This window comes from Loxodonta africana, unplaced genomic scaffold, assembly GCF_030014295.1.
Source record: "Loxodonta africana isolate mLoxAfr1 unplaced genomic scaffold, mLoxAfr1.hap2 scaffold_29, whole genome shotgun sequence".
In the NCBI taxonomy this organism is placed as follows: domain Eukaryota; kingdom Metazoa; phylum Chordata; class Mammalia; order Proboscidea; family Elephantidae; genus Loxodonta; species Loxodonta africana.
Window position 1 is genome coordinate 1,404,133 of NW_026975011.1, and position 72,089 is coordinate 1,476,221.

At 38.4% G+C, this 72,089-nt stretch overlaps 2 pseudogenes; both read left to right on the forward strand.

The window, feature by feature from the left end:
- The first annotated feature begins 35,637 nt into the window (after window positions 1–35,637).
- On the forward strand, window positions 35,638–39,239 carry LOC135229401 (olfactory receptor 14A16-like; annotated as a pseudogene).
- A 13,795-nt stretch (window positions 39,240–53,034) lies between these two features.
- LOC135229403 (olfactory receptor 14A16-like) lies at window positions 53,035–57,675 on the forward strand (annotated as a pseudogene).
- Window positions 57,676–72,089: the final 14,414 nt, after the last annotated feature.

Below are 72,089 nucleotides of genomic sequence, written 5' to 3' on the forward strand. Positions count from 1 at the left end.
GAAACTAATAGAAGAGTTCAGCAGAGTATCGGGATACAAGATAAACATACAAAAATCAGTTGGATTCCTCTACACTAACAAAAAGAACATCAAAGAGGAAATCACCAAATCAATACCATTTACTGCAGCCCACAGGAAGATAAAATACTTAGGAATAAATCTTACCGGAGATGTAAAACACATACAAAGAAAACTACAATACACTTCTGCAAGAAACCAAAAAGACCTACATAAGTGGGAAAACATACCTTGATCGTGGATAGGAAGGCTTAACATTATAAAAATGTCTGTTCTACCAAAAGCGATCTATACATTTGATGCAATTCCGACCCAAATTCCAATGACATTCTTTAATGAGATGGAGAAACAAATCATCAACTTCATATGGAAGGGAAAGAGGCCCCAGATAAGTAAAGCCTTGCTGAAAAAGAAGAACAAAGTGGGAGGCCTTACTCTACCTGATTTTAGAACCTATTATACCATCGCAGCAGTCAAAACAGCCTGGTACTGTTACAACAACTGATACGTAGACCAATGGAACAGAATTGAGAATCCAGACATAAATCCATCCACATACAAGCAGTGGATATTTGACAAAGGCCCCAAAACAGTTAAATGGGGAAAAGACAGTCATTTTAACAAATGGTGCTGGCATAACTGAATATACATCTGCAAAAAGATGAAACAAGACCCATACCTCACTCCATGCACAAAAAACTAACTCAAAATGGATCAAAGACTTAAATATAAAATCTAAAACCATAAAGATCATGGAAGAAAAAATAGGGACAATGTTAGGAGCCCTAATACATGACATAAACAGCATACAAATCATTATTAACAACGCAGAAGAAAAACTAGATAACTGTGAGCTCATAAAAATCAAACGCCTATGCTCATCCAAATACTTCACCAAAAGAGTAAAAAGATTACCTACAGACTGGGAAAAAGTTTTTAGCTATGACATTTCTGGTCAGCGCCTGTTCTCTAAAATCTACATGATACTGCAAAAACTCAACTGCAAAAATACAAATAACCCAATTAAAAAATGGGCAAAAGATATGAACAGACACTTCACTAATGAGGACATTCAGGTAGCCAACAGATAGATGAGGAAATGTTCATGATCATTAGCCAGTGGAGAAATGCAAATCAAAACTACAAGGAGATTCCATCTCAGTCCAACAAGGCTGGCATTAATCAAAAAAACACAAAACAGTAAATGTTGGAGAGGCTGTGGAGAGATTGGAAAACTTATACACTGATGTTGGGAATGGAAAATGGTACAACCACTTTGGAAATCATTTGGCACTTTCTTAAAAAGCTAGAAATAGGATTACCTTATGATCCAGCAATCCCACTCCTTGGAATATATTCTGGAGAAATAAGGGCCTTTACAGGAACAGATATATGCACACCCATGTTCATTGCAGCACTGTGTACAATAGCAAAAAGATGTAAGCAATCAAGGTGCCCAACAATGGATGAATGCATTAATAAATTATGGTATATTCATGTAATGGAATACTACATATCAATAAAGAACAGTGATGAATCTGTGAAACACTTCATAACATGGAGGAATCTGGAAGGCATTATGCTGAGTGAAATTAGTCAGATGCAAAAGGACAAATATTGTATAAGACCACCAGTATAAGAACTCAAGAAATAGTTTAAACAGAAAAGAAAATATTCTTTGATGGTTATGAGACGGGGGAGGGAGGGAGGATAGGAGAGCGGTATTCACTAATTAGATAGTAGATAAGAGCTACTTTAGGTGGCGGGAAAGATAACACACAATACAGACAAGGTCAGCATAACTGGACTAAACCAAAAGCAAAGAAGTTACCTGAATAAACGGAATGCTTCAAAGGCCAGCGCACCAGAGGTGAGGGTTTGGGGACCATGGTTTCAGAGGACATATAAGTCAATTGGCATATAAAATCTATTAAGAAAACATTCTGCTTCGCACCTTGAAGACAGGAGTCTGGGGTCTTAAATGCTAGCAAGCGTCCATCTAAGATGCATCAATTGGTCTCAACCCACCTGGATCAAAGGAGAATGAAGAACACCAAGTAATCACGAGCCCAAAAGATAGAAAGGGCCACATAAACCAGAGTCTACATCAGCCTGAGACCAGAGGAAGTAGATGGTTTCCAGCTACAACTGATGCTGCCCTGACAGGGAACACAACAGAGAACCTCTGAGGGAGCAGGGAAGCAGTGGGATGCAGACCCCAAATTCTCGTAAAAAGACCACACTTAATGGTCTGACTGAGAGTAGAAGGACCCCGGTGGTCATGGCCCCCAGACCTTCTATTGGCCCAGGATAAGAACCATTCCCAAAGCCAACTCTTCAGACAGGGATTGGACTGGACAATGGGTTGGAGAGGGATGCTGGTGAGGAGTGAGCTTCTTGGATCAGGTGGACACTGGAGACTATGTTGGCATCTCCTGCCTGGAGGGGAGATGAGAGGGTAGAGATGGTTAGATTCTGGCAAAATAAACAAAAAAAAAGAGAGAGTGGAGGGAGGGAGCAGGTTGTCTCATTAGTGGGCGAGCAATTGGGTATATGTGGCAAGTTTTTGTTTGAGAGACTGACTTGATTTGTAAACTTTCACTTAAAGCACAATAAAATTAAAAAAAAAAATGGAGAAAAAAAAAAAACACTAGAGAGCCCAAAATGAATTGATAGCTTTCCAGTTACAAGAGCTGCAAAGTAGAGGCGGTAATGATAGAATCCTGACCAAGGGATAGGCTGAAACAAATACACCCAAAAATGAGCTAGTCTGCAACTAGTGTAAGAAGCCCAGACATTTTAAACTGGCTTTTTTTTTTTTTTTAAACTTAAGAATAAACAAAGGGTTACTTCTTCAGCACCTCCATTACCTTCACAGTGATGGTGCTTCAAGGATTTAGGGATTTTCACCATGGTTCCTCTCAACAGTTGGGAGGAGACAACACTCCATGAAAATGGGGAGGCTCATACCTTCCTGACTGACAGAGATGTTGCCGTGTCAGTATAAATCTCACTTGTTTATGAAAACCTCTTCCTTGGAGTAACAAAACTTCTAAAATTGTGCGAATTTCAAAAATGAACAACAAATTTTGCCTCACTCAGAGCCAGTACCAATATTTTTAGAATTCACCGAAGATTTACACCCTTTTGCCCTCAGCAATGATACTCAGGTTAATTTATTAGGGCAAGATTTGTTATTCCAGTGGTGATGCCATATACTGACGGTGGAGAAATTCTATTAAACTTTCCTCCATTAGATGACTCATTTACTGAAAGAAAAGTAGAGGATGCTCTATGCTTTATTCACAGGCATGAAGTAGAAAGAACTCCGGAACAAACTCAGGCAGAAAAAAAGGAATTAGAACAACACCTGCTGGACTCTGGGCAAGAACAACCACAGATGTAGGAAAAGTCTTGTAAGCTGAACTTATTCAGGTTCAGATAGACACTTCTAAACCCCTAATTAAAATAGCTCAGTGTCTATTAAAACCTGGAGCTTTAGCAGGGCTAGAACTTATATTCCAATATTTTCTACATCAGGGTTTAATTATACCATGCACTAATACTTGCAACACTCCTATTTTCTAGTAAAAATACCAAACAATAGAGGGTGGAGATTCATGTAAGATTTGAGAGCTATAAATAAGATTACAGTACTTAGGTTCCCTGTGGTTCTCAATCTTTACTTGGCCCAGGTAGTAAGTGATGATATATTCTTCACAGTTGTAGATCTCTGTAACACTTTCTTTATTATACCTGTTTGTTGGGATAGTCAGTACTTGCTTTTGCCTAGAAAAAAAAAAAGTATATATATGGGAACAGTTCTCCCAGAGGGTTAACTGAAAGTCCTACTAGTTTTCACAAGTATTACATTCAGACTTAGTTCTATTTTAATTTAAATAAAACAAAAACAGCAACAAAAAACCCATTGTCATCCAATCTATTCTGACCCATAGCAATGCTATAGGACAGAGTAGAACGTTCCCATAGAACAGTTTCCAAGGAATGCGTAGTGAATTCAAACTGTCAACCTTTCAGTTAGCAGCCAAGTGCTTAACCACTGCACCACAGGGCCCTAATTTAAATATGGATCAGTGTTATTGCAATACATAGATGGTCTTATAATTTGTCCCACATCTGTACAGGATAAAGACAGTATTTTATTATTACAACATGTAGCCATTACAGGGCACAAGGCTTCCAAAGAAAACCCCAGTTTGCTCAAAACCAAAAACCAAACCCATTGCCATAGAGCTGATTCCAACCCATAGCAGCCCTATAGGACGGAGTAGAACTGCCCCATAAGGTTTCCAAGGAGCAGCTGCTGGATTCAAACTGCCAACCACTTGGTTAGCAACAGAATGCTTAACCACTGCACCACAATTTTCTCAACCTACTATTAAATATTTGGGGCTGCTTACTTCAGCTGAAGGTATTTATGCAGATTCAAAAAGAAAGGAACTGAGAGGTGGGGACAAGATGTCTGACAAGGTAGAAGCTACCTCGGATCCCTCTTGCAACAAAGACTCAGAACAACAAGTGAATCAATCACATACATGACAATCTACGAACCCTGACCATCAAACACAGATCTAAAGAGTTGACCTGAGTGACAGAGACTGAGAACGAACAACCACGGGGAAGCAGCGACTGTTCTCGGAGCCTGGAGCCAGCGTCCCAGTCAGAAAACCTTGGTGCTGGGCTTCGGACTGGGCGCAGGGGAACTGAGCATGGCATCCTGAGATGGCGCAAGCACGGGATGCAGCCCTAGCCCCAAGAAGTGACCTTAGGGGAAGCCCAGCCAGTGCACGCAGGCAGCGCAGCAATGCGGCTGACAGGAGGAGAAGCCACTGGGAGGCAGCAACTGGTTTTGGAGCCTGGAGTGCGGCGTCCAAGCCGGGGAACATTGGCTTTGGGCTTTGGACTGGGAGTGGAGGAACTGACCACGGCTTCTGAGACAGCACAAGCACAGGACTCGGGCCTGACCCTCGGGGGCAATCTCGGCCCAGCCAATGCACACAGGCTACACACCCCTCGGGAATCTCAGATAAAACAGTCTTCATCAAGCAAGATAAGTAACTTTGTCTATATTCTGGGGTGCTACTCTCTCCTATCTGATACCTCCCCTCCCCTTCCCAGGCAGCTTCATCAACATTGGAACTACCTGAGCCAGAGAGTGAAGAGCTCTGTGGTGTTTTTTTTTTTTTTTTTTTTTATCTTTTCCTAACCCATTCTCCTGGCCTGAGAGAAAAAAAAGAAGCAGCTACAAAAAACCCAGGGACAAAAAATCCTTCCCTGACTTCCTGAAACTAGACTAAAAATACAGAACCAGCTCCATCCAAGCATATGAGATCCACAGTCTTGGGCTTTCATTCCTACAGAGAACAAGGTGGCTATTATAATGCAAAGGCAATTCTGATAGGGATCTAACAGTAATTGTTTTAGTGGATTAATGGAAAGACAAGTTTCCAAGGTCTGATATCTCTGCATGTTAAACAGAGCCCTCACAGACCCACAACGGGGAACTGAGGGCTGAGGTCCCCCCAGATCACCTAGCCTCCTGCCTTAGGGGTCTGAGGAAGGTGACACCTACCAATCCGTAGAGATATCTGCACTGGGTGCCTAAGGTACAGCTGAAGAGCCCACCCACCAAAGTGCTTTAGGAATAGAGACACACCTACCTCACTGGCACTTGGTGGAAGTCTGTCAGCACCCTGTTGCCCCTGGAGTGTGACCCCCTGCTGCTACTAGAATCTGGTGCACACAACTATCACCACTACTTCTCTAGGTGGATAGGTGACAGTTAACACCACAAACTTGGTGACCCAAAATCAGATTCTACTCAAGAATAGTGAATGGACTCTTGGGCTTATATATCTGGTAACAGACCAAACCAGCTGGTAACGGGACATAAGTGATTCAAGGGCTAGAACAATCAAGACAGAGCAATCTAGTAGCCCATCTACATATACTGAAAAAAAAAAAAACAAGATAAGACTCAGTGAGCAAATATAAAATAAATCACTACAATATCTTGTAGATGGCTCAGAGACAGCAGTTGATATCAAACCACATAAAGAAGCAGACCATGCTTGCTTCCACAACTCCCCAAACTAAACAATCAAAATCTTTCCCAAATGAAGATACATTCCTAGAATTGCCAGATGCAAAATATAAAAAACTAATTTACAGAATGCTTCAAGACATGAGGGATGACCTCAGAAATGAAATAAGGCAATCTACAGAAAAAGCCAAGGAACAAACTGAAACAGCAGTTGAAGAAATCAAAAAGATTATTCAAGAACATAGTGGAAAAATCAATAAGCTGCAAGAATCTATAGAGAGACAGCACTCAGAAATCCAAAAGATTAACAGTAAAATTACAGAATTAGACAACTCAATAGGAAGTCAGCAGAGCAGATTTGAGCAATTAGAATGCAGAGTGGGGGAGCTGGAGGATAGGGGAATTGACAACAATATAGCTGAAAAAATCAGATAAAAGAATTACAAAAAATGAAGAAACCCTAAGAATCATGTGGGACTCTATCAAGAAGGATAACTTGTGTGTGATTGGAGTTCCAGAATGGGGAGGGATAACAGAAAATACAGAGAGAATAGTGGAAGATCTGTTGGCAGAAAATTTCCCTGACATCATGAAAGACGAAAGGATATCTATCCAAGATGCTCATCGAACCCCATTTAAGATTGATCCAAAAAGAAAATCACCAAGACATATTATCATCGAACTTGTCAAAACCAAAGATAAAGAGAAAATTTTAAAAGCAGCCAGGGAGAAAAGAAAGGTCTCCTTCAAGGGAGAATCAATAAGAATAAGTTCAGACTACTCAGCAGAAACCATGCAGTCAAGAAGGCAATGGGATGACATATATAGAGCACTGAAGAAGAAAAACTGCCAGCCAAGGATCCATATATCCAGCAAAGCTCTCTCTCAAATATGAAGGTGAAATTAAAACGTTTACAGATAAACACAAGCTTAGAGAATTTGCAAAAACCAAACCAAAGCTTCAAGAAATACTAAAGGAAATTATTTGGTCAGAAAATCAATAATATCAGATACCAGCACCACACAAGGTCACAGAACAGAACATCCTGATACCAACTCAAATAGGGAAATCACAAAAACAAATTAAGATTAATTTTAAAAAGAAAAAAATGCTCAAAACAGGGAATCATTCAAGTCAATATATAAAAGATCACAATAATCAAAACGAAGGACTAAATACAGGAGGCATAGAACTGCCATGTGGAGAGGGAAACAAGGCAATATAGGACAATACAAGTTAGGTTTTTACTTAGAAAAACAGGGGTAAATATTAAGGTAACAACAAAGAGGTATAACAAATCCATAACTCAAAATAAAAACTAAGAAAAACATAATGACTCAGCAAACATAAATTCAACTACTATGAAAATGAGGATCACACAATTTACAAAGAAAAACGTCTCAGCACAAAAAAGTAAGTGGAAAAATGAGATTGTCAACAACACACACGAAAAGGCATCAAAGTGACAGCACTAAACACATAAAGTGATACTTATCTATAATTATGCTGAATGTAAATGGACTAAATGCACCAATAAAGAGACAGAGAGTTTCAGACTGGAAAAGAAACACGATCCGTCTATATGCTGACTACAAGAGACACACCTTAGACTTAGAGACACAAACAAACTAAAACTCAAAGGATGGAAGAAAATATATCAAGCAAACAACAAGCAAAAAAGAGCAGGAGTAGCAATATTAATTTCTGACAAAATAGGCTTTAAAGTTAAATCCACCACAAAGGATAAAGAAGGACACTACATAATGATTAAAGGGACAATAGGCCAGGAAGATATAACCATATTAAATATTTATGCATCCAATGACAGGGCTGCAAGATACATAAAACAAACTTTAACAGAACTGAAAAGTGAGGTAGACACCTGCACAATTACAGTAGGAGACTTCAACACACCACTTTCAGAGGATAGGACTTCCAGTAAGAAGCTCAATAGAGACACGGAAGACCTAATTGCTACAATTAACCAACTTGACCTCATAGACTTATACAGAACACTGCACCCAACAGCTTCAAAGTATACTTTTTTTTCCAGTGCACATAGAACATTCTCTAGAATAGACCACAAGTTAGGTCATAAAACAAACCTTTGCAGAATCCAAAACGTAGAAATGTTACAAAGCATCTTCTCAGACCATAAGGCCATAAAAGTGGAAATCAATAACAGAAAAATTAGGGAAAAGAAATCAAATACTTGGAAACTGAACAATACCCTGCTCAAAAAAGACTGGGTTATAGAAGACATTAAGGAGGGAATAAAGAAATTCATAGAATGCAACGAGAATGAAAACACTTCCTATCAAAACCTCTGGGACACAGCAAAAGCAGTGCTCAGAGGTCAATTTATATCGTTAAATGCACACATACATAAAGAAGAAAGAGCCAAAATCAGAGAACTGTCACTACAACTTGAACAAATAGAAAGCGAGCAACAAAAGAATCAATCAGGCACCAGAGGAAACCAAATGATAAAAATTAGAGCTGAACTAAATGAATTAGGGAACAGAAAAAGAACTGAAAGAATTAACAAAGCCAAAAGCTGGTTCTTTGAAAAAATTAACAAAATTGATAAACCGTTGGCCAGACTGCCTAAAGAAATACAGGAAAGGAAACAAATAACCCGAATAAGAAACAAGATGGGCCATAGCACAACAGACCCAACTGAAATTAAAAGAATCATATCAGATTATTATGAAAAAGTGTACTCTAACAAATTTGCAAACCTAGAAGAAATGGACGAATTCCTAGAAAAACTCTATCTACCTGAACTAACACAATCAGAAGTAGAACTAAATAGACCCATAACAACAAAAAAAGAGATTGAAAAGATAATCAAAAAACTCCCAACAAATAAAAGCCCTGGCCCGGACGGCTTCACTGCAGAGTTCTACCAAACCTTCAGAAAAGAGTTAACACCACTACTACTAAAGGTATTTCAAAGCATAGAAAATAATGGAATACTACCTAACTTATTCTATGAAGCCACCATCTCCCTGATACCAAAACCAGGTAAAGACACCACAAAAAAAGAAAATTACAGACATGTATCCCTCATGAACACAGATGCAAAAATCCTCAACCAAATTCTAGCCAATAGAATTCAACAACATATCAAAAAAATAATTCACCACAACCAAGTGGAATTTACACCAGGTATGCAAGGTTGGTTGAATATTAGAAAAACCATTAATGCAACCCACCATGTGAATAAAACAAACAAAAAAAAAAAAACACAGAAAATGCATTTGACAAAGTCCAACACCAATTCATGATAAAAACTCTCAGCAAAATAGAAACTGAAGGAAAACTTCTCAACATAATGAAAGGCATCTATACAAAGCCAACAACAACATCACCCTAAATGGAGAGAGCCTGAAAGCATTTCACTTGAGAACGGGAACCAGACAAGGATGCCCTTTATCACTGCTCTTATTCAACATTGTACTAGAGGTCCTAGCCAGAGCAATTAGGCTAGACAAAGAAAAAACGGCATCCGGATTGGCAAGGAAGAAGTAAAATTATCTCTATTTGCAGATGCCATGATCTTATACAAAGAAAACCCTAAGGAATCCTCCAGAAAACTATTGAAACTAATAGAAGAGTTTGGCAGAGTCTCAGGTTATAATATAAACATACAAAAATCACTTGGATTCCTCTACATCAACAAAAAGAGCATTGAAGAGGAAATCACCAAGTCAATACCATTCACAGTAGTCCCCAGGAAGATAAAATACTTAGGAATAAAACTTGCCAAGGATGTAAAAGACCTATACAAAGAAAACTGCAAAGTACTAGTGCAAGAAACTAAAAAAGACCTACATAAGTGGAAAAACATACCTTGCTCATGGATAGGAAGATTTTCATAGTAAAAATGTCTATTCTACCAAGAGCCATCTATACATACAATTCACTTCCGATCCAAATTCCAATGCCGTTTTTTAATGTGATGGAGAAACAAATCACCAACTTCATATGGAAGGGAAAGAAGCCTTGGATAAGTAAAGCATTACTGAAAAAGAAGAAGAAAGTGGGAGGCCTCACTCCACCTGATTTTAGAACCTATTATAGAGCCACAGTAGTCAAAACAGCCTGGTACTGGTACAAGAACAGGCACATAGATCAATGGAACAGAATTGAGAACCCAGATAGAAATCCATCCACATATGAACAGCTGATATTTGACAAAGGCCCAGTGTCAGTTAATTGGGGAAAAGATAGTCTTTTTAACAAACGGTGCTGGCATAACTGGATATCCATTTGCAGAAAAATGAAACAGGACCCATATGTCGCACCATGTACAAAAAGTAACTCCAAGTGGATCAAAGACCTAAACATAAAGACTAAAACGATAAAGATCATGGAAGAAAAAATAAGGACAACCCTAGGAGCCCTAATACAAGGCATAAACAGAATACAAAACATTACCAAAAATGACGAAGAGAAACCAGATAACTGGGAGCTCCTAAAAATCAAACACCTATGCTCATCTAAAGACTTCACCAAAAGAGGAAAAAGACCACCTACAGACTGGGAAAGAATTTTCAGCTATGACATCTCCGACCAGCGCCTGATCTCTAAAATCTATATGATTCTGTCAAAACTCAACCACAAAAAGACAAACAACCCCATCAAGAAGTGGGCAAAGGATATGAACACACACTTCACTAAAGAAGATATTCAGGCAGCTAATAGATACATGAGAAAATGCTCTCGATCATTAGCCGTTAGAGAAATGCAAATTAAAACTACGATGAGATTCCATCTCACTCCAACGAGGCTGGCATTAATCCAAAAAACACAAAATGATAAATGTTGGAGAGGCTGCGGAGAGATTGGAACCCTTATACACTGCTGGCGGGAATGTCAAATGGTATAACCACTTTGGAAATCTATCTGGCGTTTTCTTGAAAATTTAGAAATAGAACTACCATACAACCCAGAAATCCCACTCCTCGGAATATATCCTAGAGAAATAAGAGCCTTCACACAAACAGATCTATGCACACCCATGTTTATTGCAGCTCTGTTTACAATAGCAAAAAGCTGGAAGCAGCCAAGGTGTCCACCAACGGATGAATGGATAAATAAATTGTGGTATATTCACACAATGGAATACTATGCATCGATAAAGAACAGTGAAGAATCTGTGAAACATTTCATAACATGGAGGAACTTGGAAGGCATTATGCTGAGCGAAATTAGTCAGAGGTAAAAGGACAAATATTGTGTAAGACCATTATTACAAGATCTTGAGAAATAGCATAAACTGAGAACACATACTTTTGTGGTTACGAGGGGGGGAGGGAGGGAGGGTGGGGGAGGGCTTTTTAATGATTAGTTAGTAGATAAGATCTGGTTTAGGTGAAGGGAAGGACAATACTCAATACAAGGAAGGTCAGCTCAACTGGACTGGACCAAAAGCAAAGAAGTTTCCAGGATGAACTGAATGCTTCAAAGGTCAGCGGAGCAAGGGCAGAGGTTTGGGGACCATGGTTTAAGGGGACTTCTAAGTGAATTGGAAAAATAATTCTATTATGAAAACATTCTGCATCCCACTTTGAAATGTGGCGTCTGGGGTCTTAAATGCTAACAATCGGCCATCTAAGATGCATCAATTGGTCTCAACCCACCCGGAGCAAAGGAGAATGAAGAACACCAAGGTCACACGATAACTAAGAGCCCAAGAGACAGAAAGGGCCACCTGAACTAGAGACTTACATCATCCTGAGACCAGAAGAACTAGATGGTGCCCGGCCACAACCGATGACTGCCCTGACAGGGAGCACAACAGAGAACCCCTGGGGGAGCAGGAGATCAGTGGGATGCAGACCCCAAATTCTCATAAAAAGACCAGGCTTAATGGTCTGACTGCAACTGGAAGAATCCCGGTGGTCATGGTCCCCAAACCTTCTGTTGTCCCAGGACAGGAACCATTCCCCAAGACAACTCATCAGACATGAAATGGACTGGACAATGAGTTGGAGAGAGATGCTGATGAGGAGTGAGCTACTTGTATCAGGTGGACACTTGAGACTGTGTTGGCATCTCCTGTCTGGAGGGGAAATGGGAGGGTAGAGAGGGTTAGAAACTGGCAAAATTGTCACGAAAGGAGAGACTGGAAGGGCTGACTCATTAGGGGGAGAGTAAGTGGGAGTATGGAGTAAGGTGTATATAAGCTTATATGTGACAAACTGACTTGATTTGTAAATTTTCACTTAATGCGCAATAATAATTATATATATATATATATATATAAAAAGAAAGGAACCTATGGTAACGTCTCCTTTGCCTACGACAAAGAAACAAGAGGTTTTTTAGGTTTTTGTGGATATTGTTGAAATTAGATTCCAAATTTTTCATTGTTATCCCAACCCTTATATCACTATCTGAAAAAAGAAGTAACTTATCCTTTTTCCATTTTGAAGAAAGTATACAAGCTATATACACACTTCAAGAAGCCCTTCTAGCCACTCCCACTTTGGGGTACCCAAATCATGCCTTGAGATTTTCCCTGTGTGTTAATGAACAAAATGGAAATTATTGTGGTGTTTTAACTCAGAAACATGGGAATCATCACAGGCCTGAATGGTACTGTCTTAGTTATCTAGTGCTGCTATAACAGAAATACCACAAGTGAATGGCTTTACCACACAGAAATTTATTCTCTCACAATCTGGTAGGCTAGAATGAAATATTTACCCCCTACCTCCTTCCCCCCCAAAATAAAAAAGACATGGAAAATGTGAAGACATTATTAGCAGGATAGATATAATTGTCATAGAGAACAACTGAACATAAATAATTTAATGAGCCATAAAACAAATTAAAATTGTAATCAGCTTAGAAATAAATATCCGAAATTTAATACCCCTCTTTGGAAAATAAACAATAAGCCAGTACAAATGTACTTTAAAGGAAAAATCTAGGTGGAAACTATAATATATTTTGAAATGATTAATAAAGAAAATACAATGTATTGCAATTTGCAAAACTTATTTGTACTCCCTTCCAGTCACTAACATCGTCCCCTCCCCTATGAGGTTGGGGTTGGAGTCATAGTTTTTTCTCTGTATATATTACATGAAAGACTTAGAAAGTCCACCACAATGGTTTTTTGTAGAGCTGGCCATGACAGTAAGTCCCTACCTTCCCTGCAACCTTGAAAAATCACACATGCCCAGAGCTGTACTGGGGTAGACTGAGTTCATAGGAATTTAAATTATTAAATGCTTCTACTTTCTTGAGATGATCATATATTTCTCTCCTTTCTATATTAGAAGAATATAACCTGTGCTAATTATGTCAATTGAATCACAAAAGTTAAAATATATATATATTTTATTCCTAAAATAAATCTAAAATTTATTCCTTAAATATTTGAAAATACGTTCTCCTGAAGTCATCTTGACATCGTTTTCTCTTTATACTATTTAATTTTGTTAATCTCAAAATCAAGAATTAGAAATGTACAGCACTAATCTTTTTTTTCTAACTTTTGTGGGAGTTTATCGATTTCACCTGAAGTATAAAACACATTACCCCCAAATTTGTCATTGTATGTTCTTATGACTTACCCATTGCATTCATTAAGCTTTCTGTTTTTGTTGTTTTGTTTTTTAAAGATTAATGTTTTCCTTTGTTGAACCCCTATATTATATGTTAATTTTCTTGTTTATTAATTTCTGTATTTGTCTCATTGCTTATTTTTTCTGCTTTTTTTTTTTTTTCCTGATTTGTGGTCTTATTTTTTCTTTCTGTAATATTTAAGTCAGTAAATTCCTACTAAGCAAGCATTTTGCTATATTCTAAAAGTTTCAATATATTTTACTATAATTATTATTTTTAAATCTTTTCTAATTCTGATTGTGATTTATTTTTGAACTATTAGTTAATTAGAAGCATATAACTAAGTGCCTAAACGTGAGAATTTTCTAGTTATCGTCTTAGAAAAATTTGCTGTTACCATAGGGCATACTGTATATGTTTTATGATCTGTTAGGAGTGATTTATAGGTTAGCATAAAGTTTCTCAACCACAATGTAACTGACATTTAAAAACAGATCATTCTTTGCTGGGGGAAGCTGTCCTGTACAGTGTAGGATGATTAGCGTGATCTCTGGTCACTATCCATTAGATGCCAGTAGCATCCCACCTCCCACAGTGAAGACAATCAAGAAGTGTCTCCAGACATGGCTTAATGTTCCCTGGGGTGCACATCACCTCCATTGAAAATCTCTTTTTTTTCCATATGCTAAATTTTGGTAGGTGTTCCATGTACACTTAAAAATAATGTGCAGACTGACATTGTTGGATCCAGGCTTCTATATGTCACTTATTCAAGCTTATATACCATTCTGATTAAACTTTTTATATAACTATTAATATCAGTTATTGATGTAGGTGTGTTAAAATTTTCAACTATTTATAATTATGGTTTTGTTTATCTTTTATTTTCATTAACTTCTGTATAGACTTTGATGATACATTATTCAAGTTATACAAGTTTAGAATAGTCATATCTTGATGGATTAACAACTTAGCCTTTCTACGTGTATTCTTATTTCTGATATACTTGAGTTAACTTTAATTTTCTACATTTTATTTTCTGCTTATCTCACCTGTTCCAAACTTCCTATCCTTCATTATAGTCATATTTTTTTAAGTAAAATCTAGTCACTTTATTCAAGGAATGCGTATGAAAACAAAAGGATAGAGTTGTCAAAAATAAATAAGAATAAAGAAGAAGCACCTTCTCCTCTCTATCCTCTGTGCAAAGTTTCACTCTCAAAACCTAAATCATACACATTCAATGTCTCTCTCCTTCTCTGAAGTGGATGAGCCACTAAAACTAGAATGCCATTTATTCCTTAGAGTTACTTTCTTCTGTTTCCCCAACTCTATTCCAAAGTCAAAGAGCTAAGCTAAAAGAATGTGTGTGCCTACGTTAAAAGGATCCTGCTAGAGACACAGAAAGAGCATTTCAATGCTAAAGTGTATCATAATAACCCTATAAATAGGACAGTATAGAACTGCCCCATAGGGTTTCCAAGGAGCAGCTGGTGGATTCAAACTGCTGACCTTTTGGTTAGCATGCCAACGCTTAACCACTGAGCCACCATGGCTCCAAAGCGTATCCTAATGAAATACATGAGCCAAGTACAATGTGATGAAACATCAATCTAACATCGCATATCTGGTAAGGCTCTGAAACCCACAAGATTGGATGACAAGCTAAATTCAAGTTCTAACATACTCAGGAATAGTTTCTGTCCCAAGAGAGAATGGATATAACATACCTATTTCCTCTCCAGTAATTCAGGAAAAAATGAAATAAAATAAAAAATCATACAGAATCTCAAAGTTTTACCATAATTTTAAAAATAAATTTAACCACTGCTAATATACTTCCCAGAAGGCACTCCAGACAACACTCTGTGAGTAGACACTTGTATTTTTTAAGACGTTTATTATCTAGTTAAATATGAATAACCATCCACCAGTCTTATAGTCCTTCCTTAAATGGAGAGTGCTAGTAAGGCAATTCATGTTAAAAAAAAAAAAAAGCCCTCTAATTTCAACTTATTAACAAATTATGGATAACATTGCAAAGAATGGGAATTCCAGAACACTTAATTGTGCTCATGAGGAACCTTTACATAGATCAAGAGGCAGTTGTTTGGACAGAACAAGGGGATACCGATTGGTTTAAGTCAGGAAAGCTGTGCGTCTGGGTTGTATTCTTTCACCATACCTATTTAATCTGTATGCTGAACATATAATCTGAGAAGCTGGACTATATGAAGAAGAATGGGACATCAGGTTTGGAGGAAGACTCATTAACGACCTGCGTTATACAGGTGACACAACCTTGCTTGCTGAAATTAAAGAGGACTTGAAGCACTTACTAATGAAGATCAGAGACCACAGCCTTCAGTATGGATTGCACCTCAACATAAAGAAAACAAAAATCCTCACAACTGGACCAATAAGAATGAATTTGTCAAGGATTTCATTTTACTTGTATCCACAATCAACAGTCATGGAAGCAGGAGTCAAGAAATCAAGTGACGTATTGAATTGGGTAAATCTACTGCAAAGGACCTCTTTAAAGTGTTAAAAAGCAAAGATGTCACCTTGAAGACTAAGGTGCACCTGACCCAAGCTATGATATTTTCAATTGCATCATATGCATGTGAAAGCTGGACAAGGGATAAGGAAGACCGAAGAAGAAATGACGCCTTTGAATTGTGGTGTTGGCAAAGAATATTGACTATACCATGGACTGCCAAAAGAATGAACAAATCTTTCTTAGAATAAGTGCAACCAGAATGTACCTTAGAAGCAAGGATGGCAAGACTGCGTCTTACATACTTTGGACATGTTGTCAGGAGGGATGAGTCCCTGGAGAAGGACATCATGCTTGGCAATGTACAGGGTCAGCAGAAAAGAGGCAGACCCTCAACGAGGTGGATTGACACAGTGGCTACAACAATGAGCTGAAGCATAACAACGATTGTAAGGATGGTGCAGGACCAGGCAGTGTTTCTTTCTGTTGTGCATAGGGTCACTATGAGTTGGAACCGACTCAACAGCACCTAACAACAACAACAACAATTTCTACTTCATCTACAACCCACCGATTTTGATTATTGTATCTTCTTAGATCAGTTCATAATAGCTCCTTAGATACATAGATTATTTAGAACGTTACTATTTAACTTCCGTGTGGTTAGAAATTGTCCTTTTATCCTTCTGTTACTGGCTTTAAGTTGGATTTCATTATTGTCAGAAAGCATATTTTGTATGGTTTCTATCTTTTACATGTATTAATGTTTGTTTTATGAAGAAGTGCATGGTCTACCTTGGTCAATACCCCATGCATAATTGAGAGAAATGTGTATCCTGATGATGCTGGGTAAAGCACTTGAGAAATGTGAATTAAGTCCATGTGGTGGATGGTATCTGACTACTAGTTCTCTGTATTACTGAATGTTGAGGTATGTAAGTATCATTGTGAGTTTTTATCTGCTTCTCCTGTCACTTCTGTCAGTTTGTTTCACGCATTTTGCAGCTCTTTTGTTAGGATTATGTCTTCTTGGTAAATTGATCATTTTACCCTTATGTGATGTCTCTCTCTACCTTTGTTAGTTTTCTGTTCTGACGTTGATATAATCATTCCAGCCTTCTTTTGATTAGTGTTTGCGTAGTATAAATTTTTTCATACTTTTAATTTTAACCTACCTATATCTTTATATTTAAAGTAAATTTCTTGTAGATAGCATGTGGTTGAGCTATTTTTTTTAAATCTATTCTGATAACTTCTGCCTTTTAATCAGTGTTTTATAATATTTACTTTTAATGTAACTATTGATATGATTAGATCTAATATTACAAATTTATTAGCTGTTTTCTACAACATAAATAATTTCTATAGAGAATATCTTAATATACAATTTATGCTCAAAAGTAAAAAAAAAAAAAAACAAGATAGCAATTAAACTCTTCTGCCAGGTATAAATTCCTGAAATTAGGTCATATCAGTACCTGGAATCAGTTCCTTAAAAGCTGCCTGTCAAAAAAAAGCAGTAATAATTTAGAAACCAATTTACTAACCTAATGGGACCAAATTGGTACTATTCTTATCTGTGTAATGTGAGTCTTGAACACCCCTGTGTATAAATCACGGGGCTGGATTCAAAATCTGGCCTTTCCAGGGCTTCAGATCCCAAGCTGTCCAAGGTCTTGTGGGAAACAAAAAAACCTCATCAAAAATTATATCCCACTTGTGAACTCCAGAAAATGATCACATCTTATGGCCTTTTAAATCTAATCACGAAGGAAGAGAGAAAACTGTGATTTTGTATTCAATTGACATCAAGAAAGCACAGCCATAACGATACAATCATTTTCATCCAGTCTCGATTTCTCCAGAGGAGCTGTTTGAGTGTATGAAAAATGGATATTTATTATCCCAACTTCTTCCTGCAGCTCTACAGTGTGTAAGGGATGCCCTAGTAGGGGTGATGGAAATGGGAAACCCTGCAGACTTCTACATGGTGATGGTGAGTTAATCCCCAGTCCCCCCACATTTTTTTCATGTCCCTATTTAGTTGGATTCTTATTTATTGTTAGCCCATAAGAGGACATATGACTAGGAAAAAAAGATGTTACATCCCTTTAATGTATCTTGTAGGTTATTTTATTTCATCTACTTCCTTTCTTCTGCTATTCAGAGAGGTGAGATAGTAGGAGGTGACTCCATGTTCTAATGGTCAGGACTACTATCAAGCCAATTTAATTCAGTATATTTGAGCAAGACAGTCTGATGAGCTGATACATTTCTGTTTCTCTTTATTCTTCCACTAAATAGAGCGGTTATTCTTGTTCTGTACAAGCCATAAAACCTCTGATCATGTTCTATTTCTTTCCTTCTGATTTATTCTCTTGGTAATTGGGATACTAATTCAATTGTCCTTCTTCATAGAAAAAAAAAATGGCCACCAGCCTTTTAGAGAAAGTGAAGAGTGAGATTAGATATGCAATTTGGAATTTTTTCTTACATTTCCCTCATATATATATATGTATGTGTGTATGTATCTACATACCAATGTATTTGTATATACCTATATCTATCCATCCAAACATCCACCCACCCACCCACCCGTCCATCTGTCCGTCCATCATCCATCCATCCATCCATCTATTGATCGATCAATCTATCATCTGTCTATATCATATATATCCCTGGTGGTGCAATTGTTAAGAGCTTGGCTGCTAACCAAATCCACCACACTCCCTGGAAATCCTCTGGGGCAGTTCTACTCTAACCTATAGGATCACTATAAGTCAGAATTGACTCAAAGGTGCCAGGCCAAACATATACACACAAATACATACATATATATACATACACACACATACACATTTACATACCTGCACACAAACTTATAACAAGGATAATTTTAAGATAACTTCACCATGCTATAACGATGTCTACTTTATTTATTTTGCCTTCCAATTACCTGCAACATTTTACACAGTTCTGGAAAATCCAAGGCATTTCCTTAATTGCAGAAAATTGAAACATTTTCTGCTGAGGATCCTGAGCAGTGCACATATATCTAAGAAATTTGGGGGAGAACATGCAGAAAAAGGAAAACATATTTGTTCATCATTTTGGTCAAGGAATTTAGCTCTTGTGGTTAACAGCTGCAGCTGCAAACCAAAAGGTCAGCAGTTCGAATCTACGAGGTGCTTCTTGGAAACCCTATGGGGCAACTCTACTCTGTTTTAGGGTCGCTATGAGTTGGAATTGACTTGACAGCAACAGGTCTGGTTTTGTTGTTTTTTCTTGTATTCAGAATATTCTCCAAAGTCACCACGTCTCCCATCCAGGCACTGCAAATGGTATAACCCTTCTTTCTTTACATCAACTCACAGAAAAGCTTATTCATGTTCAAAATTCAAACCAAAAAACTCACTGATGTCAAGTTGATTTTGACTCACAGTAACCCTGTAGGGCAGAGTAGTACTGCCTCATAAATTTTCCAAGGCTGTATATCTTTATGGAAGCAGACTGCCACATCTTTCTGCTGTAGAGAGGCTAGTGGGTTCAAACAGTTAACCTTTTGATTAGCAGTGAAGTGCTTTAAGCACTGCACCACTAAGGCACCCTTATTAATGTTCATATTAATATAATTCACTCTATATATTTTATAAGGAAATAAATTTTACATGTTAGAATTAGCCTATATTAGACCGAGGAGCTGAAGAAAATCATTGATAACAAAAGGGAATAAGGTACTTTGAGAGTAAAGCTATGGCAGAAGAGAACAGGTAGAATACAGAAGAGATCAGTGAATGAAAAAGTTAGGAAGCTGTGCTTTCTATTCTGTCTTCTCTGTGAAGAATCGGCATGTCTGAAAAACTTACCAACAAGACCATCATGACGGAGTTCTTGCTTATGAGATTCCCTGGTGACTGGGTAATAGAGACACTCCATGCAGAACTCTTCTTCCTCATGTACCTGGCAGCACTGATGGCGGACCCCCTCAGCTTCACCCTCACCACTGTAGACCAGCACCTCCAAACTCCCATGTATTTCTTCCTGAAGAATGTGTCCTTGATTGACATCTGTCACTGAGCCCAAGTCCATCATGAACTCTCTAGCCAACAAGCATCCCATATCCTTCCTAGCATGTGCCTCACAACTTTTTCTTGTCATTTTTTTCGGGGGCACAGAGTTTGCCCTCCTTACAGTCACGACCTATGACTGCTATGCTGCCATCTGTCATCCTTTGCTTTATGAGACCATTATGAATAGAGGTACCTGTGTGCAGATGGTGGCTGCATCGTGGCTCAGTGGATGTGGCTATGGATCCATTCACGTAGCAGTTACACTCTCTGTCAATTTCTGTGGGTGCAACGTAGTGCACCAGTTCTTCTGTGATGTTCCATCACTGCTTGCACTTGCTTGTTATGGGGAGCATATCTTAGAATATGCATTTATTATTGCTAGCTGCTGTTTTGCTTCTGTATGTTTTATTTTGATGGTTGTGTCTTATGTTCACATTTTTTCCACCATTCTCAGAATCCCATCTGCAAAGGGCAGAGTGAAACTTTCTCCACTTGCATACCCCACCTCACTGTGGTGACCTTGTTCTTCTTTTCAGGAATTATTACGTATTTAGCAAAAATTTCAAATCTTCGTCTTCACTAAAAGTGTTGGTATCTGTGCTTTACACTGTGTTACCACCCACTCTTAATCCTCTCATGTAGAGCCTGAGAAAGAAGGATGTGCAGATGGCCCTAGAAAAACTGACAGCTGGCAAAAAGGTCAAGAATATTTTCTTGATTTACATTTGCAAAAATTATTTAAATGTATGATTTGGCTGACGATAATTATTTCAAAATGAGGAGATACTTTTATCCTCCTACTGCTAGGCTACAGAATGTGACAATATGTTGTCTAACAGAATAACAGGCCAAAATTTTATTAGGTCATTTGTTGTGTAGTGAATGAGTAGCTTGGAAACTTTCAATTCAATGGCTCTCTTTCTGGTATTGATTTCAGGGGGCAAATTCTGAATGTCTTACATTCATTGTCAGTGTTTCCTAACACCCTGTAATTTTGCAACCTTTTGGGAGATAGGCATGCAAAATAGCATGTTTTATTGTAAGTCCTGGAATACAGTTTATTTTTAAAGTGTTTGTAGTTAAAATAAAGATGTGGGGCTCCTTATAACCTGTCTTTAGGAGTTCTATTTGTTTATGCTAATTAAATATTTAATTGTGGGTTTCACAGTAAAATCATCAGAGAGTGGTCAAATTGCTGTGATCACTGGCCACTCAGGTATTAAGAGTGTCCAAAAATGGTGATGACAACATTCTTATAAAAAGTCTAGTTTCAGAATAGGATCTTACCAGAAATATTTATGTTGTGAATAAACACAGAATATCACAGTCCTGAAGTAATTTTGTACAAGTCTCTTATGTATACATATTTATGATTCCAATTCTCCTTTTCCTAATTCAATCCAAAAAAAAAAAAAAGCCCAAAAGCCAAACCCATTGCCATGGAGTTGATTCTGACTCATAATAGTGATCCTATAAAACAGAGTAGACCTGCCCCCTAGGGTTTCCAAGTCTGTAACCTTTACAGAAACAGACTGCCACAGGTTTCTCTTGGAGAGCGACCATAGGTCCAAACCACCAGGTGAGAATTTTAATTAGCCACTGTGCCAAAAGGGCTCCTGATGGCTCTTCTCTAATTCGAGATTCTTCCACAAATTTTGTGCATTAACTTTCCTTCATTCTTTCATTTTTCATTTCTTCTGTTGTTCCTTCCTCCATTCCTCCTTTTATTACTTCCTTTTTTATGTCCTTTATTGTCTTTCTTTTTCTCTTTGACCTCTTTATTTGTCCCTTCTTTTATCTTTTTTTTTCTTCTCCACTTTAAGTATAGATTCATTTTTCTTGTCTCCACTTTTACTCCTACCTGTCATTTTAAGTTTCTTCCTGCTCAGATTATCTTACTACATCCCTAAAAAATACCTCTACCTTCTTTGTTGCCACCTTGGTGAGGAAATGGCCATTGCTACCTCTGTGTGTACAAATGCTTCACACATTGTGATCTGCTCCAGTAGACGGGATTGATCTGAACTTGGTTTAGTCCTGTATGACAATACCTTTCCTTCCCTTTTTTTCCCCTTCCTTTTCTCTGTATTTTAATGTTAATGACTTTTTAAAAGAGCCCTCAAGAGGAAATAATTTACCACAGATACTGAAATTCCATGTTCCTTTTCTTAGGTACATAAGATGCTTTTGTATCATTAAATTCTAATTTTATACTTAGTAGAATTCACTACTTTAGTCACTCCTGGTCTTCCCACTAAACATTCTCCACTGTATGTCAGCTAATCCTCACTCCATCTTTCTATTAACCTGAGTGTGATTCTCACTCATTTGTTTTTCTCCCTCAACCACATCTAATAACTCAGCAAATCCTTTCCTCTCTGTTCTCCAGGAGTTTACCATTTCTTACAAATTATACTGATGCCACTGTGGGTCACACTCCTATGGTTTGTCATTTAGACCATGGCTACAGCCCCCAGCCTGTTCTACCTGCTTCCTCCCTCACCTGCCTTCTGACTATCCTCTGTGAAGCAGCTGAGTTGATTTGTAGGGTCAACATTAATTACACCTCAGCTCACATTCAGGACAAGCCAGAGTCCCCCCACTGTTATAGAAAGTTCTCCATCATCTATGCTTTAGTTACATAATAGTCCTGAATTTTCCCACTCACCACCCTTTTCAAGTCCCAGTGCCCTCTTTGTTCCTGCTTCAGGTAGTCTTTGCTGTTGATGGTCCTTCTGGTTGGAATGCTTTTCTTCCAGGTATCTGCACAGCTACTTCCCCGTTCTTCCAAATTATGGTTTTATAAAATGCTGAGTGAAACGAAATTCTGTTTCTCTATTTCTCTTTCAATCTATGTGTGTATGTGTGTGTGCATTTGTTTGTGTCCTGTAGTAAAACATGTTGTTAGCAGCTGTTAACTCAGTCCCTGACCGATGTCAAACCCGTGCATAATGTAAAGAAACATTGGCTGGTCCTGTGTCATCTCCATAAGTGGGTGTGGATCAAACCATTGTGATTTACAGAGTTTTTTTTAAATATTTATTGTGCTTTAAGTGAAAGTTTACAAATCAAGTTGATCTCTCACACAAAAACTTATATACACCTTGTTACATACTCCCAGTTGCTCTCCCCCAATGAGACAGCCCGCTCCCTCCCTCCATTCTCTCTTTTCGTGTCCATTTCATCAGCTTCTAACTCCCTCTACCCTCTCATCTACCCTCCAGGGAGGAGACTCCAACATAGTCTCAAGTGTCCACCTGATCCAAGAAGCTCACTCCTCACCAGCATCCCTCTCCAATCTATTGTCCAGTCCAATCCCTGTCTGAAGAGTTGGCTTTGGGAATGGTTCCTGTCCTGGGCCAACAGAAGGTCTGGGGGCCATGACACTGGGGTCCTTCTAGTTTCGGTCAGACCATTAAGTCTGGTCTTTTTACGAGAATTTGGGATGTGCATCCCACTGATCTCCTGCTCCCTCAGGGGTTCTCTGTTGTGTTCTCTGTCAGGACAGTCATCGGTTGTAGCCAGGCACCATCTAGCCCTTCTGGTCTCTGGCTGATGTAGTCTGTGGTTTATGTGGCCCTTTCTGTCTCTTGGGCTCATAATTACCTTGTGTCCTTGGTGTTCTTCATTCTTCTTTGATCCAGGTGTTTTGAGACCAATTGATGCATCTTAGATGGCCGCTTGCTAGCCTTAAAGACCCCAGATGACTATCTCCAAGGTGGGATGCAGAATGTTTTCTTAATAGATTTTATTATGCCAATTGACTTAGATGTCCCCAAAAACCATGGTCCCCAAACCGCCGCTCCACTACGCTGGCCTTTGAAGCATTCCGTTTATTTTGGAAACTTCTTTGCTTTTTGTTTAGCCCAGTTGTGCTGACCTCGTCTGTATTGTGTGTTGTCTTTCCCATCACCTAATGTAGCTCTTATCTACTGTCTAGTCAGTGAATACCCCTCTCCCACCCTCCCTCCCTCCCTCCTCTCATAACCATCAAAGAATATTTTCTTCTCTGTTTAAACTATATCTTGAGTTCTTACAATAGTGGTCTTATACAATATTTGTCCTTTTGCAACTGGCTAATTTCACTCAGCATAATAATGCCTTCCAGATTCCTCCATGTTATGAAATGTTTCAGAGATTCATCACTGTTCTTCATCAATGCATAGTATACCATAATTTATTTATCCTTTCATCCTTTGATGGGCACCTTGGTTGCTTCCATCTTTTTGCTATTGTAAACAGTGCTGCAATGAACACGGGTGTGCATATATCTGCTCGTGTAAAGGCTGTTATTTCTCTAGGTTATATTCCAAGGAGTGGGATTGCTGGATCTTATGTTACTTCTATTTCTGGCTTTTTAAGGAAGTGCCAAATCGATTTCCAAAGTGGTTGTACCATTTTACATTCCCATCAGCAGTGTAAAAGTGTTCCAGTCTCTCCACAGCCTCTCCAACATTTATTGCTTTGTGTTTTTTGGATTAATGCCAGCCTGTTGGAGTGAGATGGAATCTGATTGTAGTTTTGATTTGCATTTCTCTAATGGCTAATGATAGTGAGCATTTCCTCAAGTATCTGTTAAGTTACTTGAATGTCTTCTTTGGTGAAGTATCTGTTCATATCTTTTGCTCTTTTTTTAATTGGCTTATTTGTCTTTTTGCAGGTGAGTTTTTGCAGTATCATGTAGATTTTAGAGATCAGGTGCTGGCCGTAAATGTCATAGCTAAAAACTTTTCCCCAGTCTGTAGGTAATCTTTTTACTCTTTTGGTGAAGTCTTTGGATGAGCATCAGTGTTTGATGTGATTTATAGAGGTTTTGCTGTTTGAATTTTTGAAGTAGGTTTCCAGGCCCTTCTTTCTGGTATGTCTTAGTCTGGATGCTTCTCTGACACCTGTTCAGCATTTTAGCAACACTGAAGCATCCCCTGACAGGTGGATGATCACTGTGCTTGAGGAGTATTGCCTGGGAATTGAATCCAGGTCTCAAGCATGGAAGGGAGGAATTCTACCACTCAACCACCACTGCCCTTTGTAAAACATGGTTACTGTAAATTAAAGCAAAAGCCTGGATTAAACTCTTGACTAAGCTGACACACACTGTAGTCAGTTCTCTTATGTAGAGATACAGGGTTTCACTACAGAGTAAATCAGAATTAGTGTGATGTTCTGAACAGGTTTAGACTAGATTCGTCTCCTGTATATTTCATTCAAGTGCAGAATTTCTGTGAGTTAAGATTTCTGTTAGTGTAGAGCTGCTGCTATTATAATCGTATTGAGGGGTAGAGGAGATCATAAAGAAGCATAGTGAATCTAAGGTATAAGCTGAAAGATTAAGTAATAAATACAATTAAAAGACATTTTATACTGTTTTGTAAGGGGCGTTTTTAGCTCCTGAAAATATCCTTTAAACATTGCCATTGATTCATAAGAATCATTATTTGATTAAAGTCTTTTATTTATTATTATATGTCTAAAAAAATTTTTTTTTTTTTTTTTTACTATATATACACCCAAATACTACACTCATGTTTTAGCATACTGTTTATAGATTCGTATTTTTTTACGTGTCTTTCAGTTTGTCGTACTGTGGGGTCTTGTATGTTGCTCTGATGCTGGAAGCTATGCTACCGGTATTCAGATATCAGCAGGGTCACCCATGGAGGACAGATTTCAGCTGAGCTTCCAGACTAATACAGGCTAGGAAGAAGGACCTGGCAGTCTACTTCTGAAAAGCATTAGCCAGTGAAAACCTTACGAATAGAAGGGGAACATTGTCTGATATAGTGCTGGAAAATGAGCCCCCCAGGTTGGAAGGCACTCAAAAGATGACTGGGGAAGAGCTGCCTCCTCAAAGTAGAGTTGACCTTAATGACGCGGATGGAGTAAAGCTTCAGGGGTCTTCATTTGCTGATGTGGCACGACTCAAAATGAGAAGAAACAGCTGCAAACATCCATTAATAATCGGAACCTGGAATGTATGAAGTATGAATCTAGGAAAATTGGAAATCGTCAAAAATGAAATAGAACACATAAACATCGATATCCTAGACATTAGTGAGCTGAAATGGACTGGTATTGGCCATTTTGAATCAGAAAATCATATAGTCTACTATGCTGGGAATGAAAACTTGGAGAGGAATGGTGTTGCATTCATCATCAAAAGAACGTTTCAAAATCTATCCTGAAGTACAATGCTGTCAGTAATAGGATAATATCCATAAGCCTACAAGGGAGAGCAGTTAATACGACTATTATTCAAATTTACATACCAACCACCAGGGCCAAAGATGAAGAAATAGATTTTCATCAGCTGCTGCAGTCTGAAATTGAGAGAACATGCAATCAAGATGCATTGATAATTACTGGCAATTGGAATGCAAAAGTTGGAAACAAAGAAGAAGGATCAGTAGTTGGAAAATATGGCCTTGGTGATAGAAACAACGCCGGAGATCAAATGATAGAATTTTCTAAGACCAACGACTTCTTTATTGCAAATACCTTCTTTCACCAACATAAACAGCGACTATACACATGGACCTTGCCAGATGGAACACACAGAAATCAAATTGACTACATCTGTGGAAAGAGACGAAGGAAAAGCTCAATATCATCAGTCAGAACAATGCCAGGGGCCGGGTGTGGAACAGACCATCGATTGCTCATATGCAAGTTGAAGCTGAAACTGAAGAAAATCGGAGCAAGTCCACGAGAGCCAAAATATGACCTTGAGTATATCCCACCTGAATTTAGAGACCATCTCAAGAATAGATTTGAGGCACTGAACACTAGTGACCGAAGACCAGATGAGTTTTGGAAGGACATCATCCATGAAGAAAGCCAGAGGTCACTGAAAAGACAGGAAAGAAAGAAAAGAGCAGGTTAGATGTCAGAGGAGACTCTGAAACTTGCTCTTGAGCGTCGAGCAGCTAAAGCAAAAGGAAGAATTGGTGAAGTAAAAGAACTGAACAGAAGATTTCAAAGGGCCTCTCGAGAAGACAGAGTAAAGTATTACAGTGACATGTGCAAAGAGCTGGAGATGGAAAACCAAAAGGGAAGAACACGCTTGGCGTTTCTCAAGCTGAAAGAACTGAAGAAAAAATTCAAGCCTCAAGTTGCAATAGTGAAGGATTGCATGGGGAAAATATTAAATGATGCAGGAAACATCAAAAGAAGACGGAAGAATACAGAGTCATTATACCAAAAAGAATTAGTCGATATTCAACCATTTCAAGAGGTGGCATAAGATCAGGAACCGATGGTACTGAAGGAAGAAGTGCTAACTGCTCTGAAGGCATTGGTGAAAAACAAGGCTCCAGGAATTTATGGAATATCAACTGAGATGTTTCAACAAACAGATGCAGTGCTGGAGGTGCTCACTAGCCTATGCCAAGAAATATGGAAGACAGCTTCCTGGCCAACTGACTGGAAGAAAAAAAATATATATATATTTATGCCTATTCCCAAGAAAGGTGATCCAACCAAATGTGGAAATTATAGAACAATATCATTAATATCACAAGCAAACAAATTTTGCTGAAGATCATTCAAAAACGGCTGAAGCAGTATATTAACAGGGAACTGCCAGAAATTCAGGTTGGTTTCAGAAGAGGACATGGAACCAGGATATCATTGCTGATGTCAGATGGATCCTGGCTGAAAGCAGAGAATACCAGAAGGATGTTTACCTGTGTTTTATTGACTATGCAAAGGCATTTGACTATGTGGATCATAACAAACTATGGATAGCACTGTGAAGAATGGGGATTCCAGAAGACTTAATTGTGCTCATGAGGAACGTTTACATGGATCAAGAGGCAGTTGTTTACACAGAACAAGGGGATACTGATTGGTTTAAAGTCAGGAAAGGTGTGCGTCAGGGTTGTATTCTTTCACCATACCTATTTAATCTGTATGCTGAACAAATAACGAGAAGCTGGACTATATGAATAACAGGGCATCAGGATTGGAGGAAGACTTATTAACAACCTGCGTTATGCAGATGACACAACCTTGCTTGCTGAAAGTGAAGAGGACTTGAAGCACTTACTAATGAAGATCAAAGATCACAGCCTTTAGTATGGGTTGCACCTCAACATAAAGAAAACAAAAATCCTCGCAACTGGAACAATGAGCAACATCATGATAAAAGGAGAAAAGATTGAAGTTGTCAAGGATTTCATTTTACTTGGATCCACAATCAACACCCACGTAAGCAGGAGTCAAGAAATCAAAGGATGCATTACACTGGGCAAATCTGCTGCAAAGGACCTCTTCAAAGTGTTGAAGAGCAAAGATATCGCCCTGAAGACTAAGATGTGCCTGACCCAAGCCATGGTATTTTCAATCGCATCATATGCATTTCAAAGCTGGACAATGAATAAGGAAGACTGAAGAAGAGCTGACGCCTTTGAACTGTGGTGTTGGCAAAGAATATTGAATATACCATGGACCGCCAAAGGAAAGAACAAATCTGTCTTGGAAGAAGTGTGGCCAGAATGCTCCTTAGAGCATTCTGCGTCTTACATACTTTGGACATGTTGTCAGGAGGGATGAGTCCCTGGAGAAGGACATCATGCTTGACAGAGTACAGGGTCAGCAGAAAAGAGGAATACCATAAACAAGGTGGATTGACACAGTGGCTGCAACAATGAGCTCAAGCATAACAACGATTGTAAGGATGGCGCAGGACCGGGCAGTGTTTCGTTCTGTTGTACATAGGGTCGCTATGAGTTGGAACTGACTCAACAGCACCTAACAACAACAACAACATTGTTTTACAGTAATATAAATGACATTAACTAAAATACCAAACTACAGATAATCATGTAATTAAGTTAACCTACATTTTACACCATATATGTAACATTATATACCAATATAAAAAAAAATTTTTTTTTTACTTCTCTGAAATAGAAGATATAGTCACTTTATATATTGTATTCCAAAGATATATCAAATTTTTATAGCTCTTAACCTATTCTTATAAATATAGGTTGTCTCTAGGTAATTGCCCTTATAAATAAGTATTCAGTTAACTCATTAATGTATACCTTTGTTTATATGTATGATTATAATTAGAACTGATACTTAAAATAGAACATCCAGATCAAATGATTTAATTATTTATTTAAATGTACTGTTACATGTGAAAAAAGTGACTCCTAGAGCCTCATGTCAATTTTCTTTTTTTTAAGTGTGTAAGAATATTTCTAAAACTCATCAAATTATACACTTAAAATGGGTGGATTTTATGACATACAAATTATACCTTAACAAAGCCAATTTCAAAAAAATGCTTATTATAGCACAATATTGAAAACAACTTGATGCTCATCAGTATGAGACTGGCTAATAAATTCTAATCCATCTGTACAAACAACAATAACTATTACTAATACGGTTCCTTTGTTATGAAAATATCCATGATATCTTTTTTAATAGTTGATTTCATTGTTTTATTTGTTGTTAAGAACATACACAGTAAAAATACGCACCAAGTTTCCACATGTGAAGTTCAGTGATATTGATTACAGTCATCAAGTTGTGCATCCATTCTCACCATCATTTTTTGTGTTGTTCCTCCCACAGAAACATACACTCACTGCCTCCTAATGTTCCTATCTAATCTTTCCAGTTGGTGCTGTCAATTTGATCCCGTATAGACAGATCTTGAAAGGACATAATGCTCGAGGCAGGCTTTCTTTACTAGTTACACTGAACTATCATTTGATTTTAAGAAGATTTAAGGGGATTTTTTTTTTTTTAGTACACATATTGTTTTATGACATTGATTACCAACCCCATGACATGTCAACACTCTCTCTTCTCAACCTTAGGTTGCCTATTACCAGCTTTCCTGTTCCCTCCTGACTTTTAGTCCTTGTCCCTGGACTGGTGTGCTCTTTAGGCTCATTTTGTTTTATGGGTCTGTCCAGTCTTTAGCTGAATGGTGAACCTCAGGTGTGACTTCATTATTGAGCTAAAAGGGTGTCCAGGGGTGTACTCTTAGGGTTTCTCCAGTCTCTGTCAGGCCAGCAAGTCTGGTCTTTCTTTTTGAGTTAGAATTTTGTTCTACATTTTTCTCCAGCTCTGTCCTGGACCCTCTATTGTGATCTTAAAGGGGTATTTTTGGTTTAAGGCTTAAAGATTATCTTAGGGCAATAGTTTCCGGGGTCTCACATCAATTTGCACACTACCAACAGGGTACGAGGGTATCTGTCTCACATTGTTCAACCAGCTTTAAAATCACCAATTTTGAATTTTTTTATTTGCGTACGTGAAAATTGCCAATGCATCATGACATTATTATTGAATTAAAATATTTTTCATTTATACATTTCATTTGTATGGTTTTATTTATACATTTTATGTTCAGGTTCTTTGTCTATTTTTTTCTTTGAAAGTTAGTTTTTTTCTTGCAATTTTGCATGAAATATTAAACATAATCACATATCAGATGAAATATTTTTCCTTTGTCGTTTCCCAGTGACTTTTCTATATGATATGCATTCATAAATAAAAATGTAAATTAATTTTATGAATCAAATATCTCTTTCTAAAATGCTTTCTTCATAGTAATTAAATACCTGCCTCCAGGCATTTTTTAGGACTTACCCATAACTCTGACGTTTAGAATTCATGAAGACATATCTAATTTACATCACACACAAATTAGTAGAAATTTAGAAGTAGTCCAAAAAGAAATATATGTATTTTTAACCTTTCTGACTAGCATTTCATTTAGCTATCTTAGGATATAGAGTCTAGGATCCAAAACCAAACCCATTGCCGTTGAGTTGATTCTGACTCATAGCAACCCTATAGCAGAGCATAGAACAGCCCCATTGGGTTTCCAAAGCTGTAAGTCTTATGGAAGCAATCTGCCGCATCTTTCTCCCACAGAGTGGCTGATGGTGTCGAACCATTGACCTTTTGGTTAGTAGCCAAGTGTTTAGCACTTTGCAACCAGGGCTCCTTTGAGTCGAGAAGAAATATCTGTGTTTTTCTCTATTACTTTTATTTTTATTATTGTAAAAATATATAATCAAACAGTAAAAGTGGTAGCACATATAAGAACACAGACAGTCAAGGGATGGAACATACAAAATGAGCAGTGGTGGTGAGGGAAGGAGGAAAGCATGAAAATAAAGAAAGCAAGGGCCTCCCCATATGTGCCCTCAGTTCGCATCCCAGAGCCCCTCCTCCCTCCTGCTGTTTCCTGTTCTCAGGTGCCATTTGCTCCACAGCCAGCCAAGATTATGCATATGACAGAAATAAGACCATAGGCTCAGAAATTTAGAAGAAAGATCATTGCTGTTTACTGAGAATCTGGGATAAAGAAGAAAAGGGGAAAAGGTCCATCAGGCAGAAAAAAAAAAAAAAAAAGCTGGAGCCTAATGCTGCTCAATTTACCTGCCACTGCCCTTTTGGTATAGCTATTACGTTCCATCACCTTAATACATTCAATCATTTGTAGAAAAGTTGATTATTTTTGTTTTGTTGACATTGTATTATTAAAAGGTGTTGGACTTTTTCATTGCCTTTTCTGCACTGAATGTCATGACGATATTTTTCTTCTCTTTTAACTTGTGTGTATACAAAAATTAAATCACAAATATATATCAAATCTAGATAAAATATTCTAAACATTGACTGAATATATGGTATATGCATGTATGCATGTATATGTGTTGTTGTTGTTAGGTGCCGCTGAGTTGATTCTGAGTCATAGTGACTCCGTGAAACAAAATAGAACTGCTCCATAGGGTTTTCATGGCTGTAATGTTTATAGAAGCAGGTCGCCAGGTCTTTCTCCTGGTGGGTCCAAATCTCTAACCTGTCAATTAGCAGCCAAGTGTTTAACCATTGCACAACCAGGGCTCCTTGCATGTATATGCATAGACATGTACACATATAAACATGTGTCTATTTGTCTAGTTTTACATATATATAAAACAAACCCATTGCCATCCAGTCAATTACGACTCATAGCAACCCTATAGTACAGAGTAGAACTTACCCATAGGGTATAGGGTATACAACGCTGTAAATCTTTACAGAAGCAAACTGCCACATCTTCCTCACATAGAACAGCTGGTAGGTTCTAACTGCCGACCTTTGGGTTAGCAGCCAAGTGCGTAACCACAGTGCCACCAGGACTCCTCTGTGTATATATAAAACCAAACCAAATCTGTTGCCGACGAGCTGATTCCAACACACAGGGACCCTGTAGAACAGAGTAGATCTGCCCCATAGGGTTTCAAGGGAGCAGTTGGTGAATTGGGACTGCCGACCTTTTTTTGGTTAGCAGCCGTAGCTCTTAACTACTGCGCCAGACGTGTCTATATAAATGTGTCTGTATGTTTTGTATATATACACATGCGTATTTTGTATACGTTAGGTGCTGTCGAGTCGGTTCCAACTCATAGCAATCCTATGCACAACAGAACGAAACACTGCCCAGTCCTGCGCCATCCTTACAATCTCTGTTATGCTTAAGCTCATCGTTGCAGCCACTGTGTCAATCTACCTCACTGAGGGTCTTCTATGTGTATATATAAATGTGTGTATATATATATAGTCCCTGGGTGGTACAAATGCTTACAGACTTTGTTACTAGTTGGAAGTCCATCCAGAGGTGCCAAGAAGAGAGGCCTGGTGATCTTCTTTCGAAAAGTCAGCCATTGAAAACCCTAAGGAGCATAGTTCTGCTCTGACACACATGGGTCTCCAGCAATCAGGATCGCGTCAATGGCAACTGGTCTGATTTGAATGTACAGTGAAACCCTTGAGAGCTGGAACTCAATGGAACTTCCTTATTTTCCTGGGTCTTGCAAGGTTTCCAACTTTGATGGGGTGTAATTACTACTTTTCCATTGCTTGTTTTAGTGGAAAATATTTGAGTTTTCCTTCTCTGACATATTTCTGCCTTACACAGGTTCTTGCTTTGGCAGGTTTTACCGTATCTCTATATCTATCTGCCTATATACCTAGGTGCAGATCCAGAACTAGATCTATATATGGAATGTGTGTACATATAAATATGCTTAGATATATATATTTATATTTATACAATTCAATAAAAAGACAAATGCCAGGGTCTCAAAAGCTTGCAAGTGGCCAGCCAAGTTACAATTGGTCTATTCACCTGGAGCAGCAGAAAAAGAGGAAGAGCCAGGAATAGGAGGAGGAAATGAAATGTGTGCCTAATTACTTCCACGAACAAATGCTTCCTTTGCCATGAGACCAGAAGAATTGGATGGTACCTGGCTTCCATTACTGAACATTTTGATCCAGGATTCTGTGGAAGAGTTCTTATCAAAAAGGGGGAAATGCAGAATAGAAATCCAAATTCTCATGCAAACCAGATTTTCTAGGGCCATTGAGGATGGATGAAATCCTGAAACTGTTGCCCTGAGATAATCTTTAAATCTTCAACCAATGTATCCTCTGAAGTTTTATTTAAACTGAACAATAGGTTAGCTTATTTAGTAAAAAATGTTTGCTTTGAACATCATGCTCTTTTGAAGTACTGTCTATATGGGATCAAATTGACTACAAAAACTTGAATGGTCAGATAGGAAGCTTACGGGGCAGTGAATTCATGTTACTGAGATGAGAAAAAATTCAGAGAAGGAAAGTAAGATAATTACACAAATTGAAGAATGACATCAACCCCACTGAATTGTATATGTAGAAATTGTTGAACTGGTATATAGTTTGCTGTATATACTCTCAACAACAATAAAAAAATGAAATATATATGTGTGTATATACACACACACTCACATATATAATTTATAAATACTGTTAGCCAAAAATGATATCCTAAATCCTGTTATAGTTGGAGGATGCAATTTGGAATAATTATGTGATTTCATTTTTAGTAGTGAAATTCGAAAATACCAAATGTACATTAAAATTTTTGTTGTGATAGATATGAGTTAATTGAAAACATTTAAAGACTTGGTAAGAGTATACCTTTGCAAATGTTTTGGGAAGAATAAACATATACAATCCATCAATTATCAATAAATTATCAAAGTGTGCTATATCAATTAAACTGCAAGAAATACCTAAACAACCAAATAAACATGTGCACAGAGAATGTAATTATAATTATGTTAACCAAAAGTTTGCTTGTAAAGAGAAGACAGGATTTTCAAATACTGAATACCAATGCCATGAAATAATAAGGAAAACTGCTGGCATAATGGTTAAGTGCTAGGCTGCTAACCAAAAAGTTGGTGGTTCAAATCCACCCAGCCACTCTGCAGAAGAAAGACTCTGCCACCTGTTTAAGTAAGGATTACAGCCAACACAATGCTATTGGTACAGTTTTACTCTGTTGCACAGGGTCACTGAATCAGAATCAACTTGAAAGCGCCCAACTGCAGCAAAAAATAGATAAAAACACAAAGCCATGAAGAATATTGCTGTGTGTGAAAACTGAATCTCTAAACCACACATGGTGAATGTCAAAAGATGTATTTTTGTAAGTATGTATGGCAAGTAATAGGAAGATTTTTGAAGGAAACATTCCCAAATGTGCAACTCTAGTTCTTCCTGGGAAGAAATTTGTGAATGAGTCTCTCCAGGCACGTTTCACATTAATTTTCTCCTACATTGCTTTATTTTATGCGAATAATATTTTCACAGATACTAGTGTTAAACTGACCAAAAAAAAAAAAAAAAGCAAAACTAAGCAACAATAAAACAAAACAACATTTGGACCTAATAGGTATTCCTGAATATAAATTTCAATACTTGGATTCAGCTATCCTATTTTCTACTAAAAAGTTAGTGTTGTAACACATTGATGAATAGAAAGAGACAAAATGAACAGTTGTTGTATATTCTCATCACAGAAAACCCCTAGGGGCATTTGAATTACCCTTCTGTGTGGTCCTAAATCCTGATGTTCATGGACCTCAAAGCCTAAGCCTCACCCCAATTATACCATGGTGACCTCATATGAAACTCAGAAGACACATAGGACTAGTGAGATAATTAAGCAGCCTTGGTCGTGGACTACCCCGCCGTTCCAGAATGAAGGTGTTCACTGAGGGCAGACACAGCATGGCCCTTTGCTTCCACATGTATAAGAACACATTCAGTGGAGGGATGGAAGAGGGAAATGTGCCCCATTCTACTCCTACTGTGCCTGTTGGGGTCTTTCCACTTCATGCCTGACTGCCAGTTCTAACCAAAGGGAAGAGAAATCTCTGTGAATATTGATAAATTTGTTATATTTTAATAAATTTATGCAACTCTTTTCTTCTGAAGTCTTCAGGAAGAGGAAATTTTAACATTGTCATCTGTATCCATAGAAGAAACCTGTGCTAATTGATAAGACTATTACTACCCAATTTGTTTCTAGGTGTTTTGTTTAAATGAAAGCTGGAGGGGTAAGGGAGAAAATTAAAAAAAAAAAAAAAAAGGTGCATTTGTAAATGTGAGAATGAGGAAGTAGTGGATGTTGAAAAAGCTGTTGTATTGTCTCAGGCAATAGTTTACAAGGCTGTAGTTTACAAGGAGAGAAGAGACGTTCCATCACAGCAGCAGTTACTCTCTAAAAAACAAAAAAAGAAGTGACAGTGTGGACATCCTAAACTTTACTGAAAACTCTTCTATTTGACATCAACTAGAAAAGACATCATCCCCATTCCACCTAGGACCTTCTTTGTATTATTTTTAACCACCGTTCACAAACCCATGCTTTTCTTTTTATTCTACTGTATTTTATTTTCAGAAACCCTGGTGGCGTAGTGGTTAAGAGCTCAGTTGCTAACCAAGAGGGCGGCAGTTCGAATCCGCCAGGCACTCCTTGGAAACTCTATGGAGCAGTTCTACTCTGTCCTATAGGGTCACTACGAGGTGGAATCGACTCGATGGCAGTGGGTATATTTTATTTCATTTTTCTCCATGTCAAGAGCAGCGTTTATCAATGACTCCTGGAAGCAGTCAGTAGAAAAGAGAAAGACTGTGTTAATAGCTTTACATGTAGAATATATCCTAACCCCCATAAGCCTAAAACCAAACCTGCTGCGGTCTAGTCAATTCTGACTCATAGCAGTGGTGTAAGACAGAGTATATCTGCCCTATAGAGTTTCCAACGGAAGCAGACTACCACATCTTTCTCCCATGGAACAGCTGGTGGGTTAGAACCATCAACCTTTCATTTAGTAGCAGAGCACTTAACCACTGCTCCACCACGGCTCAAACCCCTACACCTGCATAGTAATCTCCTAAGGCATGGGAGGCAATATAACTTTTTCTTGCTTCCTGGACAGACGCACTTTGTTGCATCCTCTGCCTTTTTCTTAACTGCCTTTAATGCCAATCATATTTCAGTTTGCTCTCTCTAATATCACAAGAAAAAAAAATACAGTTGCACTCGAATCCATTCATATTCATGGCAACTCCATCCGTGTCAGGGTAGAACTATTCTCCATAGGGTTTTCAGTAGCTAATTTATTGCAAGTAAATTATTGTGTCTCTTCTGAGACAGATTTTGATGTACTCAAACCACCAGCCTTTTGGGTAGCAGCCCAGTGCATTGCCTGCTTCCATTACCATTAAGAAAGTGGAGCTGTACTGTATGCCATTTTCCTGAGACTTTTCTGATAAGCTTCACTCCAAACAGAATCAAGCCATGTTAAGGGTGTTTGCTCCACCCTTTGCTTGTTAATATAACCAGAAGATTCGGGCTACTGAGTTCATATCTGAGTGAACTAGTTATCAGTGTATCTTTATTTCCACAGACATGAATCAGCATGCCTGAGAAACTAGACAACATAACCATCATAATGGAATTCTTGCTCATGGGATTCCCTGAGGACTGGATGCTACAGAGACTGTATGCAGCCCTCTTCTTCCTCACTTACCTGATGGCATTGACGGGGAACCTCCTCACTGTCACCCTCACCACCATTGATCTGCATCTCCACGCCCCTATGTATTTCTTTCTGAAGAATTTGTCCTTGATTGATATAAGCTTCATCTCTGTCACAGTCCCCAAGTCCATCCTGAACTCTCTGACTAAGAGTCATTCTATCTCCTTCCTAGGATGTGCCTCACAAATTTTTCTTTTTCTTTTTTTTGGGAGCACAGAGTATGCCCTCCTTGTAGTCATGTCCTACGACTGCTATGCTGCCATCTGCCATCCTTTGCGCTATGAGACCATTATGAATAGAGGCTCCTGTGTGCAGGTGGTGACTGCATCATGGCGGATTTGTCTATGGGTCCATCCATGTAGCAGGTACATTCTCTGTCAATTTCTGTGGGCCCAACATAGTGCACCGGTTCTTCTGTGACATTCCCTCACTGCTTACACTTGCTTGTCCCAGGGAGCAAATTCTAGAATATGCATTTATAACTGCCAACTTTTCCTTTGCCTTTTCATGCTTCCTTTTCATGATTGCCTCTTATGTTCACATTTTCTCAGCTGTCTTAAGGATTCCATCTGCTCAGGGCAGGTGCAAAACTGTCTCCACCTGCATGCCCCACCTCACTGTGATGACCTTGTTCCTCTTTTCAGGCATTGTTACATATTTAGGCACCAACTATAAACCTGCATCATCACTGAATCTTTTCATGTCTGTGTTATACTCTGTGTTACCTCCCAGCCTGAATCCTGTCATATACAGCCTGAGGAATAGGGATATGAAGGCAGCCCTAGGCAAATTACTGGGTGGTAAAATGTTGCTAAAGATGTAAGTATTCTGCTATCTTTAAAATATTGGCATGCATTTTCTCTTAAGTCAAAAGAAGTTTTTCAAATGTATTTTGGCCATCTATGTCTTTGGAACACATTAAATATCTTCAAGTTTAAAAATTCTCCTCCATATTGACTTCAACAGCCTTGTCACAATTTCTAGTGATGTTTTCTCCTTTACTTTTCAGCATTATATTTATTTAAAATATACACTTCTTTTATCACTTTGACATTTAATTTGGGCCAAATGTTTTGAAAGAGTGAGTTGAAAGGAAGTGGAGAAAGAGGTGAAACACCTATAAATAGCAGTTTTTTGTGTAACATCCACTGTAGACTAAAGTGTTTGGAACTCTGCCATGTAACTATAAAATAGATACAGATATATATAGGAACCCTGTTGGCGTAGTGGTTAAGAGTTCTGCTGCTAACCAAAGGTGAGCAGTTCAAATCCACCAGCTGTTCCTTGGAAACCCTATGGGGCAGTTCTATTCTGTCCTATAGAGTCAGAACTGACTCCACGGCACCTAACAACAACATATGTATATACATGGCATGGACACTTAATAAAGGCAAATGGATATGTTACCATTACTGTATCTTCCATTTATCTTGTCACAGCTACAATAGACTGTATATTCTGTAATCGAAATCAGACCCACTGATTTTTATATTCTTTTCTTGGGAGGTTGTAGAGCATCTAGAAACACACAATGCAGTGAATAACCCAGACTTTGAGGTTATTCTGGTGGTTTCATCTCCTGTGTTGCCATTGTCAGATGCTGCCTCTTTACATTATCATACATTATTTCTTCAAAGTTAACGTATTATGTCTAATTTTCTGTCACTGTATTTTACAACTTTATAATAGTGATAGAAAACAGGAGTAAAGAGAACCCTTTGGCTGTCTTACTATTCTACACATTTTTCTTTTTAAACTTTTTTTATTGTACTTTAGATAAAGGTTTACAGAACAAACTAGCTTCTCATTAAACAGTGAGTACACATATTGTTTTATGACATTGGTTAACCACCCCACGACATGTCAACACCCTCCCTCCTCAAACTTAGGTTCTGTATTACCAGCTTTCCTGTCCCCTCTTGCCTTCTAGTCCTTGGCCCTGGGCTGGTGCACCCCCTTGCTCTGATTTTGTTTTATGGGCCTGTCCAATCTTTGGCTGAATGGTGAACCTCAGGAGTGACTTCATTACTGAGCTGATAGCATGTACAGGGGCCATACTCTCAGGGTTTCTCCAGCCTCTGTCAGGCCAGCAAGTCTGGTCTTTTTTTTTTTTTTTTTGAGTTAGAATTTTGTTCTACATTTTTCTCCAGCTCTGTCTGGAGCGCTGTATTATGATCCCTGTCAGAGCAGTCAGTGGTGGTAGCCGGGCACCACCTCGTTGTACTGGACCTTTCTGGTGGAGGCCGTGACAGTTGTGGTCCTTTAGTCATTTGGACTAATCTTTCCCTTGTACCTTTAGTCTTCTTCATTCTTCCTTGCCCCTCAAAGGGGTGTGACCAGTGGAGTATCCTACATGGCCACTCACAGGCTTTTAAAACCCCTGACACTACTCACCAAAGTAGAATGTAGAGCATTTTCTTTATAGACTGTTATGCCAGTTGAGCTAGATGTTTGCTAAAACCATGGTCCCCGCGGTTCTCAGCCCAGCAATTTGGTCCCTTGGGAAGTTTGAATGTATCTATGGAGATACCATGACCTTGCCTTGTACAAGTTGTGCTGGCTTCCCTAGTATTGTGTACTGTCTTACCCTGCACCAAAGTTAGCACTTACCTATTGCCTATTTAGTGTTTTTCTATCTCCACATTTCCTCTCCCTTGTAACCATCAAAGATTGTTTCTTTTTGTGCGTAAACCTTTTTAAGAGTTTTTACAGTAGTGGTCTCATACAATATTTGTCTTTTTGTGATTGACTTATTTCACTCAGCGTAATTCACCCATGTTATGAGATGCTTTGCAGATTCATCGTTGTTCTTTATCAGTGTGTAATACTCTGTTGTGTGTATGTACCACAATTTGTTTACCCATTCATTTGTTAATGGGCATCTAGGTTGTTTCCATCTTTTTGCTATTGTGAACAATGCTGCAATGAACATGGGTGTGCATATGTTTGTCCGTGTGATGACTCTTATTTCTCTAGGTTATATTCCTAGGAGTGGGATTGCTGGAACATGTAGTATTTCTATTTCATGTTTTTTTAATGGTATTTCTAGCTTCCTAAGGAAGAGCAATAATGTCTTCCAAAATGGTTGTATCATTTTGCATTCCCACCAGCAGTGCATAAGAGTTCCAATCTCCCAGCAGCTTCTTCAACATTTGTTGTTTCATGTTTTTTTGATTCGTGCCAGTAATGCTGGGTGAGATGGTATCTCATCTACACATTTTTCTTATCATCATAATTTTTCTTATTTTAGAATTTAAAAATAAATAATAATTTCACCCATTTGAGTTTCTGGAATTATTATATACAAAACAAATACATTTAAAAGTTATAAAAGTAGTTATGTAGCTACAATCATAAGGATCCCTCGTGATGCAATGGTTAAGCACTTGGCTTCTAACTGGTAGGTCAGAGGTTTGAAACCACCAACTGCTCCTGGAGAGAAAAACCTGGCGATCTGATCCTGTAAAGATTATAGTCTAGAAAACTCTTAGGACAGTTCTGCTATGTTGGGTCGGGTAGCTATGAGTTATAATCAACTCCAAGGCACACAGCAGCAACAGCTATAACCACAGATCAATCGTAATCCATAGGATGATGATTAAAATCAGCCAATAAATACCAGTTACCATCAAGTCAATTCTGGCTCAAGTTGGCCGCATGTGTGTCAGAGTAGAAGTGTGCTCTGTAGGATTTTCAAAGGATAATTTTTCAGAAGTAGGTTACCAGGCTTTTCTTCTCAGGTGCCTCTCAGTGAACTTGAACCTTCAACCTTTTGGTTAGCACTGGAACGCTTAACAATTTGCACCATCTAAGTGTTCCTCTTACCTCATAAACAGTACTAAATGCTCCAGGTTTCACGAAGTGAGAAACTCTTTTTTTCTTCAATTTCTCTATTTACTTACCTTTTCTTTCTGTCACTATATCCACTCTCTTGTTCTGCTTTTGATGAAGCTGAAATAGGATAGATGGCATCTTTCTTGGTCTGCCTTAGCCGTCTGAACTGAGTTCTCAAAAATGGACTGTGTTCTTTCTCTAGAGTATATTCTTTCCCAAGACACAGCCAAGATCTCTGACTGTTCCATCGGTGGCTATCTACTCCTTCAATTTTCTCATCTTTTCTTGCATTGTATAATTATCTGTTTTTAAGAAATTAATTATATTGCTAATTATTTGTTATAGAGTAATACTAGGTGATATTTTTATTGAAATATTAATTTTTCTTATTGAATGAAATTAATGTTATTTTCTTCAATATTATAAAAATGTATACGTGAAAAATAACTGTGGCCTTCTAAGGAAATGAACACTCTCATAATTATTTTTTACACAAGATCAGCACTGACCAATAGACATATAACCAAAAACAGATTTGTAATTTAAAATTTTCTAGTTGCTAGATAGAAGCCCTGGTGGCTGGCGCAGTGGTGAAAGCACTGGGCTGCTAACTTAAAGGTCAGCCGATCTGCTATGCAGGAGAAAGATGTGACAGTCTGCTTCTGCGAAGACTTACAGCCTTGGTAATGTTATGGTGCAGTTCTACTCCATCCTATAGGGTTGCTAGGAGTCGTAATCAACTCGACCACAGTGGGTGTTTTTTTTTAGGTTTTTGGTAGCTAGTTTAAAAAAAAAAAGATGTGAAGTCAACCTTTATTAATTTATTGATTTAAACAAATATAAATAAAATTTCATTTTAGCAAGCAATGCATACATATATACAAGACATTTTATATATTTTTCATACTAATTCTTTCATCTGGTGTGTATTTTACTTTGCAGAACATCTCAGTTTGTACTACCCACATTTCAAGTGTTCACTGGCTGTAGGTGTGCTGTGGCCGCTGTCTTGCACAATCGAGTCCAAGATACTAGCTATGTGCTCTGATTTGACTTAGAATTCAGTAAAAACATATTCTGTTGTACCTTATTTGATTATACAAGAATACAGTTAATTACATTTTTATTAGAATATGACTATAACGGGGTGTGTGTGTGGTGTGTATGTGTAATTGTTTGCCTTTTGTTGTTGATGTTACCTGCCATGGAGTTGGCCTCCAACTCAGGGTGACCCCATGTACAACTGAAGAAAAGGCTGCCTGGTCCTGCACCATCCCCATGATGGGTTATGGATTGAACTGTTGTGATCCCTTGAGTTTTCACTGGCAAATTTTTGGAAGTAGATTGCCAGGCATTTCTTCATAGCTCACAAAAACTAACCAAAAAAAAAAAAAATCCTATTCTCAGTCAGATTGACCATTTAAATTAAAAGCTTATGGCATAAAATAATAATTTCCTGTTACAACATAGGATGTCAGTAGACCTCCCCCCCCAGTAAAATCTAATTTAATGAGCTGATTTGGACTAATGTTCCTTCATGCTTCATGTGATGGCATTATAATACTCTATAATCTATTTAGGGTTAAGAAAAGCAACAATTTGTGCACTGTATTCCAGGAAGAATGAAGACAACAGTGGTGCTTGAGCACACATAGTGGAAGGGAAGTAGTGAGCCTAATTTAACAACCTAAGACATTGGTTTAATTGGAACGTGTTAAGACAGGGGATGCTTCTAAGCAGTGCAGTGCCTGAGGACAGACTGTGAGACAACAGTGAGCATCTGAGGGACCAGATACAAAGTTATTTCATTTCTACATAGGAAAGTCGTTCTTGCTTCATAGGCAGTATCCCCCCTCCCTCTTCTCTTGGGCGCTACTGATAGATAAATGCTGGAATTTTACTTTCTAACTTCCATATCTTGGAGATTCTTTAAACAAACAAACAAAACAACTCATGTGGCTTTAAGTGTTGTATTAAATTTTCTGTAATAGTCTCTGACCTTGTTTCTAGATAACCAGTTTTTTTTCTTTTTCACACCATGAGCTGTACATTTAACTCCATGAATACAGTATTTATTTATTGGTGCTCACTTTACCTCCTTCTAAAATGCTTGTTTTCATATGAATGTCCTGGTTAAAGATTCATCCCTTCCTTCCCCCCCACCCCGTTTCTTTAATCTCTTAGACACTTTAAGTAGGCTCTCTGGGTAACTTCCTCACTAGTGTTCTTTGAGGTTAACTTGCTGCTTGGGGTCTATTCCACTGAGCAAAATGGTTTTACTAACTTAGTCACTGGGGTGTGTTTATGCACTGCGGTTGTGGAAATAAACGGGACATCATTTGGGACCTGTATATGCCAGTGATGCCTGTAATTTCAAATATTCTGGGTGGTTTTAATTTACTTTCTATTGGCTGCCTTACATCACTAAAAAGTGTATATAACAAATCCTTTGAAGGTGGCAGGGTTTTTAAGTTTCAGGAGTGACATTTCCCATGCAAATCTCTGACAGAGTATGCTTCTTGGCCTACTCAGTATAGTTTTTCTGGTAGTTGAGGGATAAGTAATAATTTTATAGGCTGACTCTTTCTGTTTCTGAACTAATTGGGCTATCAATTTCTCTTTTCATATTTTCCTGAAATAGTTGCTACAACAGCAAACCAAACAAAAGGAATTGTGGCACTTCTGAATAAAAATTTAAGCGTTCATTATACGAAAACACGGAGACTTTATGAATAGAACTACAAAATCTGATGAAGCTATTAAAATGACACTTTGAATATTTTAGGGAAAATAATAATTTCCCATTGTACATGTTTGATGCAGTTGAAGTTGATGACAAATATAAGTTTGATCCTGTGGTACTGAATTTCAAGTGGAACATGAAACAAGAAGGAACACCTTTGAACAGCAGAAAGTAATTATTCTCCCATACAGAATCTCATAGATAACAAAAATAAAATCATATTTTATTGGGAAAATTAATGACTACTCATAAATGACACTAGGATAAATAACCTGACTATTAGAGAAGATTGGAAGATACTTCATTCTATAGGAATCCCATAAAATTTAGGACAACTGAAAAATGAAATGTGATAAATTAAGTTAAAATACAAGGAGAAGGAAACTTAGAATAATATTTTTTCATTTTATGATATAGGATAACCTTCTAGAAAAAATTAAGTAAATAAAAAACATAAATTCACATCATATGAATAAAAGTATTCATTTAAAATATAAACAAGGTGAAAGAACATGTGACTTATTAGAAAATATTTGCAATATATATTGATGACACATTATCAATGTAAACAGCCAAACGCAGATAAGCATCATATAATTCATTGTTTGTGGAAAGAAGTTCATGGTGGATCCTCACGGGTGGTGGGATGAGGCTGAAAATATGGCCATAGAAATTGTATAACAAAGTGTATTTGAGGTTTTAGGGACATCTTTAGTAAAATCTCTTTTCATCTCCAGGATTCGAAACATATTTGGAGATCACTTCAGAAATCAAATCAATAAGAGACAAAAGTGTCCCTGATAAAGTATAAGGTGGAGGGCAGGGCTATGACATGTGAACTGTTGGGTCAGTACTGTCTCTGAACTAACCCACACAGTAACATAGATATTGGAAAATGGTTAGTTATAATTGAGTTTAGAGTGCAAATAGACTGAGAGTTATTATGAAGAGAGAGAGAGAAAAAAAAAAAGCACTAACAGCTTTTCTAATACATCAGCTATACCAAAATCAAGCACTTTCCCAGTGTTATCACTTATCACGTATTTCATCCTGGATGGTGAAAATGGTTAATATTCTTGACTGCTAACAGGACGATTGGAGGTTCAATCTTGGAGATGCCACCCAGAGGCATCTCATAAGAATGGCCTGATGATCTACTTCTGAAAGATCACAGCCATTGAAAATTCTACGGAGAACAGTTTTACTCTGACACACATGGGATCGAAAAGAGTCAGAGTTGACTGGACATCAAATGGTTTGGTTCTAGGGAGAAGTGAATAGGGCATGAAACAAATTCCCACACTTATTATTAAGAAGTAACTCCTCATCGTTGTAACACAAGAAAAATTTAAGTGCTTCCTCCCCACCAGTATTTTACAGCCATCTGTCCGTGGACTGGAGGGTTCACACTGGACACCAGGGCCACAGCTGTCCACCTCTTGGGAGGAACAACCATTTTTTCTATCATGCTGTCTTGTTCTTACATTCATGAGGTTGCTCTCGCTTATTACCACAGCTGTTCTGGGTGTCATTCTGGGACTTCTGGTTAGTCTTTCAATTCTGAACATAACATGAAATTGATTTTTACTCATAGTGACTATATAGGACAGAGTAATACTGCCCCATTGGGTTTCCAAGGCTATAATTTTTATGGAAGTCCATTGCCATGTCTCTGTGCTGAGGAGTGGCTGGTGGGCTCAAACCATTGACCTTTCAGTTAACAGGCAAGCACCTAACCACCATACAACCAGGGCTCCTATTTTGAACATGCTGTTGTTGTTATCAGGTGCTGTGGAGTTGATTCTGACTCATACTGACCCTATAGGACAGAGTAGAGCTGCCCCATAGGGTTTCCAAGAAATGACTGGTGGATTTGAACTGCCAACCGTTTGGTTAACAGCTGAGATCTTAGCTGCTACACCACCAGGGCTCCATTTTGAACATAGACCACTCAAAAAAGGGACTTATTGTCACTACATTAACGTAAAGTCCTTAATACACCAAAAGGTGAAAACTTAATATTGTATTCAACTCCTTAATGTTGTCTGGTCTCTTCACTCAGATTAAATATTCCAATTTTCTATGATGAGATTAAATACCCTGAAAAAAATTCCAGTGTAGTTATGAGACATAATCCATTGCAAATTCATCATCAGTATCTCAGAGAGAGACAAGGTACACAGTGATGAGATCCCCTTTCACTTAAAGCAAAGTAAGACTTCTAACGCAATACCATGTTTGGTGTCAGTTAGAAGGCTCGATATGCCTTAGAAATTGGTGGATTCTATCTGATTCTACTGCCCGAACTGCTTCTGATTTGGAATAAGAGTAATTCTCTCAGGAATTCACAGACTAGTTTATTTCCAAACATCCCATAAGCCAAAGTTTCCAGTCACACAAGATCATCACACCGTTGGCCCCGCACACCAAACATAGGGCAAGTGGAATGACTTTGGGTAAATGGAAAGTAATGTTATTTGATTACAGTAATAGTAATAAAGGTACTGGAGCTACCTCTTTTGGATTTCAGCCTCGTTGAAATGATATGATTCTAGAATTCATGACCTATGAATCTGACCAAATGTTCACAATTGCTCATTTCTTAACTACTTTGCCTTTAATCAGGCTTCTTTCCATTCCACAGACCCCTGAACTCTGCTTGCCTCTAGTCTCACCAAGCATTAAAAAGTGAAGTGTGTTCCCCCCACCCCTTATCAGCTTCTAGGAATCACCTAGCCACAGAGAAACTCTTGTCCTCTCAGACTCCATTGGCCATTTCCCATTGCTTGTCAGGCTTCTCCTTAAAAAAATTCTGCTAATCTCAGCTTGCTTCTCCTTATCCTATGATAGAAGTCTTCTTCTGTTTGACTTTGAGTCACTTGCAAATTTATGAGATCAGATCATTGTCACAATTGTCTTTCTTAATGAATAAAACCTCTCCTTAAATAACTCCAAATGTGTTCTTATTTGACAAATTTAAAGTCAACTGGCACAATTTTACCATCTAAGTTTTTATTATAACCAATGTTTGCCATGTCTGGGGAAAAACAATTGCTTGCCCATTATCTCCTTACTTTCTAGAGAGGGTAAATGAATTATTCCGTCCTTGCTCTTGATTTGGAAAGTTTTCAAAGATGAACAAGCATTTGACCCCACTTAATTTCTGGTGCTATCTTTTTACTTTCTGCATACTCATCACTTTTTAATGCCTTCTTTCGTGGGTTTGTGACTCATTTACCTCTTTCAGAAAGGCTCAGTAGAGTTTCTCATCCAGAGCCCCTTTCTTCTTTTCCACATGTTTTAGTGTCTAGCATTACTTTCTGGCCTTGGCTTTTTGTTCCTCAGTTTATACATTTTGTCTTGTATGGCTTCTCTTGGCAAGAGATGCAAAATCTGAGTTCTACTGCCTGGACAGCATACACCCTTCAAATAATCTTGCCAATTTCCCCTCAAGATAATGATCTCAAGGTTGATACAATTTGTAACATGTGTCAGCACTTCATTGTTATTTATTGTTAAATAATCCATTTTATGCACATACCATTTGTGTTTACCAATCATTAGCTGATGTGCAATATCTACATGTATAAGTCAGTGACATTGATTACATTCTTCAAGTTGCGCTACAATTCTCGCTATCCTTCTTTGCATTATTCCACCAGCATTACCTTAAACTCCCTACCCTCTAAGCTTCCCATCCAATCTTTCAAGTTGCTGTTCTCAATTCGATCTCACGTGGATGTTCCTTTAAAAGAGCGCAATTCTCAAAGCAGACACACTTTATGAATTAAAATAAGTTAATTTTTGGTTCAAAGAAGACTCCAGGGGATAGTTTTAGTTTACGGTTTAAAGTTTAAAGATTATCTCAGGGCACTAATTTCAGGAGCTCTCCTAGCCTCAATGGCTCCAGAAATTTTAGATACCATTGAGAATGTGAAATTTTGTTTTGCATTCCCCTCTCCATTTTGATCAGGATCTGTCTATAGAATGGCCCAGCAATCCCACTTCTAGGTATATACCCAAGTGCCTTAAGGGTTGAGAAGTGAACAGACATAGGTACACCAATGTTCTTTGCAGCACTATTCACAATAGCCAAAAGGTGGAAACAAACTAAAAGTCCATCAGCAAATACCTAAGCAAAATGTGATACATGCATGCAATGGAATACTACTAAGCCAGAAAGAGAAACAAATTACTGATACTTACTCCAACATGTGTGAACCTTGAAGACACTATGCTGACTGAAATAAGCCAATTATAAAAGGACAAATATTGTAAGATCTCACTGATATGAAATGAAAAGTATAGGCAAATACATAGTGATTGAAGTTTATTAGTGGTTATTGGGGGTAAAAGAGAGGGGAGAAGGGGATTCACTCTTTGGGAAGCAGTGGATTTTTATTTATGTTGATGGGAAACGACATCTATTAAGGGTAATGTTTGTACAATTGATTAATGTAATTTATATCACTAAAATGTACACCAAAAAATGTTGAATTGACACATATAGTGTTTACAGAAAAAGAAGGGGTGTGCAGTGGTTGAGGCTGCTTGTGCACAACCAAACACCTCACAGGATTTGTTTTCTTGGTTTGGAGGCTTAGGGTCATGGTTTTGAGTGATATTCCAATCAATTAGCCCAATATTGTTTCTAAGTACTTCTGTTTTCTACCTCCTAATTTGTTGTGTAGTGACTGGGGTCTTAAAAGCTAGCAAGTTGCCACTCAAGATGTCTCCATTCACTGGAGCAACAGAGCAAGAAGGAGGGTCATGGATTGAAAGAGAACATCAGATACATGTCTGGCCGCCTCATGAACAGCTGCCTGATTTGTCATGAGACCAGAAGAACTAGATGGAACTCGACTACTATTAATGAGTACTTTGATCTCCGTTTATTTTTTCTGCCTTTCTTTCTTTCATTAATGTTTTGTAGCTTTCTTTGTATAGATACTGTATATATTTTATTACAATTATACTTAAATATTTCATTTTTGGTGCTAATGTAAATGATATTGTGCTTTTGATTTCAATTTGAATTTACCAATGCTGTTTTTATAAAGAAGAAAACCCTGGTGGTATAGTGGTTAAGAGCTCAGGCTGCTAACCAAAAGGTCAGCAGTTCAAATCCACCATGCTGTCCTTGGAAACTCTATGGGGCAGTTCTACTCTGTCCTATAAGGTTGCTATGAGTTGGAGTCAATTCAACAGCAATGGGCTTGGTGGGTTTTTTGGTTACATAGAAACTAATTGACATTTGCATATTGATCTTGTATACTGCAACCTTGCTGTAACCAGTTATTAGTTCCAGGATTTTTTTGTTGAGTCTTTGGGATTTTCTATCAAGCACGGCATCTGTAAATAAACCCAGTTTTATTTTTTCCCTTCTTTTCCTATCTGTATACATTTTATTGTCTCATCATATCACTTCCAGTAAAATGTTGGATAGGATTGATGAGAGGGAGTCACACTTGCTTTGTTCCTGAACTTAGAGGGAAAACATGCAATCCCTCACCTTTAAATATGAAGTCATTTTTGTTGTTAGTCGCCGTTAAGTCAATGTTGAATCACAGTGACCCTATGTGATAGAGTAGAACTGCCCCATAGAATATTCTAGAATGTAATCGTTATGGGAGCAGATTGCCAGGTCTTTCTCCCACAGAGTCACTGGAAGGTTTTGAACTGTCAATATTTTGTTAGCAGGGGAGCTCTTAATCAAGTATGACGCTAGCTGTGGGATTTCGTGGATATTCTTTATTGAGTTGAGAAAGTTTCCCTGTTTATTGAGAGTTTTTAACACAAATGGGTGACAATATTTATTATATCTTAGTAGAATATACTTTAAATTTACACCAACTTAACTTTTTTTTAACTTCAGTGAAATTTAGAAATTTTATTCCTATGCAGCTTTATTCTGTCCCTTTTTTGTATTACTGATATACAGATCGCATCCATATATGTTATAAGTCCAACAGTACATTGTTATAATTATTATTTTGTATCTTATCAATTTTAAGAAAGCAGAGAGAAGAAAAAAAGCAAGTATATATTCATAGAGTTTCTTATATTAGCTTTTTAAATTAACTTTTATTACCTTCATTTCTTCCTGTTGATTTGAGTTACCATAGGCCGTTGTTTTCTTACTCCAGCACACCTTTGTCCTAACCTCTTACTTTATCACATTAACGTTAAATATACTTCATTTCTAAATATTGTAACCCCAACAACAACAGTATGTGTCTATCTCCAATCCTATACTTTACTGGGAATAATACAGCTGCGAATGGCATCAACAGTGAGACAGTTTTTGCCCGTAAGTTTAACAAAAATGAATAAATAAAATCTCCTGTATAGGCAGGAATGTGTGTAAATGGAATGCTGTAGGTAGGAGCACAGATTTGTCATGTGTCTGGGAGATTAGTTGGTGGCATTTACAGAAATTCCAAAGCTATTTGATCAATTAATTACTCCCAAATAATGTATTTTAAGACATTAGGTGTGCATATGTATAAAAATATATATTTTAGAACTATCACAATTTGTTTGCAATATGAAACAATAAGAATTTTAAAATGGTGCATGCAGACCAAGGTGTATGCAGACCAAGGTGCCCATCAACGCATGAATGGATTAATAAATTATGGTATATTCACACCATGGAATACTACACATTGATAAAGAAGAGTGATGAATCTGTGAAACATTTTATAACGTGGAGGAATCTGGAAGGCATTATGCTGAGTGAAATTAGTCCGTTGCAAAAGGACAAATATTATATAAGACCACTATTGGAAGAACTAGAGAAATAGTTTAAACAGAGAAGAAAATACTCTTTGAGAGTTACGAGAGGGGGGAGGGAGGGAGGGTGGGAGAGGGGTACTCACTGATTAGATAGTAGATAAGAACTACTTTAGGTGAGGGGAAAGACAACACACAATACAGGCGAGGTCAGCACAACTGGACTAAACCAAAAGCAAAGAAGTTTCCAGAATAAATGGAGTGCTTCAAAGGCCAGCATAGCAAGGCCGGGGGTTTGGGGACCATGGTTTCAGGGGACATCTAAGTCAATTGGCATAACAAAATCTATTAAAAAAACATTCTGCATCCCACCTTGGAGGGTGGCTTCTGGGGTCTTTAATGCTAGCAAGCGGCCATCTAAGATGCATCAATTGGTCTCAACCCACCTGGATCAAAGGAGAATGAAGAACACCAAGGACACAAGGTAATTATGAGCCCAAGAGACAGAAAGGCCACATAAACCTCAGATTACATCAGCCAGAGACCAGAAGAGCTAGATGGTGCTCAGCTGCAACCGATGACTGCCCTGACAGGGAACACAACAGAGAACCCCTGAGGGAGCAGCAGAGCAGTGGGATGCAGACCCCAAATTCTCATAATAAGGCCTGACTTAATGTTCTGACTGAGACTAGAAGGACTCTGGTGGTCATGGCCTGCAGACCTTCTGTTGGCCTTAGGACAGGAACCACTCCCAAAGCCAAATCTTCAGACAGGGATCGGACTGGACAACGGGTTGGAGAGGGATGCTGGTGAGGAGTGAGCTTCTTGGATCAAGTGGACACTTGAGACTGTGTTGGTATCTCCTCCCTGGAGGGGGCGTGAGGGAGTGGGTGGGGTTAGAAGCTGGTGAAAAGGACATGAAAAGAGAGAGTGGAGGGAGGGAGTGGGTTATCTCATTGGGGGAGAGCAATTGAGAGTATGAAGCAAGGTGCATATAAGTTTTTTGTGTGAGAGACTGACTTGATTTGTAAACTTTCACTTAAAGCACAATAAAAATTAAAAAAAAGGAAAAAATGTATGCATATTCTGAAGTACACGCAAACATTGAAAAAAACATTGAAAAGCAAGGATTAAATATATTTGTAACAGTATTGGTAAATGCTCTGAAAAATATGTTAAGTGAAAAATAAGCATATAGAACAAAGCATGGGAAGATCTCACATATGCTGAAATGTACCTTTTTTTGCAGTTGTATGTCACAAATTGGCAGAAAACTGAAAGAAAAGAAATGCAATAAAACATTTTAGAATGGAAAATGGAGTGAAGTCTGAGAGGATATTTAAGTTTCTTATTTTCTGATAACTTGATTATTTTATATGACAGATGGACTTACACATATTTATGATAAATAAAAACAAAAATAACATCAAAATAGGTACTAAAGGCAAGCGACATAGCTGATCACTTGTGTCCGGATATGAGTTCATGAATTTAAAAAAATTTTGTTTTTCACTTTCCATTAAATATAAAGTTCCACACAGTCTATTGAGGGAAGAAACCCAACAACAAATTATTCCACAGTTGATGACATGGGTCTCATAACAGGAAATCCTATTGGGTAAGCCAACTCTCCAACCACAGACCTAAATTTTTGCACTACAAAGCTTCCACGTCCATAATAACAGCATCTTCCGGGAAATGATCGTCCCCCTCAGGAATCTTCCCCAATACACTTAATTAACTCTCATTCTAATTAGTCAATAGTAACTTCTTATAAAAATGCAGGACAAACACAAGACTCATTTGAACCTGTGTGTGCCAATGGGGAAAAGACTATAACTCAGTAAATGCATAGGAAACCTGAGCAATAGCAATATTTGAACAGAAATGTGCTTTCTGTTGGGCAAGAGACCCACCTCATCCAGCCTTTCTTACTGTATGAGAAAGTGCTCTCTGTCAACCTCATTCTCAGCCTTCACTTCCCCAGCATTTTAAAGAATGGACACCAGAAATTAGGGAAAGTGCGTTACTATTAGGTAAGTGGATTTCTCCCAAGCCTGTAAGCATCTACTATAAATTTCCCCACTCACGTTATCTCTTTATATGTCTAAATAAGTACATCCATTTTACCTGATTATATTCACTGCCTTTTAGGAAAATCAGCCATTATTATACTTTAATTTTGGTTATTAGACCCATGGCAGCTACATGCTCTTTATGAACAATTGAGGGGCAGAATAGGATGTGCAGATACTTCTAGGATTCTATTCAGTCTTTAAAGAGCCCATGCATGATCTGCTTAATGTGAAAACTTGATAAAAACTTCGGTGATCCAGTTCTAATCTATCATATGTGCAAGACATATTTCACTGCCCTAGACAACCAGAAGGTAAATTATTCTAGCCTGCTCTTAAAGACTATGTTATTATAATTTACTGTGCATTAGTTTAAAATTATAGTTTGTAAGATGTAACTCCCTGAGACCACTCTACCCACCAACCCTAATGCCCTTAAAATGCCCCTCAGGACACAGTAGAATCAATTAGAGAACCAACAAAAGAGGCAGGTTCTGAAGATGTAAGTGAATGAAGTAAATGTCACTTTTCTTAAGTTTCTGCAGGCAAAAATCAGCATGCCTCAGAAAAGAGCCAATAAAACAGAATTCTTGCTCATGGGATTTCCTGATGACTGGATGCTACAGAAACTGTATGCAGCTCTCTTCTTCCTCATTTACCTGACAGCACTGATGGGGAACCTCCTCACTGTCACCCTCACTGCCATTGACCGGCGTCTCCAAGCCCCCACGCACTTCTTCCTGAAAAATTTGTCCTTAATTGACACACGCTATATTTCTGTCACTGTCCCCAAGTCCATCATGAACTCTCTAACAGCCGTTCCATCTCCTTCCTAGGATGTGCCTCACAGATTTTTCTTGTCATTTTTTTCGGGGGCACAGAGTTTGCCCTCCTTACAGTCATGTCCTATGACTGCTATGCTGCCATCTGCCATCCTCTGCACTATGAGACCATTATGAGTAGAGGTACCTGTGTGCAGATGGTGGCTGCATCGTGGCTCAGTGGATGTGGCTATGGATCCATTCACGTAGCAGGTACACTTTCTGTGGGCCCAACGTAGTTCATCAGTTTTTCTGTGATATTCCATCATTGCTTACACTTGCTTGTTCTGGGGAGCACATTTTAGAATATGTATTTATCAATGCTAGCTGTTGTTTTGCTTTTGTATGTTTCATTTTAATGGTTGTGTCCTATGTTCATATTTTCTCATCGGTCTTAAGTATTCCATCCACTCAAGGAAGGTACAAAACTGTCTCCACCTGCATGCCCCACCTAACTGTGGTGACCTTGTTTCTCTCTTCTGGATTTATTGCGTACTTAGGTTAGGCCTTGGAATCCCCATCATCAGTGAGCCTCTTTATGTCTGTGTTATACTCCTTGTTACCTCCTACTGTGAATCCTGTCATTTATAGTTTGAGAAACAGGAACATGAAGGTGGCCCTTAGTAAAATCTTTGGTGGAGAAATAGCCTCAAAGATGTAAATGTCTAAAACATTATTTTAATATTTACTAACGTATATCAGATTATTCGGTTTACAGGAATCTGTTTAAGGAAGGCTGCTGGTGCAATGGTTAAGCTCTTGGCTGCTAACCAAAAGTGACTTAGAGGGTCACTATGAGCCAGAATTGACTCAACAGGCATACAACAACAACAAGATTAAAAAAAAAAAACTTAGACATCTATTATCTCATTTTTTCTGCCGCATAGAATGACACATTTTATAGCATTAGATGGGTCTCGATGTCAAAAGTGTCTTGGCAACTTCTAATTCACTGGAAATCTTCCAAGCATTAAGTTCTCATCAATAAGAGCCAGGCTTGGGGTAATATTGTTCATTTCAGATTCATCTTCACCAATGCCATTCACTTTCCTAGTTGGGGCAATTTTATGATAGTTTAAAAATTTACATATTTTAAAACAGTACCCCATTTCATTCTTTCAGTAGTTAAAATGAAGGTGAGTAATTTCAAATTTGTTGTTTTTTTTTTCTCCTTGTTTGTATTGACAAGGACATTATTTACGAACTCAGGGTTTTATAATAAATGTTAATTTCCCAATTGTGGCTTTGCAAATATTACACTCAGAATATTCTTTAAGAGAATTTGTAAACAGAGTCTATTGGTAACGGATGTCATTGGTCAATCACATAAGGACAATTTTAAGACTAGTGATAGTGAATGGTCAAATTGCATAACTCTCATTACGTAGTTCAATCTGAGAAAGAATATGTAATGTTAAACATACAGGAGTAGCATAAGTTATGAGAAACCAAAATTCTTTCATGTCCACACTTTGTATTCTTAAATTTTAAACTTTAGAAACATGTATTTATAAGTTGAATTGAATCTACTTGTTTTTATGTTGTGAGTTGCTGTTGAGTCTTTTTGAACTCATAAAGACCCTGTGTACAACATAAAGAAACACTGCCCCATCCTGTGCCATCCTCACAATCGTTGGTATATTTGAGCCCATTGTTGCAGTCACTGTGTCAATCCATCTCGTTGAGGGTCTTCCACTTTTTCGCTGACCCTTTATTTTACCAAGCATGATGTCCTTCTCCAGGGACTGGTCCCCCTGATAACATGCCCAAAGTATGTGATACAAAGTCTTTCCATCCTGACCTCCAAGGAGCACTCTGGCTGCACTTCCTCCAAGACAGGTTTGTTTGTTCTGGCAGTCTATAAAAATAGTGTAGTCAATATTCTTCTCCAACAGCATAATTCAAATGCATCAATTCTTTTTCGGTCTTCTTTATTCAACTTCTTTATCCAGGTTTCCCATGAATATGAAGTGCTTGAAAACACCATGGTTCAGGTCAGGGGAACTTTAGTCCTCAACTTTACTTTTTCACACTTCAAAGAGGTGTTCTGCAGCAGACTTGCCCAGTGCAATACGTCGTTTAATTTCTTGACTGTTGCTTCTGTGGGTGTTGATTGTGAGTCCAATAAAATTAAATGCTTAACAACTTCAATATTTTCTCCCTTTACCATGATCTTGGTTATTGCAAAGATTTTTGTAAGGATTTTTGTTTTCTTTGTGTTGAGGTGTAATCCACACTGAAGGCTGTAGTTTTTGATCTTCATCAGTAAGTGCTTCAAGTCCTCTTCACTTTCAGCAAGCAAGGTTGTGTCATTTGCATATTGCAGGTTGCTAGTGAGTCCTGATGCCATGTTCTTCTTCATATAGTCTAACTTCTTGAATTATTTATTTAGCATACAGATTGAATAAGTATGGTGAAAGGATGCAACCCGGACACACACCTTTCCTGGCTTTAAACCGTGCACTATCCCCTTGTTTTGATTGACCAATGCCTCTTGGTCTGTGTACAGGTTCTGCATGAGCACAATTACGTGTTCTGGAATTTTAATTCTTCTCATGTTTATCCATAATTTTCTAGGATCCACAAAGTCGAATGCCTGTGCGTAGTCACTAAAGCGAGGGTAAACATCTTTCTGGTTTTCTCTGTCTTCAGCCAAGCGCGTGCACGAGTGTGTGTGTGTGTGTATAAAGGAAACCTGCTGGTGCAATGGTTAACTGCTCAGCTGCTAACTGAAAGGTTGGAGGTTCAAACCCACCAACCACTCCATTATGGTCTGCTTCCATAATGATTATGGCCTTGGGAATACTATGAGGCAGTTCAACCCTATCCTATAAAGTTGCTATGAGTAGAAATTGACATGACAACAATGGTGAGTGGAGATTATATATATATATATATATTACATTAAATATATGACTGCCTGTGTGGACAAACGGTTAAGTATTTCAAGAATAATCAAAAGGTTGACATTTCAAATACATCCAGCAGCACCTCCAAAGAATGTCTTGGGGACCTGTTTCCAAAAGAGCACAGCCATTGAAAACCGTATGGAGTGCAATTCTACTGTCACACATTAGGTCGCTATGTGTCACAATCAATTCAGTGACAACTGGGGGTTTATGTATGTATATAAAATAGGTTTCTACCCACTATGCATTCATCAAGATACTTTGCAATTTTGGCAAAGCTACTAGATTCATCTTTCTTTTTCTATAATATGTATAATACATTAATTTGCTATTTAAATATTGAAGTCCTTATCAACTATAGGCAATAAGGACATTAATGTTTAAATAGCAAATTAATGTATTAATGTATTAAATAGCAAATTAACGTATTCCCACACAGCGCACTGAGTGACCCACAAAAAAACAAAAATAACCCATTGCTATTGAGTCGATTCCAACTCATAGCAATTCTATAGGACAGAGTAGAGCTGTCCCATAGGGTATCCAAGAAGTGGTTGGTGCATTCGAACTGCCAATCTTTTGGTTAACATCCAAGGTCTTAACCACTACACCCCCAGGCTCCACAATAAACTCAGTGCCACAGCAGAAGTATTCTATATACTTTTAAGACATCAGATATGACTATTTCCTATAACACAAATTATCTGGTAGATTGTGATATGTGGTTATAATGATTGAAGTGATGTCCCTGTTTAGGCAGGCAACTGAGTACTAGGTAATGAGGTAGTGTATCAGTGAAACATTTGGTCTCAAATGGAAGCTTATACAGCCCACTATCCTAAAATAAGAAGGCAAATTATAGGCACTGATTTAGGTATGTGAGTAAAAGTTTTGGGAAACTGTGTGTGGTTCTCTTCCATTTGCTTATAATTCCTTATAAAACAATACAAGCTAGGTAATCATATGAGAGTCAGGATAGATCTGAAAGGGGTTGAAGTTTCAGAAGAGGGATGTAGATAAAGGAAACCTTTGGGAAAGTGGAGGAATAAATGAACTATAATTTTTTAAAATATTTTTTATTGCACTTTAAGTGAAAGTTTACACATCAAGTCAGTCTGTCACATATAAGCTTATATACACCTTACTACAAACTCCCATTTACTCTCCCCCTAATGAGTCAGCCCGCTCCCTCCCTTCAGTCTGTCCTTTTGTGACAATTTTGCCAGTTTCTAACCCTCTCTACCGTCCCATCTCCCCTCCAGACAGGAGATGCCAACACAGTCTCAACTGTCCACCTGATACAAGTAGCTCACTCTTCATCGGCATGTCTCTCCAACCCATTGTCCAGTCCCTTCCACGTCTGATGAGCTGTCTTCAGGAATGGTTCCTGTCCTGGGCCAATAGCAGGTTTGGGGACCATGACCGCCGGGATTCCTCTAGTCTCAGTCAGACCGTTAAGTCTGGTCTTTTTATGAGAATTTGGGGTCTGCATCCCATGGTTCTCCTGCTCCCTCAGGGGTTCTCTGTTGTGCTCCCTGTCCGGGCAGTCATCGGTTGTGGCTGGGCACCATCTAGTTCTTCTGGTCTCAGGATGATGTAAGTCTCTAGTTCATGTGGCCCTTTCAGTCTCTTGGGCTCATAGTTATCGTGTGACCTTGGTGTTCTTCATTCTCCTTTGATCCAGGTGGGTTGAGACCAATTGATGCATCTTAGATGACCATTTGTTAGCATTTAAGACCCCAGAAGCCACACTTCAAAGTGGGATGCAGTTTGTTTTCATAATAGAATTTATTTTGCCGATTGACTTAGGAGTCCCCTTAAGCCATAGTCCCCAAACCCCCGCCCTTGCTCCGCTGACCTTCAAAGCATTCAGTTTATCCCGGAAACTTCTTTGCTTTTGGTCCAGTCCAGTTGAGCTGACCTTCCCTGTATTCAGTATTGTCCTTCCCTTCACCTAAAACTAATCAGTAAATAACCCTCTCCCACCCTTCCTCCCTCCCTCCTCTCTTAACCACAAAAGAATGTGTTCTTCTCAGTTTATACTATTTCTCAAGATCTTATAATAGTGGTCTTATACAATATTTGTCCTTTTGCCTCTGACTAATTTCACTCAGCATAATGCCTTCCAGGTTCCTGCATGTTATGAAATGTTTCACAGATTCGTCATTGTTCTTTATCGATGCGTAGTATTCCATTGTGTGAATATACCATAATTCATTTAACCACTCATCTGTTGGTGGACCCCATGGTTGCTTCCAGCTTTTTGCTATTGTAAATAGAGCTGCAATAAACATGGGTGTGCATAGATCTCTTTGTGTAAAGGCTCTTATTTCTCTAGGGTATATTCTGAGGAGTGGGATTTCTGGGTTGTATGGTAGTTCTATTTCTAACTTTTTAAGGAAACGCCAGATAGATTTCCAAAGTGGTTGTACCATTTTACATTCCCACCAGCAGTGCATAGGAATTCCAATCTCTCTGCAGCCTCTCCAACATTTATTATTTCGTGTTTTTTGGATTAATGCCAGCCTTGTTGGAGTGAGATGGAATCTCATCGTAGTTTTAATTTGCATTTCTCTAATGGCTAATGACCGAGAGCATTTTCTCATGTATCTGTTAGCTGCCTGAATATCTTCTTTAGTGAAGTGTGTGTTCATATCCTTTGCCCACTGCTTGATTGGGTTGTTTGTCTTTTTGTGGTTGAGTTTTAACAGAATCATATAGATTTTAGAGATCAGGTGCTGGTCGGAGATGTCATAGCTGAAAAATTTTTCCCAATCTGTAGGTGGTCTTTTTACTCTTTTGGTGAAGTCTTTAGATGAGCATAGGTGTTTGATTTTTAGGAGCTCCCAGTTATCTGGTTTCTCTTCGTCATTTTTGGTAGTGTTTTGTATTCTGTTTCTGCCTTGTATTAGGGCTCCTAAGGTTGTCTCTATTTTTTCTTCCATGATCTTTATCCTTTTAGTCTTTATGTTTAGGTCTTTGATCCACTTGGAGTTACTTTTTGTACATGGTGTGACGTATGGGTCCTGTTTCATTTTTTTGCAAATGGATATCCAGCTATGCCAGCACCATTTGTTAAAAAGACTATCTTTTCCCCAATTAACTGACACTGGGCCTTTGTCAAATATCAGCTGCTCATATGTGGATGGATTTCTATCTGGGTTCTCAATTCTGTTCCATTGATCTATGTGCCTGTTCTTGTACCAGTACCAGGCTATTTTGACTACTGTGGCTGTATAATAGGTTCTAAAATCAGGTAGAGTGAGGCCTCCCACTTTCTTCTTTTTTAGTAACACTTTACTTATCTGGGGCTTCTTTCCCTTCCATATGAAGTTGGTGATTTGTTTCTCCATCACATTAAAAAATGTCTTTGGAATTTGCATAGGACGTGCTTTGTATGTATAGATGGCTTTTGGTAGAATAGACATTTTTATTATTTCAAGTCTTCCTATCCATGAGCAAGATATGTTTTTCCACCTATGTAGGTCCCTTTTAGTTTCTTGCATTAGTACTTTGAAGTTTTCTTTGTAGAGGTCTTTTACATCTTTGGTAAGATTTATTCCTAAGTATTTTATCTTCTTGGGGGCTACTGTGAATGGTATTGTTTTGGTGATTTCCTCTGCGATGTTCTTTTTGTTGATGTAGAGGAATCCAAGTGATTTTTTGTATGTTTATCTTGTATCCCGAGCCTCTGCCAAACTCTTCTATTAGTTTCAGTAGTTTTCTGGAGGATTCCTTAGGGTTTTCTGTGTATAAGATCATGGCATCTGCAGATAGAGATAATTTTACTTCCTCCTTGCCAATCCGGATGCCTTTTATTTCTTTGTCTTGCCTAATTGCTCTGGCTAGGACTTCTAGCACAATGTTGAATAAGAGCGGTGATAAAGGGCATCCTTGTCTGATTCCCGTTCTCAAGGGAAATGCTTTCAGGCTCTCTGCATTTAGAGTGATGTTGGCATTGTATGTTGAGGAATTTTCCTTCAATTCCTGTTTTGCTGAGAGTTTTTATCATCAGTGGGTGTTGGACTTTTTCAAGTGCCTTTTCTGCATCAATTGATAAGATCATGTGGTTTTTGTCTTTTGTTTTATTTATATGGTGGATTACACTAATGGCTTTTCTAATATTAAACCAACCTGCATACCTGTATAAATCCCACTTGTTCATGGTGGATTATTTTTTGATATGTTGTTGAATTCTTTTGGCTAGAATTTTGTTGAGGATTTTTGCATCTATGTTCATGAGGGATATATGTCTGTAATTTTCTTTTTTTGTGATGTCTTTACCTGGTTTTGGTATCAGGGATATGGTGGCTTCATAGAATGAGTTAGGTAGTATTCCGTCATTTTCTATGCTTTGAAATACCTTTAGTAGTAGTGGTGTTAACTCTTCTCTGAAAGTTTGGTAGAACTCTGCGGTGAAGCCGTCTGGGCCAGGGCTTTTTTTTGGGGGGGGGAGTTTTTTGATTACCTTTTCCATCTCCTTTTTTGTTATGGGTCTATTTAGTTGTTCTACTTCTGATTGTGTTAGTTTAGGTAGGTAGTGTTTTTCTAGGAATTCATCCATTTCTTCTAGGTTTGCAAAATTGTTAGAGTACAATTTTTCATAATAAACAGATACGATTGTTTTAATTTCAGTTGGGTCTGTTGTGATATGGCCCATCTTGTTTCTTATTCGGGCTATTTGTTTCCTGTGTTTCTTTAGTCTGTCTGGCCAATGGTTTATCAATTTTGTTAATTTTTTCAAAGAACCAGCTTTTGGCTTTGTTATTTCTTTCAATTGTTTTTCTGTTCTCTAATTGATTTAGTTCAGCTCTAATTTTTATTATTTGTTTTCTTCTGGTTCCTGATGGATTCTTTTGTTGCTCACTTTCTATTCGTTCAAGTTGTTAGTACAGCTCTCTGATTTTGGCTCTTTCTTCTTTTTGTATGTGTGCATTTATCGATATAAATTGACCTCTGAGCACTGCTTTTGCTGTGTCCCAGAGGTTTTGGTAGAAAGTGTTTTCATTCTCGTTGCATTCTATGAATTTCTTTATTTCCTCCTTAATGTCTTCTATAACCCAGTCTTTTTTCAGCATGGTATTGTTCAGTTTCCAAGTATTTGATTTCTTTTTCCTTATTTTTCTGTTATTGATTTCCACTTTTGTGGCCTTGTGGTCTGAGAAGATGCTTTGTAATATTTCCATGCTTTGGTTTTTGCAAAGGATTGTTTTATGACCTAATATGTGATCTATTCTAGAGAATGTTCCATGTGCGCTAGAAAAAAAAGTATACTTTGCAGCAGTTGGGTGGAGTGTTCTGCATAAGTCAATGAGGTCAAGTTGGTTGATCGTAGCAATTAGGTCTTCCGTGTCTCTATTGAGCTTCTTACTGGAAGTTCTTTCTCCGAAAGTTGTGTTGAAGTCTCCTACTATAATTGTGGAGGTGTCTATCTCACTTTTCAGTTCTGTTAAAGTTTGTTTTATGTATCTTGCAGCCCTGTCATTGGGTGCATAAATATTTAATATGGTTATGTCTTCCTGGTCTATTGTCCCTTTACTCATTATGTAGTGTCCTGCTTTATCCTTTGGGGTGGATTTAACTTTAAAGTCTATTTTGTCAGAAATTAATATTGCTACTCCTCCTCTTTTTTGCTTGTTGTTTGCTTGATATATTTTTTTCCATCCTTTAATTTTAATTTGTTTGTGTCTCTAAGACTAAGGTGTGTCTCTTGTAGGCAGCATATAGAGGGATCGTGTTCCTTTATCCAGTCTGAGACTCTCTTTATTGGTGCATTTAGTCCATTTACATTGAGTTTATAATTATAGATAAGTTTTATGTGTTTAGTGCTGTCATTTTGATGCCTTTTTATGTGTGTTGTTGACAATTTCATTTTTCCACTTACTTTTTTCTGCTGACACGTTATTCTTTGTAAATTGTGTGTTCCTCATTTTCATAGTAGTTGACTTTATGTTTGCTGAGTCATTATGTTTTTCTTGGTTTTTATTTTGAGTTATGGAGTTGTTATACCTCTTTGTGGTTACCTTAATACTTACCCCTATTTTTCTAAGTAAAAATCTAACTTGTATCTTCCTATATCACCTTGTTTTCCTCTCCATATGGCAGTTCTATGCCTCCCGTATTTAGTCGTTCTTTTTGTTTATTGTGGTCTTTTACATATTGACGTCAATGATTCCATTTCGAGCGTTTTTTTCTTTTTAAAATTAATCTTAATTTGTTTTTGTGATTTCCTTATTTGAGTTGATATCAGGATGTTCTGTTCTGTGATCTTGTGTTGTGCTGGTATCTGATATTATTGATTTTCTGCCCAATTTCCTTTAGTATTTCTTGTAGGTTTGCTTTGGTTTTTGCAAATACTCTAAGCTTGTGTTTATCTGTAAATGTTTTAATTTCGCCTTCATATTTGAAAGAGAGTTCTGCTGGATATATGATCCTTGGCTGGCAGTTTTTCTCCTTCAGTGCTCTGTATATGTCATCCCATTGCCTTCGTGCCTGCATGGTTTCTGCTGAGTAGTCTGAACTTATTCTTATTGATTCTCCTTTGTAGGAGACCTTTCTTTTATCCCTGGCTGCTTTTAAATTTTTCTCTTTATCTTTGGTTTTGGCAAGTTAGATGATAATATGTCTTGGTGATTTTCTTTATGGATCAGTTTTATATGGCGTTCGATGAGCATCTTGGATAGATATCCTTTCGTCTTTCATGATGTCAGGGAAATTTTCTGCCAACAGATCTTCCACTATTCTCTCTGTATTTTCTGTCCTCCCTCCCTGTTCTGGAACTGCAGTCACACACAAGTTATTCTTCTTGATAGAGTCCCACATGATTCTTAGGGTTTCTTCATTTTTTTAAAACTTTTATCTGATTTTTCTTCAACTAAATTGGTGTCAGTTGCCTTATCCTGCTACTCCCCCACTCTGCATTCCAGTTGCTCGATTCTGCTCCTCTGACTTCGTAATGAGTTGTCTAATTCCGTACTTTTACTGTTAATCTTTTGGATTTCTGAATGCTGTCTCTCTATGGATTCTTGCAGCTTATTAATTTTTCCACTATATTCTTGAATAATCTTTTTGATTTCTTCAACTGCTTTATCAGTGTGTTCCTTGGCTTTTTCTGTGGATTGCCTTATTTCATTTCTGAGGTCATCCCTGAAGTCTTGAAAGCATTCTGTAAATCAGTTTTTTGTATTTTGCATCTGGCAATTCCAGGATTGTATCTTCATTTGGGAAAGATTTTGATTGTTTAATTTGGGGGAATTGTAGAAGCAATCATGGTCTGCTTCTTTATGTGGTTTGATTTTGACTGTTTTCTCTGAACCATCTGTATAAGTTGTAATGATTTATTTTATATTTGCTCACTGAGTCTTATCTTGTTTTGTTTTCTTTCAATATATGTAGATGGGCTACTAGATTGCGCTGTCTTGATTGTTGTAGCCCTTGAATCACTTATGTCCTATTACCAGCTGGTTTGGGCTGTTACCAGATATATAAGCCTAAGAGTCCCTTCCTTTAAAAAAAAAAAATTCTTGAGTAGAATCTGATTTTAGATCCCCAAGTGTGTGGTGTAGACTGTCACCTATTCACTTAGAGGAGCAGTGGTGATAGTTGTGTGCACCTGTTTCTAGTAGCAGCAGGAGGTCACATTCCAGGAGGGGGAGGATGCTGACAGGCTTCCCCCAAGTGCCAGTGAGGTAGGTGTGTCTCTATTCCTAAAGCACTTCTGTGGGTGGGCTCTGCAACTGTACCTTAGGCACCCAATGCATGTGCTTGTACAGATTGGTAGGTGTCACTATCCTCAGAACCCAATAGCAGGAGGTTAGGTTGTTTGGGTGGAGCTTCAGCCCTCAGTTCCCTGTTGTGGGGCAGTGAGTGCTCTTTTTACAGGAAGAGATATCAGACTTGGAGAACCCGTCTTTCCAGTGATCCGCTAAAACAATTACAGCCAGATCCCTATCAGAATTGCCTTTGCATTCTAATAGCCACCTTATTCCCTGTAGGGATGAAAGCCCAAGACTGTGGATCTCATATGCTTGGCTGGAGCTGGTCTGTATTTTTAGTCCAATTTCGGGAAGTCAGGGAAGGATTTTTGGTCCCTGGGCTTTTTGTAGCTGCTTCTCTCAGGACAGGAGAATGGGTTAGGAAAAGACAATTAAAAAACAAACAAACTGCAGAGCACTTCAATCTCTGGCCCAGGAAATTCCAATGTTAATGAAGCTGCCTGGGAAGGGAGGGGAGGGATCAGATAGATAGGAGAGAGTGGCACCCAGGAATATAGACAAAGTTACTTATCTTGCTTGGTGATGACTGTTTTATCTGAGATTCCCGGGGCGTGTAGCCTGTGTGTGCTGGCTGGGTGGAGATTGCCCCCGAGGGTCAGGCCCACGTCCTGTGCTTGTGCTGTCTCAGAAGCAGTGGTCAGCTCCTCAGCTTCCAGTCCAAAGCCCAGCACCAAGGTTCCCTGGCTGGGATGCTGCAGTCCAGGCTCCGAAACCAGTTGCTGCCTCCCGGTGACTTCTCCTTCTGTCAGCCGTGTTTTTGCGTTGCCTGCATGCTCTGGCTGGGCTTCTCCTGAGGTCACTTCAGGGTACTAGGGCTGCATGCCGTGTTTGCACCATCTCAGGATGCCATGCTCAGCTCCCCCGCGCCCAATCCAAAGCCCGGCGCCAAGGTTTTCTGACTGGGACGCTGTCTCCAGGCTCTGAAAACAGTCGCTGATTCCCCGTGATTGCTCGTTCTCTCGTTAGCCACGTCAGTGTGCAGCCTGCTTGCACTTGCTGAGTCTCTACGGAGGTTACCAAAGGGGGCTGGGGGTTAGGGCTGTGTCCCGTGCCTGCCCTGCCTCAGCAAGCCGCAATCAGCCCTGCCACTCAGCACCAGGGAACTGGGAGGGCTCAAGGCTGTGGTGCCAGTCGCTGGCTTCAGAGGCAGTTGCTGCTTCAGGATGCAGCTTTTCGCTCACCTGTCACTCAGGTCAACTCTTTAGATCTGTGTTTGATGGTCAGGGTTCGTAGATTGTCATGTATGTGATCGATTCATTTGTTTTTCCGAGTCTTTGTTGCAAGAGGGATCCGAGGTAGCTTCTACCTAGTCAGCCATTTTGGCCCCGCCTTTGGAGTTTTTTTTTAATCTTGATTTATTTTTGTGATTTCCCTGTGTGGGTTGACTTCTGATTGTTCTGCCCAGTAATCTAGTTTTGGGTCGATACCTGATATTATCGATTTTCTAACGAAAGAACTCCCTTTAGTATTTCTTTTAGTTTTGGTTTGGTTTTTATGAATCCCTAAACTTCTGTTTATCTGGAAATGTCCAAATTTCACCTTCATATGTGAAAGATGATTTTGCTGGATATATGGTTCTTGGCTGGCAGTTTTTTTCCTTCACTGTTTTATATAAGTCATCCCATTGCCTTCTTGCCTGCATGGTTTCTGCCGAGGAGTCTGAGCTTATTCTTATTGGCTCTCCTTTGTAGGTCAGTTTTTATTTATTCTTACCTGCTCTTAAAATTCTCTCTTTATCTTTGGTTTTGGCAGGTTCGATTATGATATGTCTTGGTGATTGTCTTTTAACACCCACCTTATGTGCAGTTCGATGAGCATCTTGGATAGATATCTTCTCATCTTTCACGATATCAGGGAAGTTTTCTACCAACAAATCTTCAACAGTTCTCTCTGTATTATCTGTTATCCCTCACTATTCTGGTACTCCAGTCACTCATAGGTCATTTCTCTTCACAGAGTCCCACATGATTCTTAAATTTTCTGTGTTTTTATAATTTTTTTATCTGATTTTCCTTCAGATATATTAGTGCCATGTGCTTTATCTTCAAGTTCAGAAATTCTACCTTCCACTTGCTCAAATCTGCTTCTCTGACTTTCTATGGAGTTGCCTAGTTCTGTAATTTTATTGTTAATCTTCTGAGTTTCTGATTGCTGTCTGTCTATGGATTTTTCCAGTATATTAAATGTTTCATTATGTTCCTGAATAACCTTTTTAATTTCTTCAATTGCTTTATCTGTGTGTTCCTTGGCTTGTTCTGCATATTGCCTCATTTCCTTCCTGATGTCTTGAAGTGTTCTGTATACTAATCTTTTGTACTCTGTCTCTGGTAATTCCAGGAAGGCACTTTCATCTAGAAGATCCCTTGATCCTTTGTTTCGAGAGCCTGTTGAGATGATCATGGTCTGTTTCTTATGTGACTTGATATTGACTGTTGTCTCTGAGTCATCTATAAGTAATCGTATTAGCTTATTTTATGTTTGCTTACTGTGTCATAGTTTCTTGCTTTGTTTTGTCTTGATATGCCCAAGTGGATTGCTTGAGTGAGCTAGCTTGATTATTTCACAATTGGAGCTCTCATGTCCCTTCCCCAGACAGCTAGAGCTCTTATCAAATATATCAGCCTAAGAGTTCATTCACTTTTCTTATATGAATTTAGCTCATGTGTCCAGGTAGCTGATCATCAAGTGTGTCGTACAGGCTCTGTCCTACAGTCTTAGAGGGGCAAGGGTGTTTGGTTTCAGTACAGCTATCTGGTTGCAGCAGGGGTTCACACTCTGAACAAGGCAGGGGGCTGAGAATTGTCCCACACATGTCTCTTAGGAAAGTGTGTCCCTGTTCCCTAGAATGTACAGGTTGGTGGGTTCTGCAGACAGATCATGGGCACCCGATGTTTTTGGTTGTAAGGACTGGGAGGTACCAGTTTTCATTGGACCTCTGTCACAGGTGGCTGGGTGACCTGAGAGGAGCTACCAGTCCTTAGACCCCTGATGTGGGTAGGTGAGGACACTGTTAGGCAAAGCAATGTCAAACATCAAACACCCACCTGTCTGCAGCACAGCTGAAACTGTTGAAATCTGCCAACAAGGGCCTATTCTCCTGAAACAGGCCCATACAGGTCTATGCGTAGGGGAAAAGTACTCAAAGTCCATGGACCATTTATGCCTGAACAGAAGCCACTTCTGTCTTGATCTCCTTCTGGTTAGTGGAGCTGGCAAACTTTCTTTTCCCCCAGTTGCAAGTTTATTCCTTCTCTAAGGCTGGGAGGATGGGTGTAGGTGCTCAGCAGGGTGAATCTCAGGCTGAGGGGAGGCAGCTGCTGAAGCCAGCTTAAGAGCGGGGGAGGGGGGTAGGGGACAGTTGTGGGGGGTGGGGAAAAATATATCCAAATACTTAGCTTTTGCCAAGAGCACCCTTCTTTGGTTCCAGAGCTGTGAGTAGGCTGTGCGGCTGACTGCTTCTCCCTGATGAAACTGCAGCTGAAAGCTAGTACCAGCCCACCACCTACGCTCCCAGGAATGGTGCCTGAGGGCTCCTGGAGATTCAGATCCGGTAACTCCTCTCTGCTCCTGAACTTCTTTTTCTCTGCCTACACCTCAGTTCATTTCCTAACCTTGCCTTTGATGTTCAGGGCTCCTAGCTTGTCATAAATATATTCGTTTCACTTGTTTTTTTGTGTCTTTGTTGTAAGAGGGCTCACTGAAAGTGTCTGTCTCTTCTTCCGTCTTGGCCTCACCTCCTTGGTACTGTTCTTGACAGTGCACATTGAAGTTTGTAAACATAAACAACAATGCAATGGTATTTGTTATCACGTGATAGTAAAGATGGAACCAATAATTCCCAAATGCTGTCAGGTGGATATTTGTATTTTTTTTTAATTATACTTTAGATGAAAATTTATGGAGCAAATCAGTTTCTCATTAAGCACTTAACACACATATTGTTTTGTAATATTGGTTGCCAACCCCACTGCATGTAAACACTCTCCCCTTCCTACCTTGGGTTCCCCATTATCAGCTTTCTTTCCCCTCCTTCCTTCTAGTCGGTGCCTCTGGGTTGGTGTGCCCATTTAGCCTTTTTTTTTTTTTTTTTATGGGCTTGTCTGGCATTTGGCTGAGAGGTGAAACTCACAAGCAACTTCAGTACTCTCCAAGTTTCTCTAGTCTCTGCCAGACTGGTAAATCTGGACTTTTTTGTGAGTTACAGTTTTTTCTACTTTTCTCTCCAGCTCTGTCCAGGAGATTTTATTGTGATCCTTATCAGAGAGTCAGTGGTGGTAGCCGGATACCATCTAGTCGTCCTGGACTGAGTCTGGTAGAGGCTGTGCTAGTGGTGGTCCATTAGTTTCCACGTCCTTTTCTGAATCAGCTTGAATTTCTTACAGTTTCTTGTCGATGTACTGCTGCAACCGTTTTTGAATTATCTTTAGAATAATTTTACTTGAGTAAAATTTTAAGGAGGCATATTTATTTATTTATTTTTTAATTGTGTTTAAGGGAAAGTTTACACTTCAAGTCAGTTTCTCATACAAAAACTTATACATACGTTGTTATGTGACCCTACTTTCCCTCCTTACAATGTGACGGCACACTTTTTCTCTTTACCCTGTATTTCCCAGATCCATTCAACCAGCTCCAGTCCCCCTCTGCTTTCTCATTGCCTCTCCAGACAGGAGCTGACCTCATAGTCTCATGTGTCTTCTTGAGCTAAGAAGAACACTCCTCAAGAACATCATTTTATGTCTTTGACTTAAGAGCTGGCTTTGAGAATGGTATTAGTTTGGGCTAATAGAAAGTCTGAGGGCCAAGACCTCTGGGGTCCCTCCAGTTGCAGTCAGACATTTAAGTCTGGTCTTTTTACTAGAATTTGAGGTCTGCATCCCACTTTTCTCCTGACCCACCAGGGATTCTCTGTCGTGTTCCCTGTCAGGGCAGTCATTTGTGGTAGTCGGGCACCATCTGGTTCTTCTGGTCTCAGGCTGACAGAGTCTCTGGTTTATGTGGCCCTTTCTGTCTCTCAGGCTAATATTTTCCTTGTATCTTTTGTGTTCTTCATTCTCCTTTGCCTCAGGTGGGCTGAGACCAATTGATGCATTTTAGATGGCTGCTTGCTAGGTTTTAAGACCCAGATGCCACACACCAAAGTGGGATGCAGAACATTTTCTTAATATGCTGTAATGCCAATTGACCTAAATGTACCCAATAACCATGGTCCCCAGACCTCCACTCCTGCTACACCATTCCTAGAAGTGTTTGATTGTATTACAGAAATTTCTTAGCTTTTTGATTAGTACAATTGTGCTGACTCCCCCTGTATTGTGTGTTGTCCTTCTCTTCACCTAAAATATTTCTTTTCTATTATCTAATTAGTGAATACCCCTTTCCCTGCCTCCTTACCCTATGCTTAAACCTCTTTTTGAGTTCTTATAGTGGTCTTATACAATACTTGTCCCTTTGCGATTAATTTCACTCAGCATGTTATGAGATGTTTCACTGATTCATCGCTGTTCTTTATCGATGTGTAATATTCCATTGTGTGAATTTACCATAATCTGTTTATCCATTCATCTGTTGAGGGGCACCTTGGTTGCTTCCATTTTTTGCTGTTGTAAACAGTGCTGTAATGAACATGGGTGGTCATATGTCTATTCCTCTGAGGGCTCTTATTTCTCTAGGACTTATTCCAAGAAGTGGGATTGCTGGATAATATGGTAGTTCTATTTCTAGCTTTTTAAGGAAGCACCAAATCGATTTCCAAAGTGGTTGTGCCATTTGACATTCACACCAGCAGTGTTTAAATGTTCCAGTCTCTCCACAACCACTCCAACATTTATTACTATTTGTGGTTTGTGATTAATGCCAGCCTTGTTGGGGTGAGATGGTATCATCTCATTGTAGTTTTGATTTGCATTTCTCTAATGATTAATGATTTTGAACATTTCCTCATGTTTCTGTTAGCTGCCTGAATGTCTTCTTTGGTGAAGCACCTGTTCTTATTCTTTATCCATTTTTTAATTGGGTTATGTGTCTTTTTGTTGTTGAGATTTTGCAGTATCTTGTAGATTTTAGAGATCAGACGCTGATTGGATGTGCCATTGCCAAACTATTTTTCCCAGACCGTTTTACTCTTTTGGTGAAGTCTTTGGATGAGCATAAGTGATTAAATTTTAGGAACTCCCAGTCATCTAGTTTCCCTACTGCTGTTTGTGCATGGTTAGTAATGTTTTCTATACTGTTTATGCCATGTGTTAGAGCTCCTAGAATTGTCCCTATTTTTTCTTCAGTGATCTTTATCATTGCAAATTTTATAATTAGGTATTTTAAAATTTTGAGTTAGTTTTTGTGCATGGTGTGTGGTATGGGTTTGTTTCATTTTTTTGTAGATGGATATCCAGTTATGCCAGCACCATTTGTTAAAGAGACTGTCTTTTCCCCATTTAACAGACTTTGGCCCTTTGTCAAATATCAGCTCCTCATAGGTGGATGAATTTATGTCTGGATTCTCTATTCTGTTCTTTTGCTCTATGTGTCTGTTGTTGCACCAGTACCAGGCTGTTTTGACTACTGTGGCCATATAATAAGTTCTAAAATCAGGAAATGTGAGGGCTCACACTTTGTTCTTCTTTTTCAGTAATGCTTCATTATCGGGGGCCTCTTCCCTTTCCATATGAAGTTGGTTATTTGTTTCTCCATCTCGTTAAAAAATGCCATTTCCCAGTGTCAGTTAATTGGGGAAAAGATAGTCTTTTTAACAAATGGTGCTGGCATAGCAGGATACCCATTTGCAAAAAAATGAAACAGGACCCATACCTCACACCATGCACAAAAACTAACTCCAAGTGGATCAAAGACCTAAACATAAAGACTAAAACGATAAAGATCATGGAAGAAAAAATAGGGACAACCTTAGAAGCCCTAATACAAGGCATAAACAGAATACAAAACATTACCAAAAACGACGAAGAGAAACCAGATAACTGGGAGCTCCTAAAAATCAAACACCTATGCTCATCTGAAGACTTCACCAAGACAGTAAAGAGACCACCTACAGATTGGGAAAATTTTTTCAGCTATGACATCTCCGAACAGCACCTGATCTCTAAAATTTATATGATTCTGTTAAAAATCAACCACAAAAAGACAAAAAACCCAATCAAAAAATGGGCAAAGGATATGAACACACACTTCACTAAAGAAGATATTCAGGCAGCTAACAGATACATGAGAAAATGCTCTCGATCATTAGCCATTAGAGAAATGCAAATTAAAACTACGATGAGATTCCATCTCACTCCAACAAGGCTGGCATTAATCCAAAAAACACAAAAGAATAAATGTTGGAGAGGCTGCGGAGAGATTGGAACTCTTATACACTGCTGGTGAGAATGTAAAATGGTAAAACCACTTTGGAAATCTATCTGGCGTTTTCTTAAAAAGTTAGAAATAGAACTACCATACAACCCAGAAATCCCACTCCTCGGAATATACCCTAGAGAAATAAGAGCCTTCACACAAAGAGATCTATGCACACCCATGTTTATTGCAGCTCTGTTTACAATAGCAAAAAGCTGGAAGCAACCAAGGTGTTCATCAACGGATGAATGGTTAAATAAATTGTGGTATATTCACACAATGGAATACTACGCATCGATAAAGAACAGTGACGAATCTGTAAAACATTTCATAACATGCAGGAACCTGGAAGGCATTATGCTGAGTGAAATTAGTCAGAGGCAAAAGGACAAATATTGTATAAGACCACTATTATAAGATCTTGAGAAATAGTATAAACTGAGAAGAACACATTCTTTTGTGGTTAAGACTGGGGGGTGGAGGGAGGGTGGGAGAGGGTTATTTACTGATTAGTTAGTAGATAAGGACTACTTTAGGTGAAGGGAAGGGCAATACTCAGTACACGGAAGATCACCTCAACTGGACTGGACCAAAAGCAGAGAAGTTTCCGGGATAAACTGAATGCTTCAAAGGTCAGCAGAGCAAGGGCAGGGGTTTGGGGACTGTGGCTTAAGGGGACTTCTAAGTCAATTGGCAAAATAAATTCTATTATGAAAAC